The sequence below is a fragment of the Leptodactylus fuscus genome, chromosome 6 (assembly GCF_031893055.1).
Source record: "Leptodactylus fuscus isolate aLepFus1 chromosome 6, aLepFus1.hap2, whole genome shotgun sequence".
Taxonomy (NCBI): domain Eukaryota; kingdom Metazoa; phylum Chordata; class Amphibia; order Anura; family Leptodactylidae; genus Leptodactylus; species Leptodactylus fuscus.
This window is the reverse complement of record NC_134270.1, coordinates 16,463,924-16,536,012: the sequence shown is the minus strand read 5'-3', so window position 1 is coordinate 16,536,012 and position 72,089 is coordinate 16,463,924. Positions and strand designations below refer to the sequence as shown.

Below are 72,089 nucleotides of genomic sequence, written 5' to 3'. Positions count from 1 at the left end.
CAGAGTGTGGTGGCCTTTTAATGGGTTTCTAAGATACCCCTGTTGCCACATTAAAGTTTGGAGAAGGACACAAATTGATCGAGGTCAACCCCAATATGGAAAGTGTCCAAATCTGTGAAAAAGTGGTATAGTTGGAAAATTAAGAAAGACCTGCCTGAGAAACGGGAGAGGCGGGAGGAGGTGGGGTGGTTCTGATCACAAGACCCAGGAACAGAACCCCGGAGTAAGATTAAACTCCTTGGACAACCCGTTTTAGGTGGCCATACCACGTCCAATAGTTATTGTTCGAATGAATTATTTCTCCCCACTTTCCCATACATGTCCACACTGAACTACACCTCAAATCCACTGCTAATGGACCGAAGAAAACAAAAATGAAAAGATTCTTATTCTCTGGGAGTTCTCCTTTAAGATTTATTCTACATCAGGCAGCAGAGCCACAAATCTGCCGAAATAATGAAGATGACCCTAACGATACAAGAAGCAGAACCTCAGTCTAGCTTTGTGAATGGAAAAAAAAATAAAATCTAACTCAGTAGACCTCATAGCTAAAGAAGAATTTGCAAATTTATGCAAATAATTTTGGAAATTTAAGCAAATGGTGTAAAACAAGAAAACTATTTTCCAACCAGAGTCACGGAAGGATTTCCTGAGCACATCCAAAGATCAGGGAAAGATTTCCAGTAGCAAATCACAATAATCTGTAAGTTAAGGTTACCTTCAGAAGGAAAGTCTTGGGCTTCGGACCCCTCTTCTTCGGCCCGTACAATTCTCTTTCTCGCTCTCTGTCATAAGAGATAAATCACCAGTTTGTTTCACCAACCTTAAAGCAGATCCTTAACATGAAGAGCAGAAAAAAGGTTGTTTTTTTTTACCTGTCCTCAAAGGCGGCCACTAGTCTGGCATCCAAGATGTTTTCCTCGGGTTCCCATGTGCTGTACCTAGAAACAAAAATAATAATGAAATAAAGGTACCGGTATATTTTCAGTTAATTCCAATGACTGCCTACAGGGGTGGAGCCAATTTTGGCCTTAAAGGGAATGTCAAAAAATAAGAAAAATAATACCAAAAATAGATACCGTATATGCTCGAGTATAAGCCGACCCGAATATAAGCCGAGGCCCCTAATTTTACCAGGGGGGGGAGGGGATGCAGCAGCTACTGGAAAATTTCAAAAATTAAAATGGTCGGAGTTTTTGGGTGCAGTAGGTGCTAGGGGAAGGGGAGGGGGTGTTTTGGTTGTCTTCTGTCCCTTCCCTGAGCTTGAGGATTGAGTTTTTTTCCCCCACTTGGAATTCAGCCTGGCTGACTATAGGGTATCTGCAGTGCTCCTATTAACCCCTTCCTGACAGAACAGGAGCACTGCAGATCCTTTATATTCAGTAGACCGGGCACTATCAGACACAGGGATACCTAATGTGTTTGTGTCTCATAGTAATTTTCTACTTTTATATGTATTCTAGGGAAAGGAGGGATTCACAACTTTTATTTACTTTATTTTTTTTAATATATATATATATATATATATATATATATATATATATATATTTTTAAAGCTTCTTTTTTCCCCACTATTTTATGGGAGATTCTATACATTATTATTGCGGCTGGTCATAGACCCCTTCCCAAAAAAAAAAAAAAAAATTTTTTTTTGCTTGACTCGAGTATAAGCCGAGGGGGGCTTTTACAGCACAAAAACTGTGCTGAAAAAGTCGGCTTATACTCGAGTATATACGGTAGTTAAATTTTTTATGTTTTTATAGTTCGGACATTTTTGCACACAGGGATTCCTAATTTGTTAATATTTATTTGTGATCTAGGGAAAAAGGATTTTTATTTGGAACGTTGGGAAAAGGGCCTCAGATTAAATGCCCGCAATCAGAGAGAACTCTGATCTCCACTGGCACCCATATAGAAAAAAAATCTTAGATATCCTCTGTTATTATAATAGTAAAAGTACAAAAAAAAAAAAAAAAAAAAGTAAAAGTAACCCCAAAGGTTTAGTCATGGTTCACTTACTTCTGAGACCAGCCCTTCCACTTCACCAAGTACTCCATTCGACCCTGTAAAACAAAGAAGCAAAGTAATCCATTATAGATCATATAACAGGAGGACATATAATGTATAGTATGAAAGATGTAGAACAAAAAAAAATCCTCAAAAAATCATTTGCAAATATTCTACGGGGCCCTCCAAAACCACATAAGGCCCTGTTCACATCAGCGTTCGGGATTCTGTTTGGGGAACCCCTGAACGGAAGACACCTTAACTCGTATTTCGCCTCGTAAGTAGCTTCGTCGAGCAGGTGAGGGGGCGTGACTGAGCTCTGACAATGCCCACCTCTGATTGCAGCAGAGCCACACCCCCTTGCCTGATACCACTCATTAGAGAGTCTAGTTAGGATATCGGGCATCAAAACTAAGAGCAGTGATTGCTCAGGAATGGTGGGGGCTAGAGAAAAAATTCCAACTATGTCAAAAATCAGTAGAGGGGCGCCTAAAGTAAGGAGTGGATTTTTTAAGATAGAAGTAGTACGGTATAAACAGCTTCCTTTACATTTCCCATTCCTAGTGATGCCAAAAAAACACAGCCAAATCTGTAACAAAAAAAAACAACCCGAAATCGGAAATTCGTTAGCGTTATCTCAGCTACTACCTACGTATCATTAATGTGTTAATATAATAATATACTATCAGTTCTGCACATACCCTGAAGCGTTATCATATTCCTTGTATTAATGGACTATTATTGATTTAGTCATTGCTGAGATGGAGAATATGCAGTAATGGCATCGAAACATGTGAAGATTTTATTACAAGGCAATGTTGATCTGGACGCCTCTCCTGGATGAATGAGAGGGACTCAAGATCATGGAATCCTACTAAGGGTCTGCACTAAGATGGTTAGAGAAAATCTATAAAACTCTGCAAAATTTTTATTTATATTTGCAAAAATGGTGAACTTTTCATTGTCTACACATTTAAATGGTTCGGGGGCCCGGTTCACACCTGCGATCAGGGTTTCGGTACGGGGAGTCTGCTTGGAGAGCCCCCAAATGGAAACCTATACAAGAAGTTCTAGTACAACGTTATTATTTAGATCTTCACAGGTACTTACTAGGAGAAGAAGATTAGGAGTATATTCCGGTGTATAAGACGACTTTTTAACCCCTAAAAAGCTTTTTAAAAGTTGGGGGTCATCTTATACGGTGGGTATATGGGGGAGGGGGGCGGAGGAGTGGGATCATAACATCACCACACTCGTGCCGCTGCTTGTTTTCTGCAGCAGGAGTGGAGTAATGCTGTGGGCCCTGGCACTTGTCCTGGTGCCTAAAACCCTCCCGGGTATCCCGGGCTATTGCAGCGGATGACGGATCTGTAAGGATAATGGCGGCCCCCACCGGCCCCATACCTCTAGAGATGCATGCTGGCTCCTTGCGTGGCAAGGTCACAGGAGCCGACCTGTTCCTAGGACAGCCGGGAGCCTACTGAAGCCTACTATATTACTATAGCGGCTGGTCAGCTGTCCAGTTTCTGCAGGTATTAGGATGGAAACCCCCGGGGCAGACAGCAGCGGTAGTGTGAACCCTCCTTTACAGAAAAGATGGTTAGGGACTGGAAAGCAAATAGAAAAAGAATTAAAGAGTATGCCAAGGGTTGAGCTGAATTTTGGTGGTGTCTTTGCCTTTATTCGGATATACTTAAGATATAATGTGGACCTAATCTGTCAGATGCCATGTCATGAGGAGGTCAATGCAAGTAGAAGTGTATTTTTTTTTTTTTACTGAAAATTGACATATTGGCCTTCTAGTGATTTGTGCACATGGTAACGTCATCTTTAGAGATGAGCGAGTACTGTTCGGATCAGCCGATCCGAACAGCACGCTCCATAGAAATGAATGGATGCACCTGGTACTTCCGCTTTGACGGCGGCCGGCCGCTTAACCCCCGCATGCCGGCTACGTCCATTCATTTCTATGGAGCGTGCTGTTCGGATCGGCTGATCCGATCAGTACTCGCTCATCTCTAGTCATCTTCTACTGTGCCAAAAAAGAGCAGTGCGGCAATTTTTGCTGCATGTTCAATGCCAAACACTGTGTAAAACCCTGGGGGTGACCACACAATGAATGGGCGTACAGATCCATTTCTGCTCAAAACTACAAATTAAGGAAGAAACCCAAAGCTCAGGTGAAGGTCTCTGCAGGCACTACAAGACAGGATGTGTATCTACTATGTAAGGTGGGATTCACATACGTGATACAGTCTCTGTAGGAGACTCCACTGCAGATCGGCCCAAAATGGACGAAGAGGAAAGTCCTGCAAGGAGGATATTTCTCTCTACCTTTTTCAGTATAAAACTGGCGGAAACCTGGCACACCCCATTATAGTCTATGGGGTCTGCGGGTGCCTGAAGGGGAACTGTTTTTTTTTTTTTTAAGCGAACAGGCTCTCCGTCTTTCAAGCCCCTATACGGACCCAGATAGCGGAGACCCAAATGACCCTAGCACCAGCCTTCCTTTAGTAACAACTTAGTTAACAGCTCTAAGTAACACACACAGAAAAAACGAAACATAAACCAATCTATAAATTTCTCTTGTCTGATTTTTGTTCTTTATGCCCAGCCAAATTGGCACATGGATAAATAAGGTGCTTCTGACTGTCCTTCAGTTTTAATAGCCTCAATTAAGCAAAATCCCCCCATAGTAGTTTCAAGTGATATTAGACTTTCAATCTGTCCCAAGTGCTGTGATACCAGGTAACTCTAATGCTGAATTCAAACGCTGGTGTTTTTTTCCTGCTCATGGAAAAATGAAGTGAGCTGCCCGATCTTGCAGATTTTGTTGCAGTTTTTTGAGCCAAAGCCAGGAATGGATTAAGCAGAAGATAGAAGTATAAGAACTTCCTACATATTTCCTATTTCTTTTACAGCCATTCTTAGCTTTGGCTCAAAAAACCACAACCAAACCTGCAACAAAAAAAAAAAAAAAAAAAAAAAAAATCTGTTTCCACAATGTGAGGCCTCGGCCTTAGAATCATTATCATGGAGTCAGTAGGCCAAAAATACCAACTCAGTTTCCTATTTTTCTACAGCCCAACTCCAACTCCTTCACAAATGGCTGACAAGATGCATCAAAACTCCTCTACTACCTGAAAAAAAAAAAAATACAGCAAAAGTAGGGCAGATCACAAAAGAGTCTACAATATCTGTGACAGAAGAGGCCTCAGAGGACATCCAATAGCAGAGTCCGTTCTAAATCTGCCTTCCATTAAAAGAAATCAGAAAAAAAAAAAAAAAAAAAAAATCACCGTCCTGCTCAATCTTGTCACAGATTCGGCAGCTCGGGAGTCCCTGACGATCAGGTCCATTCATCTAAGTCTACTCAGCAAAGGAATACCGATGCCCTGTAGCAGAGTACGGGAGCAGAAAACGAGAAGAATTATTCTCGGACTAAGAGGTCACCTAAAATTGTGTCCCCAATGCTACCACCACAACCCTGACTATAACTGTGCAGCTCAGGCTATGTTCACATCTGAGCTGCAGCGAAGTCTTCCTGAAAATCAGTAGAAGAAATAGTCTGGTATGGTGGACTTTTTCCTCCGCCGGTTTCAGTTTTACAACAACAGACCCCATTATAGTGTTTGGGGTCCTGTGTGCCTTATCGCGGTTTTACCGGTCCACCTCTCCATTGTTTTGGTTTTGATACACCAGAACAATGGACAGGCAAGATTTGGGTAAAGCTTCTGTTGATGCGCCATGTTCTCAATGTCTACCACCAGGACTTAGACATAACAGTTACAGCTACTTCTTGGTGTCTGTAATGTCCTAATGTCTGTTCTATGACAGTATAATCCTTCATACATGGTGTTCTGTTGCTTTTTCTACCCCATTTTATCTTTACGCAGGGTGACGTGACTGTTACCGGCAGTGTATGAAAAGCCGGCATGCTATACAGGCGCCCAACCTGGGGCCAAGTTTACTGCCAGGGCATTCCCCCCAAAATACCTAGGCATTGTATATAATGCCCGGAGTTTTTAGACAATGTATGAAATGTGAGAATTGTTGCCTGAGGCGAGTGTCGTATCGCACGGGTTCAAAGTCTCCAAGCCTGAGGCAACCATATCGTGCAGGTTACGTCAAGTGCCTTGCCACGTGATCGTCGGAACAAAGCAAGCGAAGATGTATTTCATTCTTTGCCATTCTATGGAATGCCTAGGGTAATGTGTGAAATGATGAATCGTTTCGTACATTGCCGGCTAGTTCTCGGCATTATATACATTGCCTAGGCATTCTATAGACTGACGGATTTCACACATTGCCGGTAACAGAATACAGAGCAGTCTGCTCCCTTCCCCATACATTACTGATAATACTTGTGTATTTACATGTAATTCTGCCAGGAGTAACTATAAAATAGCCAACAAATGACAGGTGATAATCCAGGGACAAAGGACTGTAAAAACACAGGAAAAAAAAAAAAAAAAGAGAAATCTGGGCACTATTAGTAAAGTTGCATTAGTTTTTTGCAACTGCAAAAAAAGAACTTCCCTAGTAACAGGGAGTGAACAGCAAATTAGCTAGAAAGGAAACACCTAGCGGAAGGAACTTTTCAGAGGTTTTTCAGACAAAAAAAGCGACATTTTGAAATAAAGTGCATTATATTTTGGTCCCCATGATCTATTAAATGAAACTAAGGCTAGGTTCACACTAGTGCTCGGTCTCTGGGGATTCTGTCCCACGTTCTGCTTAAAAAATTCTGAGAGAAAATTCCTGCATTTTTCAGGCGAAAACAAGGTAGACCATATTATAGTCTATGGCAGGGGTCCTCAAACTGCGGCCCGTGGGCCACATGCGGCCCGCCAAGCACTTCTGTCTGGCCCCGCCGACAACACCGGAAGGCGTGCATTTATAATGAAGCTCCTGGGGAGCTCGGGCCAGGCCATGGAGCGCACTTCACTTTACCTATTGGAGGGCACCGCTCCCGATGTCTGTGTGACCTGCTCTGCCTCCGGCCCACTGTTTAAAAAGTTTGAGGACCCCTGGTCTATGGGGTCCACGGGTAATCACTTTTAAAGTGGATTGGATTTCCGTTTTTTTAGGTCCCCAAGTGGGCCTAAAGAGAGGAAACATGAACGCTAGTGTGAACCTTGCACAAGTTATCTGAGACTAAGAATGGAATTGTACCTGAATTTTCCCTGGGGTGCTTTTTTTAAGTGTGACAACCCTCACTTCAACACTCCACTACCCCGGCCACTTCTTTCTCATAGCTAACCTGACATTAAGGGCCCGTGCACACGGAGTAAACGTGCGCTCATTTTGACAAAACACACGTGTAAAGAATACACGTGTGAAAATTAGAATGCCATTGACTTCAATGACATTTTTTACACGTGTATTCTTTACACATGTAAGACTTAGCCTGTCAGTCAGTCTTCTTGGATTTGCACCCACTGACCTATGAAGGTTGTATAATTTATTGTGCTGCTGTGGACTTTGTGATAGTTTAACCTGGCGTATAATGATCTATATCCCTTTTCATGGAGTTCTGGTCCTACTCAATGATTGACAGCTTTTATTTTTTGTATGAGTGTGCATTTAGTGCTGTCAATCACTGAGGTGCCGCCCACTGGACTCCTAGGCCCAGAATAAGGAGATTTAAAAGGATTGTCCAGGCAAAAATTGACAACCTTTTTAACTTTTAAATTAGCTGAGGGCATTGATAAAAAAAAAAAAAAAAAAAAGCATACTCGCTTGTGCCCGATGCTCCGGTGTCCTCCCGCGCGTCCCAGTTCTTCTGCTCTGGTGGTTTCTGGAGTCTCTTCCAGAGTTCCACTGAAGCAGCCGATTGAACTCAGCGGTCACGTGACTGCTGAGGCCAATCAACGGCCTCAGCAAGAGGACCCGTGATGTCACAGGTAGTGACACTGGATACCCTTTGCTGATTGGCTTCAGCGGTCACATGACATAACTCTGGAACAGAACTTGGGGAAGAGCAGAAGAATAGGGGCGTGTGGGAGGACACCGGAGCATCGGGGACAGGTGAGTGTGCAATTTTTATTTATTTTTTTTAAAATTTAAGCGCCTCCAGCTGATTTAAAAGTTAAAAGAGTTGTCCATTTTTGCCTGGACAACCCCTTTAAATAAAAAAATAAAATTTACTCTTTCACTGAAGTGTAGGTAGATACCTTCTACTTCCGAGCTACCACTTGTACTGTCATCCCCAATGTCCACCAAGAAATCCAAAGCTAGGTCAACTACCCAAAGAGAAAGCTGGAGTTGCAGTGAGGTAAGGGACCTGATGGTCCCACACATGACTGTAGTCCATCCAGGAAACACAGTCCATGTGTCGAATGCATTTCCCACACTGACTATGGCCATGTGTCTAGAACTCAGTTATGATCCAGTGAGCTCCAGAACCTCCCGATCACTGAACTGGACTGACAGTTGCATGTCAAGAGGCTATGCCCTAAGGGCAACATACAGTGGGGCAAAAAAGTATTTAGTCAGTCACCAATAGTGCAAGTTCCACCACTTACAAAGATGAGAGGCGTCTGTAATTTACATCATAGGTAGACCTCAACTATGAGAGACAAAATGAGAAAACAAATCCAGAAAATCACATGGTCTGATTTTGTAAGAATTTTTTTGCAAATTATGGTGGAAAATAAGTATTTGGTCACCTACAAGCAATCAAGATTTCTGGCTCTCACAGACCTGTAACTTCTTCTTTACGAGTCTCCTCTTTCCTCCACTCATTACCTGTAGTAATGGCACCTGTTTAAACTTGTTATCACTATAAAAAGACACCTGTGCACACCCTCAAACAGTCAGACTCCAAACTCCACTATGGTGAAGACCAAAGAGCTGTCAAAGGACACCAGAAACAAAATTGTAGCCCTGCACCAGGCTGGGAAGACTGATTCTGCAATAGGCAACCAGCTTGGATTGAAGAAATCAACTGTGGGAGCAATAATTAGAAAATGGAAGACATACAGGACCACTGATAATCTCCCTCGATCTGGGGCTCCACACAAAATCTCACCCCGTGGGGTCTAAATGATCACAAGAACGGTGAGCAAAAATCCCAGAACCACGCGGGGGGACCTTGTGAATGAACTGCAGAGAGCTGGGACCAATGTAACAAAGCTTACCATCAGTAACACACTACGCCGCCAGGGACTCAGATCCTGCAGTGCCAGACGTGTCCCACTGCTTAAGCCAGTACATGTCCGGGCCAGTCTGAAGTTTGCTAGAGAGCATTTGGATGATCCAGAAGAGTATTGGGAGAATGTCCTATGGTCTGATGAAACCAAACTGGAACTGTTTGGTAGAAACACAACTTTACGTGTTTGGAGGAAAAAGAATACTGAGTTGCATCCATCAAACACCATACCTACTGTAAAGCATGGGGGTGGAAACATCATGCTTTGGGGCTGTTTCTCTGCAAAGGGGCCAGGACGACTGATCTGGGTACATGAAAGAATGAATGGGGCCATGTATCGTGAGATTTTGAGTGCAAACCTCCTTCCATCAGCAAGGGCATTGAAGATGAAACGTGGCTGGGTCTTTCAACATGACAATGATCCAAAGCACACCGCCAGGGCAACGAAGGAGTGGCTTTGTAAGAGGCATTTCAAGGTCCTGGAGTGGCCTAGCCAGTCTCCAGATCTCAGCCCTATAGAAAACCTTTGGAGGGAGTTGAAAGTCCGTGTTGCCAAGCGACAGCCCCAAAATATCACTGCTCTAGAGGAGATCTGCATGGAGGAATGGGCCAACATACCAACAACAGTGTGTGCCAACCTTGTGAAGACTTACAGAAAACGTTTGACCTCTGTCATTGCCAACAAAGGAGATAGAACAAAGTATTGAGATGAAATTTTGTTACTGACCAAATACTTATTTTCCACCATAATTTGCAAATAAATTCTTACAAAATCAGACAATGTGATTTTCTGGATTTGTTTTCTCATTTTGTCTCTCATAGTTGAGGTCTACCTATGATGTAAATTACAGACGCCTCTCATCTTTTTAAGTGGTGGAACTTGCACTATTGGTGACTGACAAAATACTTTTTTGCCCCACTGTATGTTGTCCTAATACTGCAATATTAATGTACCGCCACCTGCTGCCAAACCAGCTGAGATACATATCTGAAAAGAACAGGTTGGGCAAAAATTTGCATTTTTTTGTCCTTTTTTATTGATTTGCACCTTTCTTTCTGAGGTCTATTTGCTAATAAGTGCAAGCGGTGTAATAAATCTTACACAAATTTTCCGCACAAAAATTTGGGATTCCGCTGTTGTCAGATATTTCGTGATTTTGTAAAAGGGGCACATCATAATGCATTGTAAAATGTTACTCTAAATAAGCCACACCCCCTTTGCCCAGCGAAAAAGGAAAGCGATGGAGCCCTGTGTAGAAGCCTCCAAAATAGGTGCAAATAGAACTAAGCTGGGTGCAAACCTTTACAGCTACATCTTCACTGACTTTGGCCCCCCTGGTACTCCCATAATTGATTCTAATAGCAAACAATTAAACTGTCAAGTGGGTGATCTCCGATGGGACGTCATTGAGAGATCATGACAATTTCTCATATCAGATGCCAAAACCAACGTCATCGATTACAGAACGGGGACAGGCTAGAAGCCACTGGCCACAAAAACACCAAAACGGCACAATCAAAAATACATGGTTTTATATTGCACTGTAAACTTTCACATAATGTATAACTGCACGTTTTGGAGGGGTTTTTTGACACGCCTGGAAAATAGTGTTTTTTTTCCCCAAATGAATGTGGTATATGAAGCCATTTTTAGAGGGACCTCTCGGGGGACATTGGGATACTCAACCACCAGCATGTCCTTATGACCTGGCAGTATAGTATCATAGGCTTGGTTCACTTCTGCATTCGGGTTTCCGTTCGGGAAGTCCGCTTGGGGACCCCTCAAATGGAAATCTATATGCATAAAAATGGCTATTTTTTATGGAAAATTTGCCTCTATTTTTCACGGTTCCTCATACATTCGAGTTTATGAGGGATCCGTAATAAACGTGTTTAGATAGTTCACGTCCTATATTTCAAGGGGCCATTGACACGGTCCATTATACATGTTCGTTGCTGCTAAGGACGTGCGAATAGATCTACAAGATTGCACAGGCTTTAGTGCAGCATGTGAAGACTGTTAAACATGGCCATCGCAAGGCTGACTTTCCCATTTGTGTGAATAAGGCCTCAGTACTAGCAGGTTTCATTAAACAACCCTGGGGCGGACACTAAACCAGCGATTCATAAGAATGTCCCGGTGGCTTAGTGTCCTTTACAGAAGTATCTCTGTCTCGGTCTTAGGACTACAGCGCTCCTTCTCCCGTCCCCTGGGAAGGGAGTTACAGAAACAGATGAATGCAACTGTTTCTGCAACTCCCGTTCACCCCTATGGAAGATAACAAAACCGAGCGGAGCTGACACCTCGACTGTTCCCATAAGTCAGTGATGGCGAACATTTTAGAGACCAAGTGCCCAAACTGCAACCCAGAACCCACTAATTTATCACAAAGTGCCAAAACGGCAATCTAACTTTAATAATGTGCGGATCCACAATGGCACACAATTACAGACCTGAAAAATATGGTCATACGAATGGGGCTTTATAGAGCTTTGTGCTCCACTGTGACCCTCATAGAGTTCAATCTGCTGCACAGTGGTCCCCACACAGTATAATCTGCTGCACAGTGGTCCCCACACAGTATAATCTGCTGCACAGTGGTCCCCACACAGTATAATCTGCTGCACAGTGGTCCCCACACAGTATAATCTGCTGCACAGTGACCCCCACACAGTATAATCTGCTGCACAGTGACCCCCACACAGTATAATCTGCTGCACAGTGGTCCCCACACAGTACAATTTATTCCACGGTGGCCCCCACACAGTATAATCTGTTCCACAGATGTGTGCCCGAAGAGAGGGCTCTGAGTGCCACCTTTGGCACCCGTGCCATAGGTTCGCCATCACGGCTTTAAGTCCTGCCCTGGCAGTCAGGACTTAGAAGCAAATATTTCCAACTTGACAATGATTTGCTAAGATAGGAATAAGACTTTAAGGCTACAATTGGCATAATCATTGACCACCCCCCACCCCCCCTCCCCAGCTATTCCTCCCGACGCCTTCTTCTCCATGCATATGTACACCAGACTTTGGCCAGGTTTGCATGTCTTCTGACTAAAGAAGAAGGGAATAAGATAGCGCCAGACACTTCCATCTCCGCCACTGACGTGACAGTTTTAGCAAATACTCCTGTATTATTCCTCCTAAAAATTAGGACGAAGGTTGGCCGTAAACATTAGATTTTGGATTGCTGTCATGACCAACAGACAGGGTGGATCCTTCAGAAATTGTTGGACCGAAAAATGCAAGTCTGAGATTTTCAGCTAAAATGAAGGACTCCCCACACACCCCATTACAGTCAGTAGGGTCCCTTGGGATGTCTTTGTGTCCACCATTATTTCTGTGATCAGACGGACCGGTTTCCATTCTTCCGATCTGGACTCTTCAGCATGGCCAGTTGGCTGAAAATTTCCAGCACGCTCACGGCTTGTCCAGCGGCCAAAATGGATGAATCGGGCAACGTAAATTTTATGTGAATGGCTGGCATTACCAGATTGGACCGTGTCCTTACCCACCGAAACTGGCAGCATCAGACTGTAAGGAGCTCCCCTTTTACAATGAGAGGGGTAACATTTCTCAGAGGAATAACAGAGGGACGGCACAACAGTTACGAAAAAAGATGCTCCAGACTTGTTAGTTCATGTAGCCTAATGTATACCGTGCCAAAAAGCTCCTGGGGTATACATAAATGTCACATAGGCCCTAGTTCACCTATCTATGCTCTTTCGGCCATGTAACACTGCGTTTTTTGACTGTTTAGGTTACTGTATGGTACCATCGTGCGTCTCTATGACACGTATACGTCCCGAATGTATAGCGCCGACATACGGCTACGACATAATAACGTATACAGTGTAAGCAATAAAAATTTTTTTTAAAAATCTGTAATAATAATAATGACATATTTTGCGATTCTATACGGTGACAACCATGGTCATATATATTGGTTCATATATATACTGGTACATGCATGGTAACGTATATAGCCGGACAGTATATACAAGGCGGACGGGTGTAATTCTTCATATAATTTCCAATGGTCATATATACTGGTACATGCACGGTAACGTATATAGCCGGACAGTATACACAAGGCGGACGGATGTAATTCTTCACATAATTCGCATTTTCGGAGCATCTTTTCGCACAAAAGCTCCATGTCAGACCCGTTTATGAGTCCGGACACGTCAGGGGGGTATAGTATATAGATATTACCCCCGTGTAGGGCACGGCCAGGGATGGGGGACACATTTCTGAGTCCGGACATGTCAGGGGGGTATAGACTATAGATATTACCCCCGTGTAGGGCACGGCCAGGGATGGGGGACCCGTTTATGAGTCCGGACATGTCAGGGGGGTATAGTATATAGATATTACCCCCGTGTAGGGCACGGCCAGGGATGGGGGACACGTTTATGAGGCCGGACATGTCAGGGGGGTATAGTATATAGATATTACCCCCGTGTAGGGCACGGCCAGGGATGGGGGACACGTTTATGACACCGGACATGTCAGGGGGGTATAGACTATAGATATTACCCCCATGTAGGGCACGGCCAGGGATGGGGGACACGCTTATGAGGCCAGACATGTCAGGGGGGTATAGTATATAGATATTACCCCTGTGTAGGGCACGGCCAGGGATGGGGGACACGTTTATGACACGGACATGTCAGGGGGGTATAGTATATAGATATTACCCCCGTGTAGGGCACGGCCAGGGATGGGGGACACGTTTATGACACCGGACATGTCAGGGGGGTATAGACTATAGATATTACCCCCGTGTAGGGCACGGCCAGGGATGGGGGACACGTTTATGACACCGGACATGTCAGGGGGGTATAGACTATAGATATTACCCCCGTGTAGGGCACGGCCAGGGATGGGGGACACATTTCTGAGTCCGGACATGTCAGGGGGGTATAGACTATAGATATTACCCCCGTGTAGGGCACGGCCAGGGATGGGGGACACGTTTATGACACCGGACATGTCAGGGGGGTATAGACTATAGATATTACCCCCATGTAGGGCACGGCCAGGGATGGGGGACACGTTTATGAGGCCAGACATGTCAGGGGGGTATAGTATATAGATATTACCCCTGTGTAGGGCACGGCCAGGGATGGGGGACACGTTTATGACACCGGACATGTCAGGGGGGTATAGACTATAGATATTACCCCCGTGTAGGGCACGGCCAGGGATGGGGGACACGTTTATGACACCGGACATGTCAGGGGGGTATAGACTATAGATATTACCCCCGTGTAGGGCACGGCCAGGGCTGCCCCCATTACATCGCCCCCTGTCACCTTGCTCCCTAGATACCGCTTTACATGCTTATCCACCCACAGCCGACACAAGACATCTAGCAGGCCAGCATTCACATCAAGGTGCTCCCCAGCGCCCCCTATCTGCCTTCGGCCATTAAATCATGCGATTTCGAGGACTGAGGCCTAGCCTGGGGAAACGATTAGAAGGCGAAGGAGCAGGAGACGAAAACGCTGCAGAAAAAAAAACAACCAAACGCCTAAATCCTGCCCCCCTTCAGCCTACCTTACGGATGCGTCTTTTAAGAAGCGATTCAGCCGCAAACACTCGCTCCCCGACAGCGGACAGCTCCATATTCAGCTCCGCGGGGCCGCGCAGCGCGCTCCCCGTGACGTCACCACCTGTTGCTAGAGACGACGCTAATATGGCAGGCTGGAAGCTCCGGCACGATTTGATTGGGTGCCAAGGACGCCCGCCCCTCAGATTGTCCCGGCTCTTCCCTCCGATTCGTCTGTCAGTCCCATCGTCCGGGTCTACACGGGAGGAGAGGCGCTGAATGACAGAAGGCAGTGACGTCATCAGTGGAGCTGACGGCTCCATTGTGTTGCCTGAGGAGGCGCATTGTCTGTGCGCCGGGACTAGCGCCGTGTGCACGCCGGTTTTCAGTCAGAAACATGACAGAAAACGCTTCAGTATACGGCTCAGCCAACATGGCGGCCGCTGCAGTCAGTCAGGGAGGTTCTGTATGGCTCCATCCCTAGTGAGAAGCTTACTCTTCCCTCTATGCCGAAAAAACTGGCGTCAATGAGTATGGTTGTGCCACGACGCGTTTTTACGCCACTCCATTCTTTCGAATATGTCAATTTTACTATAACGTTCACATTTGCGTCGGAGTTTCCAGTCAGAGAAATTGTGACTGAAAAAATTATCAGCGATGTCGGAAATAAATGAGTATGGTTGTGCAACGACGCGTTTTTACGCCACTCCATTCTTTCGACTATGTCAATTTTACTATAATGTTCACATTTGCGTCGGAGTTTCCAGTCAGAGGCCCCCCCCCCAAAATTGTGACTGAAAAAATTATCAGATAGCGATGTCGGAAATAACGGGTACCCGACAGACGCCGATATAGTCGGCGGTGCTTCGTAGTCGTCTGTCACTAGAGATTAGCGAAGTGGAACTCAATCCGAATTTCAGGAAATATTCAATTCGATCCGAATTTCCTCACGCTTCGTGGTAACGAATCACATTTTTTCATAAAATGGCTGCTGCACGTTAGGACATGAGGCAAGGAACTCTGGGAACGCGGTGATCACCCATAAGGCCGTGCTGGCAGCCAGCCGTGTGATGTCACAGCCCTTTAACCCCTTCGGAAACGGGTATTAGGTGTAAGTGACGGCTAACGCCCTGCTCCATAACCCCTGCAGATTTTAACCCCATGGATACAGCAGTCAAACATGACCGTAGCATTCAAGGGGTTGCGCAATAATAATGACCCCCTGATCTCCCCCCCATGGCAAGATTGGGGGGGGGGGCTGCCAATATGCATGTTCTGCAGCCCAGGGTCTGGCCAGTGACTCCAGGTTGCTAGTAGTACCCATAAGGCGACCTGATGTGACCGCTTTAGGCGATGCTATGCAGGGGCCCCAGTGGAGGTCGGCATTTTTGCTGACCTAAGCTGTCCTGGACTGGCTTAGCGTCACCGTTCCGGCACAGGAAGCGAGCGGTGGATTGGGGCGGCCCTGTGGACGCAGCGCTGCTCCAGCGGCCGCCCCCCACGCTTAGCATAGAGCAGGTCCTCTCTGTGCCTGCTCTCTGCCTGCAAACTCTGCTCGCCTCCGCTCCTCAGGGGGGCGGCTTTCTGACGGCTGCCTCAGGCGGCACAAAGCCTAGCTTCACCCCTGCCAGTACCTGATTGATTCTGAGGAAGTCAGCCTATCCATCTACACAGAACATATTCTACAACAGACCAGAAGCTGCAAGTGTGAAACACAAGATGGAGTCTCATAAAAATTCAGGCGCCTCTTACGCCAGTAGAGGAATCCATTAAGACCGATGCGTTGTACACGCAAAGCAAGTCACAAACCGGTGGGCAATATAATCACAAGTGTCGTTTTTCCCACCGTCCACACATGGCTCCATCGCTCGGGCCACATTCAGAGTGATTTATGCCACACCGTAAATACCAAACAGCTGCACCAGCTCTAAGTTAGTGTAATTTTTTTTACAATGGTGCACAATCTGTACCAGAATCATGAGTAGGTCCGCTCCATGACGAATCCTTCATCTTTGCTGGGGCCATTAAGACCGACCTATCATTCTCTAATCTTGGTGAATCTGTCGAATTGTGTTCGGATAAAATGCACCAACAGTAAAAAAAATTGTATATGCCATAATTATGAATTAGGTCGTATTTTGGCAAAGATGGGCAAGTTTTTTTGGTCTTTTTCTGTCACCCTCACCTTTTTTCCAGAGTCAACAGGGTGTAGCCAAGGAAGATAGCGCCACCCACAGCCGGGCGAGTGTACTAGAATTTACTACAGAAACTGGTGTGACCAGTTCATACCTGATGTGCATTCCTGTTTGTGGGGCACAGGCGGCCCAGTGAGGTGGCAAATATTTTTCGAGAGCATCACTTTAACTCCTTCCCGACATCTTTCATAATACATTGGATGCTGGGACATTAACCCCTTCAGTACTGGGCTATTTTTTTCTGGTTTGGGAATGGACATATATTTTTTTTGGTAATGCGGATTTGATGTGTTGCTGAGGGAAGGAATAAAACCTGCATGGTACTGGCAGGGGGAGGGTTTCCCTTAATTTTTTTATTATGTTTTGTATTTTATTTTATTTTTTTTACACATTGTGCCCCCACATACCCATACTAGACCTTTAGGGGGCGTTTTAATTTTTTTTTGCTTGATGATTTCTACTGGGGTTGTTATATACAGCCTCCTATAGGTTCCTATCCTCTAGGAACCAGCAGCTCTCCGAGTACCCATCTCCCTAGTGTTCGGGGGATATTGTCACTCCTTAGGGAGAGACCACCATATAGGTGTGTGGAGACTTGTTAAGCCTTTAGCACTCCACTTTGCAAGGAACTATGGGAAGAATATGCAAATCTGCCTTCCATGATGTAATTAGGAAGACAGTTGCTGCCTCATTGTTGCAAACCAATAGAGGGCGCTCACTGGAATGTGCAAGCCTGTCTTAAGACAGGATTCCAGTGAAATAACCCAATAATGGCTGCTCCCTTTAGCTCATCTCCCTAGTGGTCATATAACTTTTGGGTCAGAGGGAAGCTGCATAACAGTGGCTCCCATAGTTTTGCACACAGTGACCGAGAAGGCAGAGACGGTAACAAACTGTCCCTACCTTCCGTATGGGATGTCCTGATCCCAAAGCTCTACAGTTTCGTCCAGCAGGCTAGGTTAGAACTAGACCATTTGGATGTACCATATAAGCCGACCCGAATATAAGCCAAAACCCCTAATTTTACCACAAAAAACTGGGAAAACTTATTGACCCGAGTATAAGCCGAGGGGGGAAATGCAGCAGCTACTGGAAAATGTCAAAAATTAAAATGGTGGTAGTTTTTGGGTGCAGTAGTTGCTGGGGAAGGGGTTTTTTGGTTGTCTGTCTGCCCCTTCCCTGAGCTTGAGGACTGAGGGTTTTTCCCCACTTGGAATTCAGTCTGGCTGAGTATAGGGGATCTGCAGTGCTCCTATTAACCCCTTCCCGACGGAACAGGAGCACTGCAGATCCCCTATATTCAGTAGACCGGGCACTGTCAGACACAGGGATACCTAATGTGTATTTGTTTCACAGTCATTTTCTACTTTTATATGTATTCTAGGGAAAGGAGGGATTTACAACTTTTTCATTATTTTGAGAGATTCTATACATTACTATTGTGGCTGGTCTTGCCCCCCCCCCCCCCAAAAAAAAAAAAATATATATATTTTTTTTTATTTTTTTTTTGCTTGACTCGAGTATAAGCCGAGGGGGCTTTTTCAGCACAAAAACTGTGCTGAAAAATTCGGCTTATACTCGAGTATATACTCGTGTGTGTCCTGAACAATGACAGCTAAAAATAGTGACAACACGTATCATGTGACCTGCCATGTCTTACATTACTTGGTTACACATCACTCCTGAGATTTCTTACAAATCTTTTATTAAAAAAACATGGAAATGGTCACAGTAAAAGGAGCAGATACATAGAAATATAGGAATGAAAGTGCTGATATCAAGGAAACAATACGTAAATCTTAGAGACTCAGACACATTTCTGGATACATTGGGTGTATAGGAGAGTCCACCAACAGTAGTGAACTAAAACAGTCGCCGGATTAACAATGATCATCACGGTTGTGATGAGTAACTAGATATAGCTGAGTTAAGGGGATATTGTCACTCCTTAGGGAGAGACCACCATATAGATATAGCTGGTCATACATGAAAGCTTAAAGCATGCCAAACCTTCAAACAAACATTACCGGAATAATTAGTGCCGCACATGTACTTATAGAGTAACACTGACCATTACATGACTTGTATTCTGCATGATATAGCTTGTATTTCTCCCTGAGCTCCTTGGTGTAGACTAAGTATCATACACTGCAAACAGTAAGTAGAGGAGAATCTGCTCTATATATTTCTCTTTCACTCAGAATGAGCCCTACGACCATGCAGGACATATATAGAGAAGTACTGATATGTACCTATGGGAATAAAGAACTCTTGTCCTGATAGAAAGCTCCTATTTTGCTCCAGCATAATACTAAACCTGTTTCTGCAGCTCTCTCTCTCTCTCTTTCCTTGAGCCATTGGTTTGTGCAAATTGTGTTGCAAATTTCATTTTAAGGCATTAAACATAAAATAAATTGATAGCAGCCGTGCCGTAACGGATATGTGCTTCATGTTAACAATGTCTAAGAGGACAGATATCAGGAACCGTTTCTATGTACAAGTTATCTAAACTATGCACCAGCAGGCTCTGAATGTATCTGAAATTTGTTGGTTCCCTGTAAAAGTTGATCACTTGGTTAGAAAGTAGATGCCACCACTCCTGACTAGAGATGAGCGAACACTATTCGAAACAGCCGTTTGGAATAGCACGCTCCAATGCAAATGAATGGACACTTCCATTCATTTCTATGGGAGCGTGCTAGTTGAAACGGCTGTTTCGAATAGTGTTCGCTCATCTCTACTCCTATCGTGTCTGCAGGGTAAACCAATAGAGCTTGGGTGTGTACCAGCACTCAGCTCAATCGGTGGACGTGCACATTGCTATACCCTTTGAACAGCAGGTGGGGCTATACCAGGTAAGTAACCGTCATGGCTATTCATTGCTTAAAGGGATTCTACCACTAAAACACTTTTTTTTCTAGTTACCACGTCGGAATAGCCTTTAAAAAGGCTATTCGTCTCTTACCTGTGGAAGTGCTCTCCGCCGCGCCGTTCGTTCAAAATACCGGTTTGTACCGGTATGCTAATTAGTTCTCTCGCAGCGATGGGGGCGTCCCCATCGCAGGAGCAGCGATGGGGGCGTCCCCATTGCAGCTCGAAAACCGACCGCAGCGCCGCCTCTCTGGTCTTCTGTATCCTCCCCTTGCCTCTTCAGCGTCTGTCGGACGCCTGCGCAGTATGCTCTCTGTTCGGCGAAGATTGCCGAACGTACTGCGCATGCGCGAAAGTGCGGTGCCCGCACTATGGCTGGGACCGCAATTTCGCGCATGCGCAGTACGTTTGGCAATCTTCGCCGAACAGAGAGCATACTGCGCAGGCGTCCGACAGACGCTGAAGAGGCAAGGGGAGGATACAGAAGACCAGAGAGGCGGCGCTGCGGTCGGTTTTCGAGCTGCAATGGGGACGCCCCCATCGCTGCTCCTGCGATGGGGACGCCCCCATCGCTGCGAGAGAACTAATTAGCATACCGGTACAAACCGGTATTTTGAACGAACGGCGCGGCGGAGAGCACTTCCACAGGTAAGAGACGAATAGCCTTTTTAAAGGCTATTCCGATGTGATAACTAGAAAAAAATGTGTTTTAGTGGTAGAATCCCTTTAATTTTTTTAAATTAATTTAAATATATAATATATTAAAATTTGATGCTTTCTTTAAATAAATATAATATGCTTCATGGGATAACCCCTTAAGTTGAACTTCCGGGTCTTTAAGGCTGAGATCACATGTGCCATATTCGTAGTTTACTAAGCGGAATATCGCACTGGAAATCAGCACCGGTACAATACTAATAAAGGTACTGCTACAGTCCCCCATTGACATGCAGGATGGTTGATAAAATCTGCATAGATTGTGGGGTCTGCTTGATATTTTCTCCGACCATATTTGTAGTGCAAATTGTATAGGGAATTAGTAAATACTAGAACACTTGGCTTTCCTAAGCTTAGCAGGGCTGGTTTTCCAGCCAAATAATTCGCTTTTGTTCATCCAAAATAGCTTCTTTTACTGCGCATAGAAGAGAGTCTGTGTCACTCCAGCTATCAGGATATACGGTGCTGTACAGACAGGGCAGGGAATCCAGTTCAGCCTCCTCCCTCTGAGCGCACTCCAGTAACAGATCTTCACATTTTCCCCACCATTGCCGTGTTTTTCTATAAAATGCAGAAAAAAACGGTCAAAAATTGCACAATGGCAAAAAAAAAATGTCATTATCTATCATATCTACCTATTTTATATTGATCTATCTAATATCTATCTCCTATCTATCTATTGTAAGTATTGTAAGCGGACATTTTCTTGTGGCCGGCAGGCCTGCGCAGTTGGCTTTGCCCTAGGCCCGAGGCCTAAAAGTTTGAAGCCTCCGCTGGAAGAAGACGTGTGAAGACCCCGTTCCTGAGGAAGATAGAGGCGGAGAGTTCTCTCGCAGCATTGGGGACGCCCCCAGTGCTGTTTGAGCACTGGGGCCTGCCCCCAGTGCTGCGAGATAACTCATTTGCATACCAGCGAAAAACGGGATTTTAACCGAACGGCGGGGCGGAGAAGACATAGCCTTTCTTAAGGCTATTCCTATGTGTCAACGAGAAAAAAAAAAGTTTTTTAATGGTAGAATCCCTTTAAACCCACAGTAAAATAGAAATATACAGTATAAGTAACTAGTAGAAGAAATTTCATACGGGTCTATTTTGTTTAAATGTGTGTATGGTGAAAAAAAACTTTGCGTACTACTGATATGAAGCTAATAAGATAAAATACAAAAAAATTGTATTATTAAAAAAAAATATTGATTTATTTAATTATATAAAAACCCCATTAGCTATTAAACAGTTCAACAATTTTGATAATTTTGTAATAGCATAGCAAGTAAAAAAATGGATGATCTGTTCGAAACCTAGTCTAAAATAAAAATGGCCGAATTGTTATGGAAAGCTGTGTGTATGTCAGTGAGGCTAAGAAAGAGGGACCTGCAAGCTTCTATTGGCTACTATGGGACATCTGATGTGATATGGAGTAAGGCCCGCGATGTGGAAGACAAGGCTACTATATTTGCTTTGTGAATTTGTCACTGGGTTGTTATGGAATCCTGGCTTAAAACTGTGTGTATGTCAGTGAGGCTACGAATGAAGGCCCTGCAAGCTCTAAATCATCTGAATTTGGTGCAGATTGGTCCAGTCATTTGACTGTGTATAAAGAACAGCCAACAGAAATTCATTTTTTGTATATAGAAAGGATACAAAATTTAGACCCCCCCACTTTGGATGGATCGGAAGCCTAGTATGCGACTGCTGTATAAATCCAGCCCCATACATATGAATAATATGATTATTAATAGTATTAAAGGGGACCAGCATTTGGCTCCCTACTGATAGGGAGCCAACAGATATAGTAAAATTTTGGGAACACCTCTTTAAGGGCCCCTTCACACGGCGTAAGCGTGCCGCTCCTTTAGACCCATACATGCGAGTGCTTCAAAACACATCCCATTCACTTCAATGGGAGCGCGCGTAAGCGCTCGCGTATACGGGTCTAAAGGAGTGGCGCGCTTACGCCGTGTGAAGGGGCCCTAAAATGACACTCCAACATTTTTTTTAGCTATGCAGGGTAGTCATCAAAGTTGATTCAAATGTGGTCTTGCTGATACTTTCACCCATGTCTAGTACCTGTTTCTGCAAAAAATTGCAGAACGAATACTAAATGGACCTTCTAGGAACTTTGAATTTGAGAATGATGTCTCCAAAGGTCCTGGATGCTGCACCAACTGCTTTTGATAACACTGGCGAATGTGATAGGGGCATTGTGACTGAACTGTAAGAGGGGGGAACTATGGGCAGTATGTGAGTGAGGGGCTGTAGGGAGCAGAGGAGGCATGTACACATAAGAGATAGGGCAGAAGAATGGGGGGCAGCGGAATCTAATGAATCTGAAGTCACATGGTAGCTCTCATTATTATCTGCAGCAGCAGAGAGTCCTCCTGTTTACACAGCAACCCATGGTAGAAAAAAAGATCACAATATGATCATGTGACCTAATAAAGAAGCTGAATGCAGGGTATAGAAAAACACTGTGTGTAGATAATTATTCCCATTGGCTGTTTTTTTTCAGACAATAATATGTGTAAAAAAAAAAAAAATCAGTGGAGTGTCCCTTTAACCTTACGCATCGATATACAACAAAAACTACTCACTTTAATTTTTTCGTGCTCTTTTCGTTCAGCGGGATATGGACTATAATAGGATATATTGCCACACGGATCAGAGCGGAGAGACAGGAGACTCCGAGTTCGAGGAGGCAGTGTGCATTCTGCACGACGAATAGAGGTATAAAGATACATCAGGTCATGTATTCAGGGCAACATGATGATATACTGGTAGACATAATGGCTACCGACTCACCTGCTGGGCTACCGCTTCTACGTTCTGCCTGGTGAAGCAGCAGCGGATGCCTTCTCCCTCCTTCTCACCGATAATGTCTCCGCGCTGGTATCTCGTTGCATATTCAGCATCTGTCAAGGACTCTGAAAGTGATAGATTTAGATGAGAAAATGTGAACGTGTGAATGTAGCACTTGTGTGAATTCAAAGGCGATGTATCAGCTAGATTTTGTAAGGAAGTTTTTAGAAAACTTTTTTTTTGCTAATGTTTTAATTTTCAGATTTTTTTTTTCTACTTTCGGCCAGGATGCTGTTAACAACCTTCAAGGATATGCTTTACAACAGTCACATGGATATGGAAAAGTTCCTTGCCTTCTATGAGAGACCGTTGTGGGCATGCTCTGTGACCTGAGCAGAGGTCATCTGTTAGGGAGGAGGAGGAGAGCTGTGACCACTGGTGGATCTTGTCTTGTCTTGTCTTATCTATAGGTAGATGTTCTCTGTCTTCATAATACTTCCATTGATGATAATGAAATGCCTGTTAAGAAGTGATCTCTACAGAACAGGAAGTGTCAGCCTGATATGATTTTTTTTCCTGTCTCATCTTGTTAGATGTTTTATGGATTCTCACATACTAAGGGCAGGTTCACATCTGCGTCCTGGTCTCCGCTTTCAGGTTACCGTCTTCTGCAGACGGGAGACGGAAATCTGCAGACAGTGTCCGCCCGTGAGCGTTTTGTGGTCTCCGCGGCGAAACCGTTTTTTTTTAACTGGACACAAAGTCCTGCATGTCTGACTTTGTGTCCAGTTAAAAAAAAAACAAAAACCAAAAAAAACAGTTTTGTCGCGGAGACTACAAAACGCTCACGGGTTTGAAAAGTGACTGCCGGTTTCTGTCTCTTGTCCAGTTTCTCGGGCAGAAGACGGAAACCTGAAAGCGGACACCGGGGCGCAGATATGAACCCGCCCTAAGAGTGTTGGGCAGGGGACTTTAAAACGTTCAAATATACCGTATATACTTGAGTATAAGCCGACCCGAATATAAGCCGACCCCCCTAATTTTTACACAAAAAACTGGGAAAACTTATTGACTCGAGTATAAGCCTAGGGGGGAAATGCAGCAGCTACTGGAAAATTTCAAAAATTAAAATGGTCGGAGTTTTTGGGTGCAGTAGTTGCTGAGGAAGGGGAGGGGGTGTTTTGGTTGTCTGTCTGCCCCTTCCCTGAGCTTGAGGACTGAGGGTTTTTCTTCCTCCACTTGGAACTCAGTCTGGCTGAATATAGGGGATCTGCAGTGCTCCTATTAACCCCTTCTCCACGGAACTGGAGCACTGCAGATCCCCTATATTCAGTAGACCGGGCACTGTCAGACTCAGGGACACCTAATGTGTTTGTGTGTCACAGTCATTTTCTACTCTTATATGTATTCTAGAGAAAGGAGGGATTTACAACTTTTATTTTTTCTATTTTTTATTTTTTTAAATTTTCTGCACTATTTTATGGGAGATTCTATACATTAATATTGCGGCTGCTCCTAAAAAAAAAATAAAAAATATTTTTTTTTGCTGACTCAGCACAAAAACTGGGCTGAAAAATTCGGCGTATACTCGAGTATATATGGTACTATGCTTTTGTGGGTGTAGATATTTGTAGTAGTGCAAGGGTGGTGCTCACAATTTACACAATTGTGAAAATCGGCCTGATGACGACCTGCATTAAATTCACTGTATGTGAATGGCGGCTAATCATGACTGATGTCAAACTACAAAAACTAGGTTATGTTCTATTTTTGTCTATTTTCCTGGATCCCTCAGTACACTACTTATGAGGGAACGGGGACGCCCCTAACGTGCAAAACAGCTGTGAAAAATTTACACAATGTTCGTGTGAATCTAAGCAAAGACTCGGTTCTCAGAAGTGTCCAGGAAAATTGCCCTTAGCTGAATGTTTTTTTTTTTTTTTTTTTTTTTTACAGAATTGGAATCTAAAATGGCAACAGCTCGAAGAAATGCTTAAAAAATTGTTAGAAATTAAGTAGAAAATACCAGTGTCACACTTCATGAAGTCTTTATTGGCACATAGTTTGTCGCTCAAGATTCTTCCAAGAAGAGACGGGACCAGAATGACCGGACGAGGAGCTCCGATCTTATGGTGGGTGACCACCGTGTAGGGCATTAGTGTCAAGCAACTTCTACCCAGGGAGGAACTAGCAGCTGGTTCTGAATATAAAAGTAAAATGTTTCATAAATATTCATACAGGTAAAAATACATGCAGAAAACTTAAAAAAAAAAAAATAAATTCTATAAGCTTTTTTTATCATTGAAATTTTTACATCTAAATGTATAACAAAAAAAATTGCCTGAGGACCTGCTGGGATACTATGTTAAAGGGAGCCTATCATTGTATACTCTTTTTTTTCTGACTAACACGTAAGAATAGCCTTAAGAAAGGCTATTCTTCTCCTACCTTCAGATGTCTTCTCCGCGCCGCCGTTTGGTAGAAATCCGGGTTTTCTTCTGTATGCAAATGAGTTCTCTCACAGCACCGGGGGTGGTCCCCAGCGCTCAAACAGCACTAGGGGCATCCCCAATGCTGCGAGAGAGCTCTCCAGCACCACCTCCATCTTCTTCTGGAACACCCTCTCCTTGTGTCTTCTTCAATCTTCTAGGCCTTGGGCAGAACAGACTGCGCATGCCCGGGCCACAAGCAAATGGCCGCTTACTCAGTAAGCTGTGTAAGCGGCCATTTTCTTATAGCCGCTTACACAACTTACTAAGTAAGCGGCCATTTTCTTGTGGCAGCAAGCATGTGCAGTCGGCTCTGCCCGAGGCCTAGAAGATTGAGACCCAGGATGGACGAAGAAACAAGGAGAGGGCGTTCCAGAAAAAGATGGAGGCGGCACTGGAGCATTCTCTCACAGCATTGGGGACGCCCCCAGTGCTGTTTGAGTGCTGGGGACGCCCCCAGTGCTGCGAGAGAACTCATTTGCATACCAAAGAAAAATGGATTTCTACCAAACGGCGGTGCGGAGAAGACATCTAAAGGTAGGAGAAGAATAGCCTTTCTTAAGGCTATACCTACGTGTTAGGGAGGGTTCACACGGTGTAACGTGCCGCATGATGTGGCACGTCTACGCCGCGGGACCCTTTGCGGGCCGTACACGCTCCCATTGATTTAAATGGGAGCGGGGATCGTATGCGCCGCGCCGCAACATCACGGCCGCAAACTAGCGTGGCGCATACGATCCCCGCTCCCATTTAAATCAATGGGAGCGTGTACGGCCCGCAAAGGGTCCCGCGGCGTAGACATGCCACATCACGCGGCACGTTACACCGTTTGAACCCTCCCTTAGTCAGAAAAAAAAGGGTATCCAATGTTAGGATCCCTTTAAGTTATACTGTCGAATATGAATACCGTATACCAGAACACAAAAACAGAGACTGATGCTAGAAAAAACCCTCTTCTAATAAATAATCTATTTTAATATATGACAAACTCTCTTTAAAGCATAGCTGTTGTTTCAAAATAATTTTTAAGCTTTTCTCCTGCCTAAAAAAATTGTTCAATTCACTGCCAGATCCATCTACATTGCCGCCGTTCATAGAAGTCTATAGAGAGGAGACGGGGAGGAGGAAGAGCGAGGTGTATTCACATGTGCAAATTTGTTGCAGAATGTTTGTTCACTCTTCTGTCCTGTCCTCTATATAGCACTGTCAATAATTGTGAGGGATTAAAACTGCTCACAGACTCTCTTTAAAGCATAGCTGTTGTTTCAAAAGAATTTTTCAGCTTTTTCCTGTTCAATTCACTGCCAGATCCGTCTGCGTTGAAGACAAGCTGCAGTTCATAGATCTATGGAGAGGGGAAGGGGAGGAGGGAGAAGAACAAGAAGAAAAGAGACACAGTCTCTTTATTCACCTCCATATTGATCAGTACTGCTAAAACCTGCTATAAAGTTGCTAGAAATCTGCTAAACACTACTATTAGCTGAGGCAGGGCATCCCTGTGTCTTTCTCATTCACTATGCTCCTCCTCCCATTCCCCTCTCCATAGACTTCTATGTAACCTGATCAGTCTGTGAGCTCTAATCTGTATTCAGTGACAACTGATCTGGCAGTGAATTGAGCAGTTTAGCAGGCAGGAGGGGGAGCTGATACAAGGAGATGCAAGCATTTCTCTCTGATAAGATATATTACAAAGTTTCTTATATTCACCTGAGCTGTTCATTTATATAAATAAATGAACGCAGTAAAGATATGCTTCTGATTTTGGTTTGCACTTCATGTCTATAGTAATATTCCATGTTGAAAACCGCACTATAGAAGTAAACCTGTATACTGCTGCTAGTATAATAAGTAAGTTAACCCATAGAGGTACAGTTTAATACTATAACAATAACATTACAGCAGAGCTATGGGATGACTGCGGGTCATAACAATACATGAAATCATTGACTGTACCTTCACATCTGCAGGTGCCACAATTTAGAGATGTCCAGAGTAAGTGAGAACTGCAGCGGTCAGTGCTGATGATGCGGACATGTTTTTTGGGCTGGAGAGAAAATAACAAACACAGATAGATAGATAAATAGATAGGAGATAGATAGATAGATAGATAGATAGATAGATAGATAGATAGGAGATAGATAGATAGATAGATAGATAGATAGACAGATAGATAGGAGATAGATAGATAGATAGATAGATAGATAGATAGGAGATAGATAGATAGATAGATAGATAGATAGATAGATAGATAGGAGATAGATAGATAGATAGATAGATAGATAGGAGATAGATGATAGATAGATAGATAGGAGATAGATAGATAGATAGATAGATAGATAGATAGATAGATAGATAGATAGATAGATAGATAGGAGATAGATAGATAGATAGATAGATAGATAGATAGATAGATAGGAGATAGATAGATAGATAGATAGATAGATAGATAGATAGATAGGAGATAATGGGGTTTGTTTCCCTTTAAGAAGTTGATCTGTCTCATCTGTCCAGGAACATACAAGTACCAAAGATTTCCACAGGCTGCTTTAGTCTATTCATTTAGCATTTGTGTAGGGGCTTGTTTTTTATGGGATGAGCTGTATTTTTTAAGGGATTAATTTTAGGTATATTTTGCTTATCTTTTTTATTTCCTGTGGGAAGGGGGGTGTGTGTGAAAAACAGCAACAGGACTGCCTCAGTTTTTTGTCTTTTGTTTGTATGGCATTTACTGTGCAGCATAAGGCTAAGTTCACACACAAATACGCGTGTGCATATTCCGCCTCGGTGCAGTGCATGCCATTCCGTCGCGGCTTTCCGCTCCGGATTTGGCCCAAATTGAATGGGCCTAGTCTGGAGGGTGCGGTCGCGAGGCGGCTGATTCAGCCGCGGAATCCGCTTGAAGAAAGCGCAGCTCGTTTCTTTTTTCCGCTAACAGTAACACGCTACTAGCGGAAAAAAGAACGCTAGCAGTCTACACAGACCTCTATTGTGAGGGGGCGGATTATGACGTGGATTCTGCGCCAAAATCCGCCCCCTCTTGCACTGTGTGAACGGGGCCTTATTAATAACCTTATTAAATAAGTCATTTTACATTCTACATTTTTATAGAAATTAGATATTTTGAAATGTTTGGTTTTGTGGTTCTGCATTCAGAGACCCAACGGGGCAGATTTATCAATCTCTCTATGCCAGTTTTTGGGGTGTAGAGGGATTATATTGTGGGACATGTTGGGTGAATCTTATTCATTACGTTGGGACTGTAAAACGCAGCATTTTCACAACATGTGGCCTAAATTTGTTTCCACTGCAGCTTTTGGGAGATTCTTAAGATTCTGAAATTCGGTGGGTTTGATGTGACATCAGAGAGCCCTAATATTTCCATACATTTTTGTTGCACTAGTATGGTACCCTGTAGTGCAGTGTGTGAATATACGCTAATCCATGGTATTATCTTTCATTTTGTTTCCTACTCACTATACGGGACATCCCATTTTGCCAGGTCATGCGTTGTATAGATGTTATTAGCTGCTGCTGAGCCCTGCAAGATAAAAACATAAGAAGTTTAAAAAGGCCGCACATTCAGGAATTTTGCTTGGGTAAAGAAGAATTTACAAGGGTTGTCACTTGACATTTATCACATTTTCATACGACAGGTAAGGCTCGGTTCACTTTTTTCTTCACCGTTTTCAGTTTAGAAATGGTGGACCCCATTATCGTTGATGGGGTCCTCCGATGTCTGTGTGTAACCGCTGTTATAGCGCTCCAGCTCTCCGTCGTTTGGGTCTCCTGATGGACCTGAGCAATGGAGAGTCCGAGAGCTAGTATGAATCTAGCGTAATAAGTGTGCCATCATCTGAGACCTACCTCGGGGACCCCCACTGATACTGTATCTTCACATATGCCATTGGGGGGCGTCGTGGGGGTATGGCCCACTACACATCAATAGTGTATATGTTAAAAAAATTAGGAGTGACAGTCTATGTGCGTTTTTGCTGATCCCACGGCAGGAGCCACTCATTTCAGCCCCTGCCAGGATCAATTGTTCAGGGCTGTGTCCGGTCCCTGTTCTATCCAGTGTGCTGAGCCAGAAACAGATTGTTCCATACACTATATAGTGGCTGGGAGCCATTACTGTAGCTCAACTCTTGTTGATGTCAATGGGAGCTCAGCTACAGTACTGGTGTCCGACCACTATACAGAGGGTGGTGCTATCTGCTTCCAGCTCCATACAATGTATAGTACAGGTAATCTCTCCAGCCATCAGCCCCCACCAATCCTAATGGTAGAACAGAAAAAAAGAAACCCTAGATTCCCCTTTAACCTTTCCTGCACTAAAGACCCAATCACTATAATTTTGAGTACAATAGGTCTTATCTGCCACGTCCTGTCCCTACCACTATAAAATTGAAAACAAAAATATCCAAAAACATAACAAACTACAGTGCATGCTTACTGGCGATAGTTGGGAATGATGCCGGACTCTCCGTCCTTCATAGTGTAAGCATTAACCCTGTGGGCGAACCACTGGCAGCGATTCTTGTACATGGTGTCTGTGACATGGAGGATGTCCCCACATTTCACTTGCAGACCACCCTGAACACGTGCGGGCATGGAGAGGTTCACACGGACATAAAATGAGTCTCCAGAACTTATCAGCCCGCTCTCAATGTTATTCTGCAGCTTCTGGTAATCTGAAATCAGAAAAAAGAGATTTGTACATACAGTATACTGGAATTATTGTAATAGATCCCCCTGTTCTATAACCTGCTGTCTGTAGACAGGGCACTATATACAACCTGCTCAGCTCCTCCTGTACACCCTGCTGTCTGTAGATAGGGCACTATATACAACCTGCTCAGCTCCTCCTGTGTAACCTGCTGTCTGTAGACAGGGCACTATATACAACCTGCTCAGCTCCTCCTGTATAACCTGCTGTCTGTAGACAGGGCCGGATTTCCAACATGACGGATTCCCGTTAAAGAGAATATACAATAATAAACCATTTCTTACCATCCATGTTGCATCGAACAGAAAGGCAGCAGAAACCCGTCACCCTATTGAGCGTGCAGTGGGCATCTTCAAAGGTCATTCCTTCCAAGTCTACCTTATAAGCAGGATTCATCACATCAAAGTCTACCTGTGTAATCAAAAGAATATACCATATGCATTATACTATATGGAGAGAGATTGGAGAGAGACAGAGATTGGAGAGAGAGAGAGATTGGAGAGAGAGAGATTGGAGAGAGAGAGAGATTAGAGAGAGAGAGATTGGAGAGAGAGAGATTGGAGAGAGAGACTGGAGAGAGAGATTGGAGAGAGAGAGATTGGAGAGAGAGAGAGATCAGAGAGAGAGAGATAGATGAGAGAGAGAGAGATTGGAGAGAGAGAGATTGGAGAGAGAGAGATTGGAGAGAGAGAGAGAGATTAGAGAGAGAGATAGATGAGAGAGAGAGATTGGAGAGAGAGAGATTGGAGAGAGAGATTAGAGAGAGAGATTGGAGAGAGAGATTGGAGAGAGAGAGAGATTGGATAGAGAAAGAGAGATTGGAGAGAGAGAGAGAGATTGGAGAGAGAGAGGGCTCTCTCTCTCTCTCTCTCTCTCTCTCCAATCTCTCTCTGGAGAGAGAGAGAGATTGGAGAGAGAAAGAGAGATTGGAGAGAGAGATTGGAGAGAGAGAGAGAGATTGGAGAGAGAGATTAGAGAGAGAGAGAGATTGGAGAGAGAGAGATTGGAGAGAGAGAGATTGGAGAGAGAGAGAGATTGGAGAGTGGAGAGAGAGATTGGAGAGAGAGATTGGAGAGAGAGATTGGAGAGAGAGAGATTGGAGAGAGAGAGATTGGAGAAAGAGAGAGATTGGAGAGAGAGAGATTGGAGAGAGAGAGAGATTGGAGAGAGAGAGATTGGAGAGAGAGATTGGAGAGAGAGAGATTGGAGAGAGAGAGAGAGAGATTGGAGAGAGAGAGATTGGAGAGAGAGAGATTGGAGAGAGAGAGAGATTGGAGAGAGCGAGATTGGAGAGAGAGAGAGATTGGAGAGAGAGATTAGAGAGAGAGAGATTGGAGAGAGAGAGATTGGAGAGAGAGAGATTGGAGAGAGAGAGAGATTGGAGAGTGGAGAGAGAGATTGGAGAGAGAGATTGGAGAGAGAGATTGGAGAGAGAGATTGGAGAGAGAGAGATTGGAGAAAGAGAGAGATTGGAGATAGAGAGATTGGAGAGAGAGATTGGAGAGTGGAGAGAGAGAGATTGGAGAGAGAGATTGGAGAGTGGAGATAGAGAGATTGGAGAGAGAGATTGGAGAGTGGAGAGAGAGAGATTGGAGAGAGAGAGAGATTGGAGAGAGCGAGATTGGAGAGAGAGAGAGATTGGAGAGAGAGATTAGAGAGAGAGAGATTGGAGAGAGAGAGATTGGAGAGAGAGAGATTGGAGAGAGAGAGAGATTGGAGAGTGGAGAGAGAGATTGGAGAGAGAGATTGGAGAGAGAGATTGGAGAGAGAGAGATTGGAGAGAGAGAGATTGGAGAAAGAGAGAGATTGGAGATAGAGAGATTGGAGAGAGAGATTGGAGAGTGGAGAGAGAGAGATTGGAGAGAGAGAGAGAGATTGGAGAGAGATTGGAGAGAGAGATTGGAGAGAGAGAGAGATTGGAGAGAGAGAGATTGGAGAGAGAGAGATTGGAGAGAGAGAGAGATTGGAGAGAGCGAGATTGGAGAGAGAGAGAGATTGGAGAGAGAGAGGAGAGAGATAGGAGAGAGATAGGAGAGAGAGATAGGAGAGAGATAGATTCGATGGGTTCTAGCAATTTGAGAAAATGTACCTAAGAACCTCTCATGTATATACGCAGGTAATGACTATATTTTATTACTTGCATATGTCTTTGCATTGTGCACAGGGCTCTGTGTGTGTGTGAGTGTCTCCTCCACATTGGACTTGCACAAGGCATTTTAACTACACTATCTACCAATAAGTATTTGGACACCTGTGGTAGAATAGAAACACAACATTTCTTCCTATCCGATAGTTGGTAGACCCCAGCAGACGCTTCCTTACGGATGGGATTGAGCGACACAATACTCCCGGTTGCCTGGTGACACTCCTGGTGACACTCGTCGCTCTCTATCTCCCAGTTTCGGGGATCTGCCTACTCGGGGCACATTCCGACAATCACCGTTCACCTTCCACTTCGTAATCACATAGGCCACTGTCGCTTTTGGGTAATTCAGCTCACTTGCTATGTCCCTTAGGGATTAACCATTTCTGTGGTACCCCACAATTACTCCTTTCTCGAAATCGGACAACTCTGCACTTCGTGGCATCTTACATGTGACTAACGCCAATGCTGTTTCTTATTTAACGGCGGAAGACGTAACGTACATCACGACCGCAGAGATCTTCATTTGCATGGGTGTACGAATACTTATAGGTAGACAGTGTATATCAATCTGCTCGACTCCTCCTGCTCTATAACATATTACCCACAGATTGAACGACTCTTCATGTGACAGATTCCCTTTAAGAGATTTTTTGTCTACCGTCAGGACTGAAATGTCCTAGTTAGATTATTTTTTTTACACTCTCACAGTGAATACAATAACCTACCGCCATGATCTGGTATCCTGGTAGCAGTGACATTTCGTCAGCAGCTGACCGCGGGGTGACTTGATGGATAAAGATTCCCGTCCTGTTTCCTCCAACTATTCCTATTTGTTTCAGTAGGTCATCTCCCTGGAAAGCGATTGTCGTCACTCGACTAGACATTCTCTGAGCGTAACGTCTTCGTACGGGACTGGAACATAGAGAGAAAGGTGCTGAACATATTGCTAGAACGGTTAGAATGGTTCATTATTTATGTAATTGCTAACAAAAACTGATGACAGACTGCAAGCTTTCAGGTCCCTTCATCAGGAGTGATACCATGATACCATGCCTGATGAAGGGACCTTAGCAGTCTCGAAAGCTGGCAATCTGTCATCAGTTTTTGTTAGCCATTAAAAAAGGTATCAACTACTGAGGACTCTCAATTAGGGTTGAGCGATCGTGTTTGGAAAAGATCGGATTCCAATCGGTGATCGAGAAAATTTCACGATCGTGATCGGAATTCCGAACATGATCTATTTAGGTGGGATCAAGATCGAGGATTATTTCCCCACTATTTCCCCTTAGCCTTCACACTGAGTATATAGTGTATACTCAGTGTGAAGGCTCCGCTGCGGTTCCATAGGAATGAATGGAAGCAGCCGGCACACAGCCTTAACCCCCTGCGCGCTGGCTGCCTCCATTCGTTCTAAAGGGAGACTAAACTAACATGTCTTGTAGCTACTTACCTCCAGAGATGGCTGCTCCACTGCTTCGGTGTTCTTCTTGCTGCCACTCCACACTGCAGTCTTCTTCGCCTCGCTGCCCCGCCTCCCAGGTTAGTGTTTAAAGAGCTAGGAAGGCGGGGCTTGTGGCTTAGGAGAGTGTGGGCGGGTACAGGGCAGCGAGACGTGACGTCTCCCCTCCCAGTGCCCGCCCACACTCTCCTAGCCTGGGAGGCAGGGAGCAGCGAGCCAAAGAAGACTGAAGCGTGGAGTGGCAGCGAGAAGAACCCCGGAGCAGCGGAGCAGCCATCTCTGCAGGTAAGTGGACACCAGGGGGGACTAAGTAGCCAGAGGATTAAAAAAAAAAATCCTCTGGCTACTTAGTGATTCACTACACAGCGTGGATTCTAACAATTAAAGCGTTCAATTGTTAGATTCCATGCTGTATAATGAATAAGATTGTTTTTAAAATCCAATCTCTGATTAATAAAAAAAATCCAATTGACTTGCATTGGTATCGAGATCGGGTTCGAATGAAAAATGATCGGAAAACGGATTTTAAAATCGATCCTGAAAAGTCAAGATCGGCTCAACCCTACTCTCAATCTTTACATTTCATATCCACTGGCTAATACGGTACAAAGATACATTTTTATGTAATATAATTAAAAAATAAACTGTGAAATTTATAAATTTGCAGAATTTGCAGAATCCGTCTGCAAAAACTTATACAATTCACATAACGCCCCCAAGGAATCTTTCCGCTCTGATATCCTGCCCTGGTCAATGACGGCTCCTCACAAGGGTCTATGAAAAATATTATTGCTTTACTAACCTTACAGGACAGGCAAGATGTAAACCTCTCTCACTTATATCCATGTGTGAATACAGGTCGAGACCTACAAGGACAGATAATGGTTACTGCACTATTTCCGGATGGAGCAACAGCGGATTTACCGCTAATTCCTGCTGGACAGGTTTGGAGTAAGAGTATCATGCCCAAATATTTAAGGAAATGTTTTTGTATGGTTCTTTTGTTGCATTGTGCAAATCTATTGTAATAAACCTTCTTTATTGTGCCGCAGCTATGCTCTGCGATGTTGGGCTGCGTCTATGGGCCTGGCCAATCTCCACTTAAAGCCGGATGTTTTACACCCCCCCGTATCTTGGTATTACTTTTCTGTAATGAATGAGTGTATTATACTGTATATTGTGGGTGTACAGTATGGCGGTGTTATTTATGTATGCAAGATAACAGTAGTGCTATTTACAATACTTATGATATATACCGGCAGGATTTATGTGTATGATATAGAGCTATTATTTGTGCATATCGTATAGTGTCTTTATTATATGTATATTATTTATGTGCATATTTAGCAGCACTATTTATATATACACATCATAGTGGTATAGTGTATGCGTACAAGATAACAGTAGCATCATTTACAGTATGTATACAATATAGAGGCAGTATTCTTAAGGTAGATGTATAAGAAGTTTACCTTTTTTGTACTCTGCTGTCTCATATTCATAGTCCGCCTCCGTTCTTGCTGTCTCAAGAAGCTCCGGAAGTTCACTGGAACAACTGATGTATATAAAAAAGACATTTATAATAAAATAATTTAATATTTCTTTGGCATTAAAATGTCTATACATTAAAATATCTGTTCGATGGGAGAAGGCGACAGCCTATCCCCCCCAACTCCTGCATGGATCAGCTGTTTGGAGGTGTATCTGGTTTGCGAATACAGTACACGGATCCAGAAGTAGTTGGCTCTGCGCCCAGTATAGTGGCATGGCGCCGTTACGGCAGCTCAATGTGAGGGATCCACTCACTACTGTGTTGACAGACACTGATACTGAGAAGTGAGTAATTCCCTCTCTCACCCACTTCATGATCTGTCTCTTGCCTTTGACGGGGGTAGCCCTAGTTTTTGAGATAAGTGCAGTTCACAGAGGTGGAACCCACGTCTATCATGAGCGTAAGCGGCCACAAAAAAATGCCACGGGCATGTGCAGTCAGCTCTGCTTGAGGCCTGATGGCAGAGCTGACTGCGCATGCGTAGATGTTTGAACCCAGCGCCGGAAGAAGATGCGAGGAGAGTCCGTTTCAGTTGAAGATGGAGATTTCTCTCACAGCATTGGGCCCGCCCCCAGTGCTGCAAGAGAACTCATTTGCATACCAAAGAAAGCCTGGATTTCTACCGAATGGCGGCATGAAGAAGACATCTAAAGGTAGGAGAAGACTAGCCTTTCTTAAGGCTATTCCTACGTGTTAGGCAGAAAAAAAAGAGTATCCAATGATAGGATCCCTTTAAGTTGTTCTACCATTGGAAAACTATGTCTTTGAGATCCTTACCTTTTAGAAAGATCAACGAGATAATCGTCATGAAGGGAACTGCAGGAATCATGGCCGCTGTTGTTGTGGGAGCTGAGGTCCTGCCAAGACTAGAAAAGAGGGACAAAAAGATGGGAGATGTTCAGAGCGATAGCTTGTAGGGTGACACTGGATTTTGTAGATTTATGACGTGAAGGGCAATGAAAATTGTATAATGTATAAGATAAAGTGTAATATATAGTGCAGTGAACGTCAATCTCCTTATACATTCTAGTAATCATAATATACAGTAAGTTATACATTAACTACATTCTGAAACAATGTAACAAACCCCAGCTGTGCTGACGGAGGAGGCCTTGTCACCATCATCCGAGGGACAAATCGCATCCATACGCACAAGTCTCTGTTTCGTAAACTGCGGACATCTGTATTCCTGCTCTGCGGCTTCCTGATGTTCTTCATCTCTTCTTATCTGACCAAGAAAATCCGAGATTAAAGCGAAGTATTATAATTTAACCCTTAACTTGTATAATACACAAATTTGTTTCAAATTTGGAGTGAGTTGTGATCAGGCCATGTGACCGATTAGCATCTCAGGAAGCTTGTGAAGCAGAAGCAGCTTCATAACTGGTCCATGGGGGTCTCTGGTGTTGGACTCTCTTTGATCTTCCTTAGGATAAGTCATTAATTAAAATGTACTGTAAAAAGGCCTTTAAGTTTTTAAGATAGACATAGATGGACCAGTAAAGACTTAGGTAATGGAATGGCCATATCATGACATCACCACTTCTTGAAGGTCTGTGTCTAAAGATCTGCTTGGATCAAACTTCAATCATAAGCATTCACGCAAATTTCACTCTTCAATGCAAAATTGTATGAAAGTTACTGTTGTAGACCTTCAGACCTGTAGACCAGCAAACCTGTAGATCTGCAGACATGTAGACTGGAAAACCTATAGATCTGCAAATCTTCAGACCTGGAGCCCCATTGAACTGCAGACTTTCAGACCTGTAGACCTTTAGACCTATAGCCAGTATATGCAAATTCCCATAGCAGGAACATACAAACTATAGCCAAAACTGTAGACTGGCAAACCTGTAGTCCTGCAGACATTTAGACCAGAAGACCTTCAGATCTGGAGACCTGTAGCCAATATATGCAATTTCCCATAAACAGGAACATACAAACTATAGCCATTACTATAAATCTGCATACCTGTAGACATGCAGACCTGGAGATCTGCAGACCTAGAGACTTGAACATCTTCAGACCTGTAGACCTCTAGACCTGTAGCCAATATATGCATATTCCCATAAACAGGAACATACAAACTATAGCCATAACTGTAGACCTGCAGACCAACCTGTAGACCTGCAGACATGTAGACCTGCAAACCTGTAGATCTGCAGACATGTAGACCTGCAAACCTGTAGCTCTGCAAACCTGTAGACCTCTAGACCTGTAGCCAATATATGCATATTCCCATAAAAAGGAATATACAAACTATAGTCATAATTGTAGACCTGAAAATCTGTAGACCTGCAGACCAGGAGAACTGAAGATCTTCAGACCTGTAGACCTGCAGACCTGTAAACCTATAGACCTGCAAATCTGTAGACCTGAAGATCTTCAGACCTGTTGACCTACAAACCTGTAGATCTGTAGACCTGCAGACCTGAAGATCTGTAGACCTGCAAACCTGGAGACCTGAAGATCTTCAGACCTGATCTGTAGACCTGTAGCCAATATATGCAAATTCTCATAAACAGGAACATACAAACTACAGCCAAAACAGTAGACCTGTAGACCAGGGTATCCTCCTGATGTGCCAGGAATCAAATACAGGTGCTAAGCTAAATGTAATTTGTTCTTGTCAGTACCTGTTACATTGGCTCCAGCCACTGAAGGTGCAAAATATACACAGTAAATTTGTTTCCCTAGGTCTCATCTTACCATCCTGAACCGTAGCTCTGACTCCAAGCTCCGAATCTGCTGTTTGAGTTCTGTGTTACATTCTGTGAGATCCATGACTTGTTTTCTAAGTGTATCCTTCTCGTTGAGAAATTGTGAAATGTCCGCTTGCACCATGTCTCTTGCTCTGTAGGCCTGTGCAGAAGGAATAGGGGGCATTTTAAACAACAGGGATGTTACAATTAACCAGATGTGGTGTTGAAACCCATGAGCATCTCCCATTCTCATGATCAATGAGGGTCCCAGTGGTGGATAGGCAGTAGATGAAACTTCACGGGGGAACTACCCTGAATTTTTGGAAAACCCTGAAATCTTTTTGTCTATTAATAGACCACACATGAGCCATAGAAAGATATTTCACCGCCCATATAGCTGTCACTTTTTTACATTCCACTACCTGGTCACGCTCCTTCTGGAGTTCATCGACTTGATCATGAAAGGCTTCGGTTTTCTTCTTCAGGATATCGTAATTAGCTTGTAAATGTCGAAAGTCTTGAAGCATTGTGTCTTTTTCCTCTTTCCACTAAAAAACACAATTTCCATCACATTATCGTCACTCGGACAACGCAGATGGGTAAAGAATTTCTCTGACAGTAAATTTGGAGAATTGTCACGATCTAGAAACCAAGTGGTAACTTTTCTTTAAGCCTACTGTATATTGAGCACGTCTCATCTTTATTCGACACTCGATATAGATTGTGTTGATATATTGTAATTTGCCAAAAAACATAAGCAATAAATTTACGGGGCAAGAATTAAAAAATATCACAAATATGCCATTTCGTTCTTTGGAAAAATACATATTTACACCGATCAGTTGTAACATTAAACCTGCCTAATATTGTGTATCCCTGTTCATACTGCCAAGACATCTCTAATCCATCACGACGTGGTCCGCACAACACCTTGAAGGCGCCCTGTGGTATTTGGCACCAAAACGATAGCCAAATCGCTTGGAACGTGAGACTCCCATCATTTTATAGACAGTCATCTTGGCTATCTCATAGATTAATGTGACTTGTAACTATTAAGCATATGATTCGTTCCGAAGATTCTTGTCGTGTAACTACATTGTTATTGTTTTGCTCGTAAAAATCAAAATTTTTATTTTTATTATTTTGTGAATCCACCTTTGGCTTTCACTGCCGGAATCCTTCTGGGCTCTCAATCAGATTCAAGCAGGTCTCCACCGAATTCTGACTCTAGGTCTCTTCTACTTGTTCCCAATGTTGGTGCAGACTGGTCGACTCACTTGGAAACAAATACAGCTTTTTCTTCAACTCTACCCACAAGGGTTGGATTGGGTTTGAGGTCTGGGGACTGTGGGGGCCAATCCAGCTCCTCTACTTCATTGCCATTGAACCATTTCTTCCCTAATCTCGATGTATGGTTTGGGTCATTGTCTTGCTGGACCACTATGTCGTCCTTTTCATACCCATAGTACTCAAGTGAACGAAGTAACTCATTGTGTAGGATACTCACGTATAGCTCCGCATTGAGACCACCATCGATCCTGGTCAAGTATCCAACGCCTTTGGCTGTAAAACCACCCCATACCATCAGGCCTCCTCCACCAAACTTGACATTCCTTCAATTTCCCAATCCATTAGCCTTTTCCCTTAATTCTTCAAGATCCATTTGTACCTGTCAGAGCCCAGTCTATTGACTTTCCTCTCATCTCTCCAAATCACCCGTTTCCAATCTTCTACTGTCCACTTTTCGCCCTTTTTTTGCAAACTCGAGTCGTCACTTCTTATGATGATATTGAACTTATATTTTTTGGGCCACCATTGCAGACGCTGCTTGCATGGACATCTGTGATCTCACTATTATGAAGCATACAAGCCACCTCCATTGCCGTGTTTGTCGCACCAGAACTGATAGACCTTGCGGTGAGCCGACTTATTGACTCTGATATTTTGCTTGGACCTCCATCTCTTGGCTTTTGCATGGTCGGACTCTTTTGCTTGTCAGTGTATACTGTTATATGAAGATCAAATCTTAAAATGTTCACGTGTCTATATAAAAAGAATCTAAACTTTACATGTTTTGAAGTTTAACCAGGGAGGTCGGCGAGGATCGGGTTAACCTGCAAATACCTAAGCCACTGAAAGAATACATAGACCTACCAGTTTTTCAGATGCCTCACCAGCAGCAATCTTCTGTCTGGCTGCTCTGAGCTGAGACATCAACGCTTCAGAACCCGATAATGTCTCCTCTGAACACTGGTTTGGTTCACTCAGTCCCACCTTAATTAAGTGAAAGCAAAAAGATCAGTAAAAAATAGGAAATTTAGAAAAAGCATTTGCATTGTTTTTTGTGGGACAAGTTGTACTTTGTAATGGCATAGGACATTTAGAAAAAGCAATGTATTATGTAGGACAAGTGTTTCCTATTAGGAAGTAGAAAAGAGAATTATTGGGGTAAAATTAAAAAAAAAATATGGTGTTCAATGTGCAATAAAAATGTTGTTACTGACTGGTCATGTGGAGTAGATCACTAAGGCCAATGACTGGTCATGTGGAGTAGATCACTAACGCCGATGACTGAATGATCATGTGGAGTAGATCACTAAGGCCAATGACTGCTCATGTGGACTAGATCACTAGGGCCAATGATTGACTGGTCATGTGGAGTAGATCACTAAGGCCAATGACTGGTCATGTGGAGTAGATCACTAAGGCCAATGACTGGTCATGTGGAGTAGATCACTATGGCCGATGACTGAATGGTCATGTGGAGTAGATCACTAAGGCCAATGACTGCTCATGTGCAGTAGATCACTTAGGCCAACGACTAACAGGCCATGAGTAGATCACTAAGGCCAATGACTGCTCATGTGGAGTAGATCACTAAGGCCAATGACTGCTCATGTGGAGTAGATCACTTAGGCCAACGACTAACAGGCCATGAGTAGATCACTAAGGCCAATGATTGGTCATGTGGAGTAGATCACTGAGGCCGATGACTGACTAGTCATGAGTAAATCACTAAGTTCGATGACTGACTTGTCCTATGGCATAGATCACTAAGACCAATGACTGGTCATGTGGACTAGATCACTAGGGCCAATGATTGACTGGTCATGTAGAGTAACTCACTAAGGCCAATGACTGGTCATGTGGAGTAGATCACTAAGGCCAATGACTGGTCATGTGGACTAGATCACTAAGACCAATGACTGACTGGTCATGTGGAGTAGATCACTAAGTCTGATGACTGACTGGTCATATGTAGTAGCTCACTAAGGTCAATGACTGGTCATGTGGAGTAGATCACTAAGGCCCATGACTGGTCATGTGGACTAGATCACTAAGGCCAATGACTGGTCATGTGGACTAGATCACTAAGGTCAATGACTGGTCATGTGGAGTAGATCACTAAGGCCAACGACTGACAGGCCATGAGTAGATCACTAAGGCCAATGACTGCTCATATGGAGTAGATCACTGAGGCCGATGACTGACTAGTCATGAGTAGATCACTAAGGCCAATGACTGGTCATGTGGACTAGATCACTAAGGCCAATGACTGACTGGTCATGTGGAGTAGATCACTAAGTTTGATGACTGACTGATCATATGTAGTAGATCACTAAGGCCAATGACTGGTCATGTGGACTAGATCACTAGGGCCAATGACTGACTGGTCATGTGGAGTAGATCACTAAGGCCAATGACTGGTCATATGTAGTAGATCACTAAGGCCAATGACTGGTCATGTGGAGTAGATCATGAAGGTCAATGACTGACAGGTCATGTGGACTAGATCACTAAGGCCACTGACCACAGTGATCATGTAGAGTAGACCAGTGGTCATGTGGGGTACTAGGTGATCTCATCACTGTAGCAGCAGAAACAAAAACTGATGGGAGACAACTAAAGATATGGCCAAGAAATTTTGGGGCAGTACAGAATTCACAGAATTACACAAATCTTGTAGTTTCTCACCGGCGTATTCTGTCCTTCCAGCTTCTCCTTTAACAAGCCGTTTTCTTTCTGCAGAACTTGCAGCTCTTCTTCACATTTGTTCAGGGAAGGACAACTCTGAGCGACCTGCAGCTCCATCCTGACTCTGTGCAGATCCTCTTTCACTGCATACAACTGCAGGAATACAGAAAACAACTGTACATAAAAGCAAGTATACCTATAGAGTATATATGGTTACAGCATAAAACTATAGCATGGCTAGCTTGTATATATTTTCACTTGTGTAATGGAGCAAAGTATACAGAGGGTGTCAGGGGCCACCAGACCATCAGCACTGGAGTGGTGGAGGATTTAACAGGTGAGCAATGGTTATTTCTTATGCAAAATTTCTCATCTTTTAGGCATCTCCTTTAAGACTAGTCGAAGATGTCTTCTTGGATGCTCAGTCTCATTCTACATGTAACGTTTTAGAGTTAACAGGCTGGAACTGAATTTATTACTGAGGATGATGAGAGATTTCTGCTTCCCTATCTGTCATAACAGGACTCCTAATAGAGACAGTAAGAGTCCTGATGACTCCGCCCACACACGTATATATCAGAGCTCAGCTACCAACCTGTTCCTGCAGTTCACTATTCCTGCTCTGTATGGCGTCCTTCTCCTGTAAGGCATGTGAGTATCGCATGGACTGCTCATACTGCTCATCTTTCAGTTTGCTTAGCATTTGGCTCTGGGCATCCATCTCTCTGCGGAGTCTTTGGTTTTCGTGCTCCACGCTTCTCATACATTCTCCTTCTTCTTTTAGCTGTTGTTGCTTTTCGCTCATTTTGTGCAGATGGTGGACCAATGTCCTTTTGAGTTGCTTCTCCTGCATCAGCTCCTCCTGGAGACTGCTTAGGGTGTTCATAAGGAAAACGCTCAGCTGGCTGTTGTCAATTAGTTCTACAAATAAAGGGCAAGGGTCATGTCATCATCCCAAATATGTAACATGCTTCAATGTAACTGGGAATGGTATTGTCAAGAAGTGAATGTGCCATTGCCTCCGTGTTATTATGGATTTCAGGAATGGGTTAAATGTGGATTTTGGGAGCCTTCGCACGGAGTTTACACTCGTTCAGAGTGAGCGGCGTAAAAAACAGATCCCATTGACTTGAATGGGTGACGGCATACGCGCGTATCACATTGAAAGCAATAGATAAAAAAGCCTCCCATCGATTTCAATGGGTAGCGCGTGTATGCCGGCACCCATTCAAGTCAATGGGATCTGTTTCTTACGCCGCTCACTCTGAACGAGTTTACGTTCAGAATGAGCGAGTGTAAACTCCGTGTGAAGGCTCCCTTAGATGTGCAGCTAGGCTGAAAGAGGACCTTTCACCACCTCCATCTCTTTACGACCTTTAAAAGATCCTCTTCAACCTTTTCCTGGCCACTTCCATAATATTACGGCGGACCTCCGGTCTTTATATGGGCCTGCCAGTCCAGAGCTGAGCAGGTGTCATAACTGCCAGGTGTCTGTTGTATTATATAGCAGAGACTCGGCAGCAATGCCCATGATCAGTCCCTGCACTGATCGCAAACATTAATCCCTGTGATGCCTCAGTCAAACTTGGCGAGGCACCATTTTCCTAGCAGAACATGGGTAGCACTATTTTGGGGAGGTCGTCCCCTAGAATGAGATCCATTACTGTGACAGCTAGGCAGCCTGTAATAGAAGTATAGAAATTTTACAATACATTGCAATGCAATATCACTGCAGTGTATTGTATTAGTGACCAGACCCTAGAAGTTCAAGATGAAAGTAAAGTAAATAAAATAAGTACATTAAAAGTTCAAATGATCCCCCTTTTCCCTAGACCACATACACGTTACATATCCCTGTATCCGAGAACGTCCACCATAGTGGGAAAATATCAAAAGTCAAACCACTGTTTCTTCGCAGCTTCACCTCCTATAAAATTTGAGTAAAAAACGATAAAAAAAAAACTATATAAATTTGGTATCACCATAATCGTATCGACCTTCAGAATACTCGTAACATGTCATTTTTGGCTGCACAGTGCACACCTAAGAAAGTGACACCAACACAGGAAAGGGGTTAAAGCCAGGCATAAGTTTTTTAGGAAGTGTATGTGGGAAGCCTTTGGGATACGTATAGAATGTCACCTATATATTCAGGTTTACAGGCTAAATACTTTAATACGTGTTCCACTTTTATTCCTCCTAGACATTCATGACAATCGCGTCCTTGACTTTACTCTCTCCCACTCTCCTACAAGCCTTAGAACACAACAATACAGTACCCCTCAAATTTCGATGTCTTTTGCTGGATCATTACTGTGTTGGAGCCTGTGCCCACTGGAGGATCCTCAGGCTCTCTTGAGGGCCCATCCAATATTACGTTCATCCTATGATCTAGGGTTTGGTTTCCATGACCTGGTGATATCTGAATGAGGTCTTAGCTGTAAACTGGACTTGACACTAATGCTATAAGTTGACTTCTTACTTGTGAAGCTGTTGGGATCCTTATTGGCTTCTTTTCCTGTGATAAGGGTATAAATTCTGGGATTCACCAGCATCAAGCTCTCCAAGAAAGCAATGGCTCCGTTCTTTGCTCGTGTATGAAGCATATCCATTAGGTGACCTAAAGTAAAAATAATAAATTAGTAAAAAGTACATGTTGGACTTCTCGGTTACCAAGACACACATGTGATAAGACAGGATCTCCACAAGGCTGCGAGAAGGTCATATAATAGAGCTTGATACTGTTCATAAATTCCAAGTGACGCATTCGCTCTGAATTACTCTACATCTTGTCAAAATACACTGGAAATTCTGCACACAGCACCCACAGACACTGCCATGAGAGATTTGATGAGTGACGATGTAGTCCTTTACAGAAAGTCCTACACAGGGGTATAAGCTTTAGATTATTGGTCACACTAGGAATTACATGACCCCAGGTGCCCATAATAAACTGGAATGGACCAAATGACTCCTACTGGGTGGTCTATTACTGGTTACACTGGGGGAATCCATATAAAACAAGGAATATCAGTGATCATTCTAGTTGATAAGATGTTGACACATCTGTGAGTTTTTCCTATATGTTGGGAGTTTCTCAATGTTCTTCACCTGAAACCTCTAAAAATACTTTTTTTTTTCTAAAAATATAAGTAGAAATTCCTCTTTTGTGCTTCCACTTTACTGAACCCAGCTATGTAAATTGTGTATTTGTTCTCTTCTTGCTTGTATATATAGTTGCCTGTTTTGCACCCACCGCCATGGTCTTATGACACCAGGTTTCCCCGCTGTTTATCTAGGTGTCAGGTTTTTCTAGTTTTATGTACAAAAGTAAATAACAAGTTCTTCATCTTTCCGATGTTTGGTGTTTCAGCTTGAGTATGTAATGCTCTCTGCGAAGTGGTTTTTAGGCTGTGGAGATTCTGGCTAATCCCAATCACACGTTGCATGTGGCTGGAAACTCTGGCATTTTCCCTATAGGTTTAATAAGGGAAGAAAATCCGCAGAGAAAAACCCAGCAAAACACAATGAAAAATGCTGCGGATGAAAAACACGATGCATTTCCGCTGCGTTTTTTAGTTGTGTTCCGCAACGTGGGGCCTTAAAGAGGACCTTTCATGTTCTGGGGCACAGGCAGTTCTATATACTGCTGGAAAGTCGACAGTGCGCTGAATTCAGCACACTGTCGGCTTTCCCGATCTGTGCCCCGGGTAAAGAGCTTTCGGTCCTGGTACTGTAGCTCTTTACAGTCAGAAGGGCGTTCCTGACAGTCAGTCAGGAACGTCCTTCTCTACAGCAGCGCCTATCGCGCTGTACAGTGTGAGCGGGGAGGAACGCCCCCTCCTTTCCTGATAATACTTGTCTATGGACGAGCACTGTGAGCAGAAGGAGGGGGCGTTCCTCCCTGTGCATACTGTACAGTACGATAGGTGCTGCTTTGAAGAAGGACGTTCCTGAGTAACTGTCAGGAACGCCCTTCTGTCTGTAAAGAGCTACGGTACGGGGACCGAAAGCTCTTTACCCGGGGCACAGATCGGGAAAGCCGACAGTGCGCTGAATTCAGCACACTGTCGGCTTTCCAGTAGTATATAGAACTGCCTGTGCCCCAAACCATGAAAGGTCCTCTTTAAGCTTAAAGTGTAACTAAACTTTAGGGCAATTTGTGATTTTCTTGCAGGATTTGTGGTATTAATAAATGTTGTAATATACTTTATTAACAGATTTTGGCTCCTTTATGTGAAATCCTGCATTGAAATCTACTTTCTAACTCTTCCAAATTCTTTATCTTGTTCCTCTCACTGGAGTACAGTGGTATAGTGAAGGGAAGCTGAGGTTATATCTCTGGTATTATAAAGCTTAGAACAATTTGGAAATGAGGGAGTCCTCAAATTGTGGTTGCTTTCCGATATATGTATGTACATTCTCCATTTGTTTTTTACATTGACTCTTTATGTGTTTACTAAGAGTATTATTATATGTACATAAGTCCTTATTTATTTCTCCTTATAAGATCCTAGGTTATATGCTCTAGTACTTCTTTATTCCATTGTTGCATTATGGTGTTTATATGCTTGTGGTGCACACATGAGCTATAAAGCTTTCTTAGCATCTATGTTGGGTTTTCTGTGTCCTATTGACTTGATTTATCTCACCTCTGCAGCTTTAACACTAATTTATTGTATGTGTTATATTTTCTTAATACTATATAATTGAGCGGGGTGGAGGGGGAGAGGGACGTTTTCTTATTTTTTTGTTAACTTGGATTATGAAGGGTGTCCTTCTTAATGTGTTGTAGGTATTGGATCTTCCTAGTAAGTCAAGACGCTGATGCAATGAAAGCATTTCAGTGGAATGGTAGGTAGTCCAAAAAGCACATTGGACAAGTGGTGGGAGGACAGCTCATAAAACTGTAGAATTGATGATAGTATTATGGCAGTTTGAACCAAAGGCAAGAGGAACTTTCACCACCTCCAACAAGTCCAGCTCATTACATCAATTAATAAGCGCTGCTCTACGGATTACAGCACAGTTGGATTTTTTTTCTCTAGCCCCACCATTCCTGAGAAATCAATGCTGTTAGTTTTGGTGTCCGATACTATTTGATCTCTTTATTGTAAGGAGGGCGGTGTCAGGCAGGAACAGACAAGGGGGAGGTGACTCTGAGCTCTGACACTGGCTGCCTCTGATTGGGGCTCTGAATCACGCCCTACCTAACACCGCCCACCTAACAGTACAGAGCTGAAATAGCTCATCAGGCACCAAAACGATCACCACTGTATGGCCTCTTGGGGAGGTACTATGTGTGTTTTAGGGGAACCATATCCTACTAGGGGTATTCTTATGGAAGTCCACCCATAAGGTACGAGATCCTTGCACTCATTCCTGGGGTCTATCTAAGACGACTATTTTGATACAATCCAGATTGTGTGTCTGACCACTGGGATCACAAGAACGATGGCCAACAAGTGCCCCATGTGGAGGGATCGGTGCTGGACATTGTAGTCACTGCTCCATTCACTTCTACAGGACTGCTAGAGTGCGCCATCCAAGGTGTCCCATAGAAGTGTGGGTTGGGGATAAGCGCTCACAGTAGGATGACCCCTTTAAGGCTATCATTTACATTCTTACTTTCCCTTTTTCTTTATGACATAGGTTACTATTACTCACCCATTACACTTAAAACCCTGCATTGTATGTAAAGGCTACAACTCCAATGACATTTTTCTCATTTGTCACATATTTTTTGGTCATGTGTCATAGGTAAGTGACCACATAGTCCAGGGCTTGTACGTATTTGTGCATGTTCTGAAAAATTTGAGTAAGCACAAAAATATGTATCTATGTCAGCCACCCAACGCCGTTGAACACCACCCCTTATTCATATCAGCCCTCTCCGCCTGGGACCAGCGTCACACATTCAAGGGGTCATGTTTCATGTCTGGTCAAATTACCCCAAGTGCACCACAGGATAGGCCATAAATATCTAACAAATGTGGCTCCAATCTTTGAACAATGGTGGTAGGGACTGCAACGGGGCCCGCAGCCTTTAGGGGGCCTGGTTGGCCCCCATCTGCCCATGGGCCCCACATCATGTCGCTATTAAGCGCAGTCATGGAACCTCAAGGCTGAAGGTTGAAGTGGAGTTGATCATGGTTAGGATTGGGGATCGGTAAGCAGGGTCGCAACGCTGACAGCATTTATTTATGGGCCCCAGTCTTTACTAGTTACACCCCTGCTCTGGAACCTGCATCTGATGCAAAAATGACCCTCCCCCCAACCTAGGATCCGATGCTAAGATCCACCACAAGCTCAATGACAGTGAAATCCGGTACTCAATGGTCAGGCTTTACAGCAGTCAACAGGAGTTATGGAAACAGCATAGGTCAGAGAGCTCAACCATGGAGGGCATGCTATGAACACCTTTAGTTGTCATTAAAGGGGTATTCTGCTTATAGCAAGTTATTACCTAGTGATAGGATCGCTAATGACTGTGAGATCAGAATGGGGATCCTTGTCCCTATTTCCCCCAGCTGCAAGACCACAGCCAAGAGTAGTTGGATGCTGTGACGGTCGGCCATGCGTGCTGCCGCAACGCTGAACTATCTTTGCCAGTTCCATTCCATTGTTCCTGGAGGACACAAGACCCCCTTTTCTGATGATCATTGGATTCCCCAAGGATCAGACATCCCCCCGCCTGACATCACAGTTTTCAGCGATCCAGTGGGTAGGCAATATCTTATTATACTTGTACCCCTTAAAGGTTCCCCTCCCCCACAAACATAACTGTATTATTATATTATTATTATAATATTAATTACGGTATAAAAATATTTGATCATTTACACATTTATTTAAAAAAATATTTTTATATCGGAATTTATATACATGTATACATTCTTATTTTGACATTTTATAATTTTTTAAATACAATCAAAAATTTTGCAAAATTTAGATTTTTTTCTAACCATCTTAGTGGAGACCTCTGTGGTCGTGATCAGTTACCAATGGATGCAACCATGAATGGAGGAACTTTCTATAGTCTGGATTTGCCAGAAACCCCGGCACAATTTCCTTTAATTTTCTACATTTGCAAAAATTCTTAACGTTCGTCTCAAAATTTACCTATAGTTCTATTCGCGGATCTACAGAACACACAGCATCCTATATGACTCGCAACGTTTTTGCGACTTGTTTAGCAAGACTCACCCATTCGCATGGCCCTTGTAGAAAACTTTGCACAGTGTAGGATATCCTCCTCATCCATGGCGTCGATCACTCTAGCCTGGCGTAAATATGGCGTCAGGCGTTCCGGGGACAGTCTTTGCACAATTTTACATCTGTGCCTTTCGATCATTTCCCATAGTTCTTCCTCCTCCAGGTCCATCAGCTCGGGGTCGGCTTGCGAGTGCGTCGTCATTGTTCTATTTGGTAGAAATTCTAAAAAAAATGAAGTAAATAAGAAATTTAGGACTTCGAGGCTTAGCGTGCACGCTGTCCTAGGCTTTATCTTAAGCCTTATTTGGTTTCGACTCATATACTATAGGTATATGCATCGCTGACTAACAATAGGACTTACCCTCCATACAAAGCTCATATACAGACCCGAGCATTCACCAAACCTGAGCAGGTCGGCAGCGAGGAATAGAAAACAAACAGACAAGGAAGTTGTGCAGCCTTAATACTACGCCTAACCCCGGCGAGCTGCAGAACCTGACGCCATTGCTGGAATTTCACCCTAAGGGCTTAGAGAATTTCCAGGCAGTAAAAAAAAAAAAGAAAGACCAAAGTTCATCTAGAACGGAGCGGATTATCTATTTCTCAGCACCTCGAGCGCAGTCGCCAGGTCAGCTGTATAGTAACATCTTAGAAAGACACAAAGCGTTTACATAACACAACTATACCAAGCGCAACAAGAGACGCCCCCGGCCAGTCTACATTATACCCCTGTATACGGCATGGTGCAAATGTTTTAGGCAGGTAGAAATGCTGCACGGTTAGAGTGCTTTCAGGCATTGAAGGGTTAATCATTTATTTTTGTCAATGAAAAATAGAGAAATGCAGTGAGGTAACTGGGAATGGCGCCCGGTGGTGAACTTTTGACACACTATTATTGCTCCATAGTGGCCCCTGTATACAGTATTATTCCCCATAGTGGCCCCTGCACACAGTATTATGCCCCATAGTGGCCCCTGCACACAGTATTATGCCCCATAGTGGCCCCTACGCACAGTATTATTCCCCATAGTGGCCCCTGCACACAGTATTATGCCCCATAGTGGCCCCTGCACACAGTATTATGCCCCATAGTGGCCCCTACACACAGTATTATACCCCATAGTGGCCCCTGCACACAGTATTATCCCCCATAGTGGCCCCTACACACAGTATTATACCCCATAGTGGCCCCTACACACAGTATTATACCCCATAGTGGCCCCTGCACACAGTATTATGCCCCATAGTGGCCCCTACGCACAGTATTATTCCCCATAGTGGCCCCTGCACACAGTATTATGCCCCATAGTGGCCCCTGCACACAGTATTATGCCCCATAGTGGCCCCTGCACACAGTATTATACCCCATAGTGGCCCCTGCACACAGTATTATCCCCCATAGTGGCCCCTACACACAGTATTATACCCCATAGTGGCCCCTACACACAATATTATGCCCCATAGTAGGCCCTACACACAGTATTATACCCCATAGTGGCCCCTGCACACAGTATTATTCCCCATAGTGGCCCCTGCACACAGTATTATGCCCCATAGTGGCCCCTGCACACAGTATTATACCCCATAGTGGCCCCTACACACAGTATTATCCCCCATAGTGGCCCCTACACACATTATTATACCCCATAGTGGCCCCTACACACAATATTATGCCCCATAGTAGGCCCTACACACAGTATTATACCCCATAGTGGCCCCTGCACACAGTATTATTCCCCATAGTGGCCCCTGCACACAGTATTATGCCCCATAGTGGCCCCTGCACATAGTATTATGCCCCATAGTGGCCCCTGCACACAGTATTATTCCCCATAGTAGCCCCTACACACACTATTATTGCCCCATAGTGGCCCCTGTACACAGTATTATGCCCCATAGTGTCCCCCGCACATAGTATTATGCCCCATAGTGGCCCCTGCACACAGTATTATGCTCCTTAGTGGCCTCTGCACACAGTATTATGCTCCATATGGACCCCTGCACACAGTATTATCCCCAATAGTGGCCCCTGCACATAGTATTATGCCCCATAGTGGCCCCTGCACACAGTATTATGCTCCTTAGTGGGCCCTGCACACAGTATTATGCTCCATATTGGCCCCTGCACACAGTATTATCCCCCATAGTGGCGCCTGCACACAGTATTATGCCCCATTGTGAACAACCATGTACAATTATTATACTCTGAGGTCTTTTGATTCCCCAGAGTATAATAATCGGAGACCCAGGGGAGGATACAAACATAAAAAACTTTGTTACTTACCTCTCCCTGGCTCCAGTGCAGTCTCTGCTGATGTCGGCCATCTTCAATGATGTACAGGATGTCACATGACACGGGCCTGCATTGCAATGCATAAATATGCAGGCCCCAGCCATGTGACGTCAGGGACGTCACTCAAGTAGGCCTGAAGCCTGCCTGAAGCCTACAGGAGAGGTAAGTAACAGTATATTTTATGTTCCTTCACCTCGCCAGAGGATCATTATACTCAATCCCCGAGAATAATAGTGTTTGTGGGCCCCGTGGCCTTACTTACTGATCCCCCCCCTCCTGCTCACAGTCGCCTCCACAAAAGAAGCACAGGCAGCCGTGGGCAGGAACCAAGATTGGTAAGTAAATAGGGCCCGTTACCGGCTGGAGTAACTTCAGCTGGTAACGGCTTATTTAATTTAAAAAACCACAGCGGTAGCAGCTATCGCTGGGCCCCTAATGTTGTGGGTCCCATGCCAGCCACTAACACCAGTAGATACACCCCTGGTGAAATGTAAATCCCATCAATATTTGGTGTGACCTTTGCCGTTTGCGTTTTTGGCAGGACGTTTTGTATCTGTGTTTCCATATTCATCTTCAATTCAGACTATATTGTGTAAGGCCCGGTTCACATTTGTGTTTGGGTTTCCATTCAGAAAGCATTAAAAAGCTTTTCTCTCCACATGTTTCGTGCAGAAACCACACAGACCCCATTATAGTCTATGGGGTCCGGTTTTCAATGCATATAGGTTTCCAATGGGGGGAGTCCCCAAGGAGACTCCCGAATGCAGATGTGAATAGGGCCTAACATGCTTAGAGTTAAAGGGATTGTCCTGTGACTTCGAAAACATGGCGGCTTTCTTCTTCTGATGTCTGTTGGTCACATGGCAATGACACATCTCTGTCCCATCAAAATGAATGGGACTGAGCCTGGCCATGTGACCAACAGCAATGATGTCACTTCCTGAGAAGAAGTAAGCAGCCATGTTTTTGGCCCCCATTTAAAGGGGTGTTTCAGGACTAAATTTTTTCTGATGAGGTGAGGTCCTATGGGTTGGAGCCTGACATCGCAAACATTGATGGCTTATCTTAAAGATTAATGTTCTAGCTCAGGGGTCAGCGGTTCGGCACTGAAACTCCCAGCATGCTTCATTCACTTCTAAGAAGAGCATCAAGTCTGCATGCTGGGAGTTGTAGTGTCACAACAGCTGGACTCTTGAAGGTAGTCGACCCCTTTTCTAGTCCCACAATACAGTGCAGTGGTTTCACTATGTCCCAGGCTGGCCCCATTTTGGTGGTGTTGCTCCCTTTAATCTTCTGGATTGCACCTATTGTATTCCAATGAGTGAAACCGCCTGCAAAACGTTTCATCAGCTAAAACATGGTGCAGAAAACTCACATTGTATCTAAGGGTTGGTTCACATCTGCTTTTGTATTCCGCCCGGGGAGAGTCCGCTTGGAGACCCCCCGAACGGAATACAAACGCAATTGCAAGTGGTCCGCAGTAAAAGCGCATGGACCCCATAGACTATAATGGGGTCCGTGTGCTTGCCGCACGCTGCCCGCACGAATCATGTGGACAGGAAAGTAGATTGGGAACTGCTTTCCTGTCCACACGATCCCTGCGGAGATCTGACGGTAAGTACACGGACCCCATTATAGTCTATGGGGTCCATGCAATTTTACAGCACAGTGCTTGCAATTGCGTTTGGTATTCCCCCTGGACGGAATCCAATCGCTGATGTGAACAGGGCATAATACTGTGTGATCTAAGTCATGGAAAAGGGTATATTTGGCTTATGCAAGACTGAAAACCTAAATTCAGACCATAGACTTACCCGCACATGGAGCTAAGTGATGTTTATCATCATCCTCGGGGCGTGAATCCTGCGCGGCCTGTTCTGGAGCCCTGAGGAAGGTGCGGTGCATTGCACACTGACCCCGGGGGCTTCAGCTATTTAAGTCACATCCGAACCCATGATGTAAATATAGCTGACATGTCTCAAATGCCTTAGGTTTACTTTAGGTCCTCGGGGTTGTTACTAATTTTAGCCCAAAGTAAAAATATTTGTCGAATAACTCCGGAGCCAGTAATGAAATAGCAAATTAGTAAAATTGTCCCCTTTTGTGTTCCAACAATCATAACCCTATCCCATATATGTGAATGGGACCTTGTATTTTGCGGGAGGAGTTTTTATGGAAACCATTAGGGGGTAAATATAATGTACTGAATAACTTTCAGAGAGACTGAATAGGAGCCACGGAAGCACGGGCCACAAAATGGGACAGGAATAGGACCTGTACTATCTGATGCGGGCCAGACTATCGAAAATCACGGATGTGTTTATGAGCCCATAGAAATGAATGGGTCAGTGTGCTATCTGTGAAATACACACACACCACGGTCGTCTGCCTGGGGCCTAAGGCCGAGAACCCACATGACGTAAACACTATGGAAAAAAAACTTGGCATTTTTCAGTCCCTGCAAATCCCATCCATTGCAGGAAAATACACGCAGCAATTTCAGAAACCGTTGTTAACCCTACCAAAGGAAACGCTGGACTTGCTGTGAAAGTGCTGCAAGCAAAAAGCACAATGCGTGGCCGCCGCAGTTTTTCCTGCAGCACTTTTTTGCTGCGGCCCGCTACGGTGGGCCTTAAACCCAGTGCCGCACCTCCCATGAGGCGACCTGAAGCGACTGGCATTTTTGTTTACTTAAGCGGTGGATTGGGGAGGCCGCTGGAGCAGCGCTGCTCCAGCGGCCTCCCCTCACACTCAGGCAGAGAGCAGGTCCTCTCCGTGCCTGTTCTCTGCCTGCGAGCGCCGCTAAACCATGCCCCCTTTGCTTAGCCACGCCCCTTCGCTCCACCACGCCCCCTTCCGCTCCGCCCCCTCCTCCGGTGGGTGGGGGCGGCTTTCTGTCGTTCGCCTCGGGCGGCGAAAGGGGCAGGTTCACCCCTGCTTAAACTCATAACTTTTTTCTTGCCACTTTATTTTTGTGGGATGGCTTCTAGTTTTTAGTGGGGATATAATTTTTCAATGACTTTATATATAAATATATATGAGGTATAAACTTTTCGATTACTCTATAATATGGACAGCAGAGAGCTGGTTTGGCATTAGTTTTTTAAATTTTTAATTTTTTTTTACAGTTTACTGCTTTTAATTTTACAGTATGGGGCGCTATGGATCCTAATTTTTAATAATTTTCTTATGTTTAAACATTATGTAAGCTTTTGAAAAAAAATTTATAAATACTTTTTTTATATGTTTTACTTTCAGCTGTAAGAAAAAAACTATATTTTTTAAAATTTTATTGTTTTAATGTCTATAAATACTTCAATGTTTCATTTAATGATAATGAGTGGGGATGTAATAGGTCTAAAATCAATGAAAACGGTGAAAGTCAGTCGAGATATTTACAGGATAGAAAGGGAGGTTTACATATTAACCTGGATACTGCGTCATAAGTGAAAAGAATTAACCCTTTCCCACCCCAGCCATTTGTACGAAGTACTGAGAAGCTGCAAACAATTCAGAGGGTGGTGAAATTGTTGTAAAAAAAAAATGCACTTGCACCATTTTGGTATGGGTTTTGGTTTTTTGGCTTTCATTGTGCAGCCAAAATGTCACCTAAATTCTGAGGGTTGTTACGATTATGGTAATACCAAATTTAGGCTGAATCCCCACATTGCGAAAAAGTTGCTGCAAAAAAAAACAAAACGTAGTGTTTTTTTTTTTTAAAAAAAACACTGTTACTTACTTCACCCTGGCCCCGAAGCACTGCCCGCTACTTTCAGCCATCTATGGGACATAATACTGTGTGCAGGGGCCACTATGGGGCATAATACTGTGTGCAGGGGCCACTATGGGGCATAATACTGTGTGCAGGGGCCACTATGGGGGATAATACTATGTGCAGGGGCCACTATGGGGTATAATACTGTGTGCAGGGGCCACTATCGGGGATTATACTGTGTGCAGGGGCCACTGTGGGGGATAATACTGTGTACAGGGGCCACTATGGGACATAATACTGTGTGCAGGGACCACTATGTGGGATAATACTGTGTGCAGGGGCCACTATGGGAATAATACTGTGCGCAGGGGCCACTATGGGGTATAATACTGTGTGCAGGGGCCACTATGGGAATAATACTGTGCGCAGGGGCCACTATGGGGCATAATACTGTGTGCAGGGGCCACTATGGGGGATAATACTGTGTGCAGGGGCCACTATGGGACATAATACTGTGTGCAGGGGCCACTATGGAGTATAATATTGTTTTACAGGAGTAAAGATGTTTTCTGCTTTGGTAAAGATTTGTGTACGGGGGTGTGCGAATCTCTTCCCTACTACACAACTTTTTGTTTGTTGGTATATTTTATTTTTGAATTAAAAATGTTGCTTATAAGAATAAACCCAAAACCATCCAAAGGAAAGTTCTTATGTAAGATATATGACGGTCGAGGAAAAGATAATGGTCACCGATTTGAGCCCTTTTCTTACTATCATATGACATTGACCTGCCCACATGACCACTGAGACCCAATCACAGTCTTCAGTGGTGACCCCAAGCTGCAGACGTCACCTAAGGTCTGTACACAGTACAATGTGTCCCGCAGTGGCCCCCCACACACTACAATCTTCCCCACAGTGACCCCCACAGACAGTACAATCTGCCCTGCAGTGGCCCCTACAGACAGTACAATCTGCCCCGCAGTGGCCCCCACAGACAGTACAATTTGCCCTGAATTAGCCCCTACACACACAATACAATCTGCCCCGCAGTGGCCCCCCAAAGGATTATACCTGTATACTCCACAGTAGCCCCCTCCCACACATCATGAAATGGTCCACAGTAGCCCCCTCCCCACACAGCATGAAATGGTCCACAGTAGCCCCCTCCCCACACAGCATGAAATGGTCCACAGTAGCCCCCTCCCACACAGTATGAAATGGTGCACAGTAGCCCCCTCCCCACACAGCATGGAATGGTCCACAGTAGCCCCCTCCCCACACAGCATGGAATGGTCCACAGTAGCCCCCTCCCCACACAGCATGGAATGGTCCACAGTAGCCCTCTCCCCACACAGCATGAAATGGTCCACAGTAGCCCCCTCCCCACACAGCATGAAGTGGTCCACAGTAGCCCCCTCCCCACACAGCGTGAAATGGTCCACAGTAGCCTCCTCCCCACACAGCATGAAGTGGTCCACAGTAGCCCCCTCCCCACACAGCATGAAGTGGTCCACAGTAGCCTCCTCCCCACACAGCATGAAGTGGTCCACAGTAGCCCCCTCCCCACACAGTGTGAAATGATCCACAGTAGCCCCCTCCCCACACAGCGTGAAATGGTCCACAGTAGCCTCTTATGTCATCACGCCCGTGCTGGTGCAAAGGTCACACTCTGTATAGTCATTTGCACATCCAGCTGAAAGCAACAATCGCTCACTAACGGGGAATCCCTGTTACTGAGCGATCCAGGCGACCGCACGCATGCCAACATAGAGGGCTCCCTGTGCCCTCTCTGGCACGTGTGCCATAGATTCGCCATCACTGCCTTAGACTATAATGGAGTCCACTGAGTTTCTGCCCGGAGAGATACGGAGAGAAAAGTCCAGCTGGCATTTTCAAGCGGAATGGGGGGCGGAATCCCTGAACGGTTGGTGAAAGCAGGTGTGCACAAAGCCGTAGTCATTGAATAACTATATAGTAAAAACTATATTGGTAAATTTTGCTAATTTTTGCACAAATTGTGTATATTTTTGCAAAAATGTGTGCTTTTTTTTCACTTTTCCGTCACCGTCATGATTTTCCTACAAGGGGGCATGAAGAGGGGTGTTGCAAGGACTTATAAGTTTAGTAGTGCCTATTTTTTTTGCACTGTGTTATTTCGGCCTTGATTTAACCCGTGTTTTTGTAAAGGGTAAAATCCGCTTCCTACGTATTACTAGATGGAATAAGTTACGTGTATTTCTGGAATCTTTCCACAACTACAGACCTAACTTCAGACTATAGACAAGAATCGCGTGTGTAGACTGTGCAGCCGGTTCAGGTACAAAGGAATCCATAGGGTGGAAGGGGACGGGGTGGCCGCTAGCCCAAGGGGGTTCAATAAGCTCGCTGTCACGTTAAATGGGGAAAACCCTTCTAAAAACATCCCTTTTATAATTGTACGATTTGAGTTTTTGTCTCAAGTAAAGAACATTGACTCATAACTCAAATGCCTTAAGGTTATAGTAAAGCCTCAGTGATGTAAGAAATGGCAGCCCTAAGTAATGTCAAGAAAATATTCAGTGCTGTGCCAAAGTTCTAGGCAGGTGTGAGAAAAATACCGCACTGTAAGAATGCTTCCAGGCATCGAAGTTGTTTATTTTTGGAAATGAAATGTGAATCCCATCAATATTTGGTGAGCTTTGATCTCCACATCATACAGTCTGTCTAGGATGACATGAACAGACAAGACGGATTGGAGAAAACCTACATCCACAGAAGATCTTTGCTTAGTTCTCTAAGAAGGCGGCGGGAACAACCTCCCTGCCCAGTTCTGCCAAAAATTGTCTGTACCTAGAAGAAGGTAAAGGGCAAAGGTCACACCAAATATTGAAGGGATTTACATTTCTCTGGAGGGGTCAATGTCACTAATTGGGGTGATGTGGGGGATAAATATATATATATTATACTGTGTGGGGGCACTAACATGGCATTATACTGTGTGGGGGCACTAACATGGCATTATACTGTGTGGGGGCACTAACATGGCATTATACTGTGTGGGGGCACTAACATGGCATTATACTGTGCGGGGGGCACTAACATGGCATTATACTGTGTGAGGGGACTAACATGGCATTATACTGTGTGGGGGGCACTAACATGGCATTATACTGTGTGGGGGCACTAACATGGCATTATACTGTGTGGGGGGCACTAACATGGCATTATACTGTGTGAGGGGACTAACATGGCATTATACTGTGTGGGGGGCACTAACATGGCATTATACTGTGTGGGGGCACTAACATGGCATTATACTGTGTGGGGGTACTAACATGGTATTATACTGTGTGGGGGGCACTAACATGGCATTATACTGTGTGGGGGGCACTAACATGGTATTATACTGTGTGAGGGGACTAACATGGCATTATACTGTGTGAGGGGACTAACATGGCATTATACTGTGTGGGGGCACTAACATGGCATTATACTGTGTGGGGGCACTAACATGGCATTATACTGTGTGGGGGCACTAACATGGCATTATACTGTGCGGGGGGCACTAACATGGGATTATACTGTGTGGGGGCACTAACATGGCATTATACTGTGTGGGGGCACTAACATGGCATTATACTGTGTGGGGGGCACTAACATGACATTATACTGTGTGGGGGGCACTAACATGGCATTATACTGTGTGGGGGCACTAACATGGCATTATACTGTGTGGGGGCACTAACATGGCATTATACTGTGTGGGGGCACTAACATGGCATTATACTGTGTGGGGCACGAACATGGTATTATACTGTGTGGGGCACTAACATGGTATTATACTGTGTGGGGGGACTAACATGGCATTATACTGTGTGGGGGCACTAACATGGCATTATACTGTGTGGGGGGCACTAACATGACATTATGCTGTGTGGGGGGCACTAACATGGCATTATACTGTGTGTGGGGGACTAACATGGCATTATACTGTGGGGGGGCACTAACATGGCATTATACTGTGTGGGGGCACTAACATGGCATTATACTGTGGGGGGCACTAACATGGCATTATACTGTGTGTGGGGGACTAACATGGCATTATACTGTGTGGGGGCACTAACATGGCATTATACTGTGTGGGGCACGAACATGGTATTATACTGTGTGGGGCACGAACATGGTATTATACTGTGTGGGGGGACTAACATGGCATTATACTGTGGGGGGGGCACTAACATGGCATTATACTGTGTGGGGGCTGATACCTTACCACAGTTACAGCAATTTGCAATAATGGGGTGGGGGCACTAATGTGTGGGGGGCCCTAATCTCCCGACTACTGTCCCCCCAGCCCCGATACCTTATCAAAGTGACAGTAATTTGCGCCATCCTCCCTGCAGCCTGGCAAGAAGCTGTGCGGACAGTAAGAACAATGGCCCACCCCAGGCTGAACCCAATGGATCTATGGCCTTTTCAGTTTTACAAGCCATGTGACTATGTTACTACTGTTTGTCACTTTGTGTTACTTTATTGAATATTTATGAAACTGACCTTTAGGGTGGAATCATCAGTATGTTCCTATATAGGGAAAAAATGCCTAGTGCAACAGCAGGTAGGTACTAGATATACTATTTATACCACAGAATCACCCCCGCCCCAGTACGTATTCTTAGAAACATGATGATGACAGAGAAGCACAAACACACGGAAATAACTCCAATTCCATCAGCTTACATACCGTGATCAATAGAGATGACTGGATGTAAATAATTGGGGGATTTCGCCCCTAGTCCCACCCTGTTAGTGATCACATTGCTTTAAGGGGTTGCTTTAAGACTCCAGACTAATATGTATGGATGCCTATTAGGTCCTGCCAGAGACAAGACCTAATAGTCATCTAAATTACAATATACTGCAATACAGAAATATTTCAGTATGTTGTACAGCTATCCTGTGTTCAAGAACATGACTACATGTATAAAAGTCTGAACTTATAAAATCTAGTGTCTCCAGATTGTTTTGTATGGCCCATGTCTCGGAGAAGCGACCCGAGGCAATAACCCCAGACGACGCTTCATTGCATGAACTGGGGTCAGCATTCTTTTTTTTAATTACCCCCGTAACGTATTGTATTGTTGCAATAGGTAGCATCCAATAATTTACACACCTATCCATGCTCCTGTCCGGTCTCTGTTGCTGCCTCTAGGCTGCGCTGCACGTTGCGTCACAATGCTGAAGAACACCAGGACGTAACATAACGTCTTGAAGTTCTTCAGTGTCTCGAACTTCGCTCCCTGGTGGTGGCAGCAGAGGCCGGCCTGGATAGGAGCGTGAATAGGTGACTACATTTTTGGCCACTGGTCATATACTGTGTGGGGGCAATAAATGGGGTTTATATGCTATGTGGGGTCCAATAAAGGGGATCATATACTGTGCGAGTGCCATATACCTTGTGAGGGCAAAAAATGGGGTCATGGAAGGTGTGGGGCAAAAAAGGGAGCCAAATAATGTGTGGGGGCCAAAAAAATGTTACTGTATTATGTGTTGGGGGCTAATAACCCCTCCCCCCCCCCCCAAGCTAACTGGCAGAGCTATATATATATATATATATATATATATATATATATATATATATATATATATATATATATATATACAATTGCCGAATTACTAATGGGCCTTGGAAGACAACCATAAGGCCGATGTGGCCCTCAGCAAAGAGTTTGACACCCATGTTATACAGTTGTTTTCCTGGTCACCATACCTTATCCAAAAAAGGTATAAAAATGATCAAAAAGATTTATGTACCAAAAAACACTACCAATAAAAGCTACTGCCTGCACTGCAAAAAAAGAGCCCTCATATATCTCTATCACAAAAAAAGAAGTCTTTGCTCCTTTGCCTCACCCTAGGTCATGTTAGCGACCCAATGAGGCCACTTTGTCCCCACCAACCCAGTTACCAGACCAGTGGGGGAAGGGGGCAACTCCGAACGATCCCACCGATCAACTGATTGAAAAGGCTTCAGTGCTGTATACATAGACACGGCTTTGTACATTATATGGTTAATCTTGGTGCAGTTAAGATCCATTGACTACAGCCTCTTTACGCATCTCGTCATCTAGGAGTCGGACCCTTCAATCTAATATAAATATGACCTAGAGCAGTGATGGCGAACCTTTTAGAGACGGAGTGCCCAAACTGCAACCAAAAACCCACTAAATTATCACAAAGTGCCAAATTTAACTTTAATAATGTGCAGATCCACAATTGCACACAATTACAGACCTGCAAAATATGGTCATACAAATGGGGCTTTATAGAGATTTCTGCTCCACTGTGGCCCCACACAGTACAATCTGGTCCACAGTGGCCTCCACACAGTACAATCAGCTCCACAGTGGCCTCCACACAGTACAAACTGCTCCACAGTGGCCTCCACACAGTAAAATCTGCTGCACAGTGGCCCCCACACAGTATAATCTGCTCCACAGTGACCCCCACACAGTACAATCAGCTCCACAGTGGCCTCCACACAGTACGAACTGCTCCACAGTGGCCTCCACACAGTAAAATCTGCTCCACAGTGGCCTCCACACAGTACAATCAGCTCCACAGTGGCCCCCACACAGTATAATCTGCTCCACAGTAACCCCCACACAGTACAATCAGCTCCACAGTGGCCTCCACACAGTACAAACTGCTCCACAGTGGCCCCCACACAGTACAATCTGCTCCACAGTGGCCCCCACACAGTACAATCTGCTCCACAGTGGCCTCCACACAGTACAATTTGCTCCACAGTAGCCCTTACACAGTACAATCTGCTCCACAGTGGCCCCCACACAGTATAATCTGCTCCACAGTGACCCCCACACAGTACAATCAGCTCCACAGTGGCCTCCACACAGTACAAACTGCTCCACAGTGGCCTCCACACAGTATAAACTGCTCCACAGTGACCCCCACACAGTACAATCAGCTCCACAGTGGCCTCCACACAGTACAAACTGCTCCACAGTGGCCCTCACACAGTACAATCAGCTCCACAGTGGCCTCCACACAGTACAATCTTCTCCACAGTGGCCCTCACACAGTACAATCAGCTCCCCAGTGGCCCCCACACAGCATAATCTGCTCCACAGTAACCCCCACACAGTACAAACTGCTCCCCAGTGGCCCCCACACAGCATAATCTGCTCCACAGTAACCCCCACACAGTACAAACTGCTCCACAGTGGCCCCCACACAGTACAATCTGCTCCACAGTGGCCTCCACACAGTACAATCAGCTCCACAGTGGCCCCCACACAGTATAATCTGCTCCATAGTAACCCCCACACAGTACAATCTGCTCCACAGTGACCCCCACACAGTATAATCAGCTCCACAGTGACCCCCACACAGTACAATCTGCTCCACAGTGACCCCCACACAGTACAAACTGCTCCACAGTGACCCCCACACAGTACAATCAGCTCCACAGTGGCCCCCACACAGTACAATCTGCTCCACAGTGGTCCCCACACAGAACAATCAGCTCCACAGTGGTCCCCACACAGTACAATCAGCTCCACAGTGGTCCCCACACAGTACAATCTGTTCCACGGATGGGTGCCCAAAGAGAGGGCTCTGAGTGCCACCACTGGCACCAATGCCATAGGTTCGCCATCACGGACCTAGAGTATCCCAAGGACCGGTCAACGATTAAAGTCCCTATTGGATCAGTCTCTATTAGCTTAGTAGTAGACTATTCACTGGAAGATTTTCCAGGCTGAAAAAGTTTTTGAAAAAACAACAATGGGATATTTACATTGTCACCTATATAACACCTATATTACCCTACACAATATAATCCCAATGTCCTCTGACTCTGTGGTTTTGCATTCCACATGTATAAGCAATTCCCCTATAGTGATACAATTTCCCTATTACATGCAGATACAGCACATGTTGTATTCACTAGTATGCTACACATGAACATACCCCACCACTGCTGCTGCTGGCGCCACAGGGGTCCGTCGTACGATGAAAACTCCGATACACCTTGTTGTTTTTTTTTCGGATCCTTAACAACAGTTGTTATTGAGTCGGGAGTGTAGGACGAGCAGCTGAGCCAGTCCTGCGGGTTACAAGCACTTCCTTGAACTTATTGACTCATGACTAATGATTGAAGAGGCAACGAAAACATTCTATAGGATTATCTTTATTGGATTGTATAAATATGCGCAGCTAAAAATAAACGGTCATTAATAAGATAATGATATAGATACAAATAAGAGGATATAGGAGCGGGACGGGAGCGGGTGATCAGCCTATCAATGCACACACTGGATCCTTGTCATGGGTAGAATAAATAAGATCAATGATGTTATCGAAGGCCACGGACACCCTATAAAGAGATTAATAAGAACGCATCCAAATTTTTGTAATAAAAAAGTTGGATTTATCTTCTTGCGTTGTGATTTTCTTCCCGTTTTTTAGCTGCCCTCATAGTCAGTGCAACCTCTTCTCTCTTCGAACGTCCGGCTCTGCTGTGCTCTGAGCTGCTGTAGAAGATCTGCCACCTACATTACACTGTGAGCTGCTGTGGATGATCGTACTCAGTGGATAAATGACTATCATTATACGCGGGTGTTTTTTTTCAGACCCCCGAGTATAACGGTCAGAGGCCCAGGGGAGATAAGGGGACATAAAAAACACTGTTACTTACCTCTCCTGGGCTCCGGAAAGGCTTCAGGCCTATTTGTTGATGTGCCAGACGTCACGTGATCCGAGCCTGCATAATAATGCGTTGTGATGTAGGCCTGGCTCAAGTGACGTATATTCCATCATTGAAGCTGACCAACATCAGCGGGGAGTGCGCTGGAGCCCAGGAGAGGTAAGTGACAGTGTTTTTTATATTTATATCCTCCCTGGGTCTCCGATCATTATACTCGAGGGTCTGAAAAGACCCCCCCGAGTATAATAATTGTTCATGGGTGGTTGTCAATGGGGCATAATACTGTGTGCAGGGGCCACTATGGGGCATAATACTGTGTGCAGGGGCCACTATGGGGCATAATACTTTGTGCAGGGGCCACTATGGGGGATAATACTGTGTGCAGGAGACACTAAGGAGCATAATACTGTGTGCAGGGGCCACTGAGGGACATAATACTGTGTGCAGGGGCCACTATGGGGGATAATACTGTGTGCAGGGGCCACTATGGGGGATAATACTGTGTGCAGGAGACACTAAGGAGCATAATACTGTGTGCAGGGGCCACTGAGGGACATAATACTGTGTGCAGGGGCCACTATGGGGGATAATACTGTGTGCAGGGGCCACTATGGGGCATAATACTGTTGCAGGGGCCACTATGGGGCATAACACTGTGTGCAGGGGGCACTTGTCATGACCTGGTTGTTTGTGTATGGGGATTTGATCCGGGCTCCTATGTTCTGCTGGTGGTTGCTTTGCCGCTGAATCATTTGGTTTGGTATTGGTGCCAGTCCTCTTAGCAGACTTGAGGTTCCAGGAATCGAACCTCAAGTGGTTAATTTGCCATCACCCTATGGGAGGATTCTGGGGCCTTTTTAAGGAAGAGAGCTGGCTCCACATGTTGCCGGTTTTCGTGGTTTACACCTTAGGATTCTTGGCTTTAGGAGGAGGATTGTATTGGTGAAGGTTCCAGCAGATAAGGAAGTGGTGTGAGAGTTGCTTGTTGTGTGAATCTAGTTTGTTCCCTCACACTTCATCTCCACCCTGTCCTTCTGCTCTGTGTGTCTGGCACTTTCTTGTGGTTTGAGAGGTTTTGGGTTCCAGTGTTTTCCCCAGTCCTGTGTTTACCCTTTCCTCACCTCTCCACTGTCCCTCTCCTCATTTTCTTGTTTTGTTTTGTGTTGTGCTGCGTGTCCGTTGTCCAGCACCTCCCAGCCCGTTTGTCTGTCTGCAGCTGCACCTGGATTTCTATAGGGGTCACCACTTTAGAAACCCCAGTCCCTAGCTCTTCTATAGCTCTTGCCCTATCTGTCTGCTAGGTCATCGTGCTAGAGAGCCAGGAGTTGTCGGGGCCAAGGCTAGCTTGGGGACAGCTGACCACCACCCGTAGGCAGGGCCTAGCTAGCCACCGTAGTGCCAGGGATAGTCTCCCTTCCCTGTTTCCTTAGCGGTGCAACCTGCAGTCAGGAATCTGGGTCTGGACTCAGACACGAACGTAACAGTACTAAGCAACATAACACTGTGTGCAGGGGCCACTATGGGGCATAACAGTGCAGCAGGAGTCATCTATGGGCTTTCTTTCTGGTTGTGCCCCCTGTCAGCATGTAACTGTAGGGTGCCTATGCATTGTCATAGTGGCAGAGGACCTATTGGCGCTTCCCGCGGCACTATCGTAGGTTTAGTTTTAGTTCCAATCCAATGTACTATTATAACAATCGCACCCCCTAGTGTTCATTTGCCAAACTGAGACTAAGTAAAAATGTCTGGAAAAGAAAATAAATTATTGTAAAGTAGATCAATAATGAAATAAAAACAACATAATATTTTTCCCCAATTTTTTTTCACCAGAAATAATAAATTAGCCATATTGGGTCTTGATATGCCCATACAATAAAAATAGAACATAATTTACCCTGCACGGGAAATGATATAAAAATAAAAATACAAAACAAGCCCAACTGATAATGTAAGCGAAAAAAATTGGCGCCTAGAAAATGGCGACATTAAAGCAAATTATTTATGTCAAAAACATATTTTAATTATGCAAAAAGTAGTAGAAAATAAAATCCTATATAAATTTAGTAGAGACGTAACCCTACTGCCCTGCAGACGAAAGCTAGTGGCTTATTGTTTCTTCAGTCAGTTTCATCCTGTCTGTCTGGGATGATATGAAGAGACAGATGGACTGGAGCAAGAGTATATGCATAGAAGTTCTGTAATTAGTTCTCCAAGATGATGGCGACAACAGTGGCGTAACTACCGTGGTAGCGGCTACCACGGGGCCCGGGCCATTAGGAGGCCCGGTGACAGCCACTACTGTTGCGTTTTTTTCTGTTTTCTTAATAGGCCGTTACCGGCTGGGTTACTCCAGCTGGTAACGGGCCCTATGTACTTACTGATCCTGGCAGGGGCCCGGGATCGGTAAGTGACACCGCGGGCCCCACAAAGACTATCATTATACTCGGGGGTCTTTGCAGACCCCCGAGTATAATGTTCGTAGGCCAGAAAGAGGTAAGAAACATAAAAAACACTGTTACTTACCTCTCCATGATCCGGGCAGGCTTCAGGCCTAGTTGTCTGACGTCCGATGTCAATGAAGAAGGATGACTGCTGAGGACTGCAGCAGAGACAGGGGACAGGTAAGTAACAGTGGGTTTTTTAATGTTTTTATTGCCCCTGGGTCTCCGATTATTATACTCTGGGGAGTGAAAAGATCCCAGAGTATAAGGATTGTTTATGGGTGTCCACAGTGGAGCATAATACTGAGTGCAGGGGCCACTATGGGGGATAATAAATACTGTGTGCAGGGGCCACTATGGGGGATAATACTGTGTGCAGGGGTCACTATGGGGGATAATATTGTGTGCAGGGGCCACTATGGGGGATAATACTGTGTGCAGTGGCCACTATGGGGGATAATACTGTTTGCAGGGGCCACTTAGTGACATTATACTGTGTGCAGGGGCCACTAAGGGACATAATACTGTGTGCAGGGGCCATTAAGTGACATAATAATGTGTGCAGGGGCCACTATGAGACATAATACTATGTGCAGGGGCCACTATGGGGGATAATACTGTGTGCAGGGGCCACTGAGGGACATAATACTGTGTGCAGGGGCCACTATGGGGGATAATACTGTGTGCAGGGGCCACTGAGGGACATAATACTGTGTGCAGGGGCCATTAAGTGACATAATACTGTGTGCAGGGGCCACTATGAGAAATAATACTATGTGCAGGGGCCACTATGGGGCATAATACTGTGTGCAGGGGCCACTAGGGGTATAAAAGAGCGCGCAGAAATGCGGAGGAGGGGGTCGGTCGAGGTCTTCGGCGTTGGTGTGGGTCGGGGGGAGGGCCATATCAAAAGTTCGCCACGGGGCCCTGCCATTCCTAGTTACGCCACTGGGCGGCAACAACTTCCCTGCTCAATTCTGCCAAAAACTGTCTGTTCCTAGAAAGAGGCAAAGTGCAAAGGTCACACCAGATATTGAGGATATTTACTTTTCTCTTTTCTTCATTCACAAAATCAATTAACCCTTTTTCTCAAAGATTTCTTACTATGCAGCATTTTTTTTCAGACCAGCCTAAAACTTTTGGCACTGTACTGTATGACCCAAACTGGTGCAATTGCAAAATACAATACAAGCCTTCGTATTGCTATGGCAAAAAATAAAAATAAATTGGCAAACCATAAAAAAGGGCCACATCCCTAAATATCAAACTAAGCCGTGCCCTTAAAGGGATCCTATCATTCAGACAACATTTTTTCTAAGTACCACGTCGGAATAGCCTTAAGAAAGGCTATTCGTCTCCTACCTTTCGTTGCCTTCTCTGTGCCACCGTTTGTCTACAATCCCGGTTCTTGTCAGTATGTAAATTAGCTCTCTCAGAGCTGTCTCGCTCAGACAGCACTGGGGGCGGCCCCAATGCTGCGAGAGAACTCTCTCCAGCGCCGCTTCCATCTTCGTCAGGAACAGCCTCTTCATTCTCTTCTTCCGGCAATGTCTTCTTACTTCTAGGCCTCGGGCAGAGCTGACTGTTCCATAACAAACCAGGGGGTGGACTATTCAGGACAGTCCATTACTAAAACACTCAATCTGGTGGAACCTGCTGGCTGGTGTAAAGCGATGCTCCCTGGGAAACATGTATGTAAAGCCAACTATAGCTTCTTATAGGTAGGCATATATAAATAGTCACGTATAGGTGTTGTCAGGGTCTGGGGTTGCTAGGTGGGGTGGCATAGACACACAAGTCCAGTTTCTTTTAGTCCAAAACAAAGGTAGAGTTTTATTTTCACTCAAAAAGGTAGTGCAGCAAACAAAAGGAAACAATACAAAAATAAATACCTGCCCGGCTAGGCGATAACTAACAAAATATGACCTCTCTGTTCGCTCTCCAGCTAAACTCTGCCAAAGTATTGCTGCTGGACCTGGCTTCTTAAGCCTCCCTTGATGAGCAGACTCTCTGCAGCTCAGTTGCTTCCAGAACATCCCCAAAGTGTGGACTGGAGGGGGGTGGAATGACAGGTCCTGCTACCAATCCTACCTGCCATTCCTAAAAATCCAGCCCAGTACTGAGCATTTACCAAAATGCCCAGCAGACGAAAGTTGTCTGCTGAGAACAAACGTTCCTGGAGTTTTCTCATCTCTCCCACCTTAGTAGTCTGGGTGACATGTACACCCCCTCCATTACCTGACCAGCCATCGGCTTACAGTATCCATATAAGTACCCACATATAGGTAGCCAGCAGTGGCGTAACTACCACCATAGCAGCGGTAGCAGCTGCCACAGGGCCTGGGACATTAGGGGCCCGGTGACAGCTGCTGCCGCTGCTATCATTATTCTCGGAGGTCTTTTCGGATCCCCGAGTATAATGATCGGGGCCCCCTGTTGGTGGAATACTTTCCACCAACAGGGGGCCCCGAAGCTGCAGCAACGGCTGAGACACAGGAGCTGCAGCTCTGGCTCCTGTCAGCGCTTCAGGATGCTCCCCCCTCTCTCCCTCCCCTCCCTTTCTCTGCTGTCCTCTGCCCACCAATGAGAGGAGGAGGCGGGGCTTATCCCTGCCGAGCTCCTGCCGTCCTGCACTGGAGGAAGAAAGGAAGAAGGAAAGTGAAACTAAAGCTACACAGGTACGTACTGGGGTTACTTATTAATGTCAGGCATATGGGGTGATTACTTGTGTTTTAGTAACTCCATGTGCCTCATATTAATAGCAGTTAACCCCATCATCTCCCTCACATTAACCCCTGTGTGCCTCACCATAAGAGTTACTGATATGTGAGACATATGGGGGTAATAGTAATGAAGATACTTTATTATTACCTCCATGTCTCTCACATATCAGTAACTCTTATGGTGAGGCACACAGTTGGTTAATGTGAGGGAGATGATGGGGTTAACTGCTATTAATATGAGGCACATGGAGTTACTAAATTGTAATGCACATGACCAGATTTTTTATCCACAATTTGTCCTGGTATAGCGGTCAGCGGGTGACATGACAGTATTTAGTCCTGTAGGGGCCACTAAGGGACATAATACTGTGTGCAGGGGCCACTATGGGGCATAATACTGTGTGCAGGGGCCACTATGGGGCATAATACTGTGTACAGGGGCCACTATGGGGCATAATACTGTGTGCAGGGGCCACTATGGGGCATAATACTGTGTACAGGGGCCACTATGGGGCATAATACTGTGTACAGGGGCCACTATGGGGCATAATACTGTGTGCAGGGGCCACTATGGGGCATAATACTGTGTACAGGGGCCACTATGGGGCATAATACTGTGTACAGGGGCCACTATGGGGCATAATACTGTGTGCAGGGGCCACTATGGGACATAATACTGTGTGCAGGGGCCACTATGGGGGATAATACCGTGTGCAGGGGCCACTATGGGGCATAATACTGTGTGCAGGGGCCACTATGGGGGATAATACTGTGTGCAGGGCCACTATGGGGGATAATACTGTGTGCAGGGGCCACTAAGGGACATAATACTGTGTGCAGGGGCCACTACGGGGCATAATACTGTGTACAGGGGCCACTATTGGGTATAATACTGTGTGCAGGGGCCACTATGGAACATAATAGAGCGCGCAGGAATGTGTAGGAGGGACTCGGTCGAGATCTTCGGTGTCGGGGGGGGCCCCATGTCAAAAGTTCGCCATGGGGCCCCGCCATTCCTAGTTACGCCACTGGTAGCCAGTTATAGATAGGCATATAAAATTTTCCACGTACTGGTAGCCACATATAGGTAGGCATGTATGGGTAGCCATGTATAAGTCGGCAGGTATAAGTAGCCGTATATAAGTAGCCACATACAGGAAGCCATGTGTAGGTAGCCACATATAAGTAGGCATGTATAGTTAATTACCTATAGGTAGCTGTAAGGGAATTGCTAGTTGAGCAATTCCTCAGTGGTTGCTGCTGAAACCAGGACGGAAGAGAATAACAGAGACAGTGGGTTCTAGACTTGACCCAGCCCCTGTCTCTGCCTGCTTGCCTCAGCTTCCCTAGGTGGTAGCCGGACAACTGGGCGACAGTCCCTTCTCTGAGTTAGTGTTATACAGAACAGGACAAGACAAAACAACACAGAAGCAGAGAAAGCAATCCAAAGTCAAGCCAGAGAGACAAAGAGTACCAAACTGAAATCCAGAAGAGTAGTAACAAAGGTCAGAAATCAGCGACTATAATACAATAGCAAGAGAAGTGCTAAGCAAGGACAAAGTGTCAACAGCCAGCAAACCTGAGTGAGCTGATGGGCTGTAAACAGGAGGTGAGAACCCGCCCCAAGAGTGATAGGGAGATAGGCTGTCAATCACAAGGCAAGGCTGAGATTAACTATTAGAGGAGCAGAGGGAAACCAAGGTGAAGGAGATGGATGTGGTGCAAAGTCAAATACAGAGGTGAAGGAATAGGACAGTGTTCACACCGTACAAGAAGAACCTAAAGTAAAGAATAATAACTGAACATACCTCCAGCTCCGCAGTGCACAAGTAGAGGGCGGCACAGAGGTCAGAACAGACAGAGACTTTACAGGTAGCCATGTATAAGTAGGCACATATACGTAGCCATGTATAAGTAGGGGCATATAGGTAGCCATATATAAGTAGGTACATATAGGTAGCCATGTATAAGTAGGTACATATAGGTAGCCATGTATAAGTAGGCACATATAGGTAGCCATATATAAGTAGGCACATATAGGTAGCTATGTATAAGTAGGCACGTATAGGTAGGCAAATATAAGTAGGCACATATACAGTGTTGGCCAAAAGTATTGGCACCCCTGCAATTCTGTCAGATAATACTCGTGCTCTTCCAGAAAATGATTGTAATCACAAATTCTTTGATATTATTATCTTCATTTAATTTGTCTTCAATGGAAAACCACAAAAAGAATTGTCAAAAAGTCAATTTGGATATAATTCCACAGCAAACATAAAAAGGGGGTGGACAAAAGTATTGGCACTGTTTGAAAAATCATGTGATGCTTCTCTAATTTGTGTAATTAACAGCACCTGTTACTTACCTGAGACAGCTAACAGGTGGTGGCAATAACTAAATCAAACTTGCAGCCAGTTGAAATGGATTAAAGTTGACTCCACCTCTGTCCTGTATCCTTGTGTGACCACATTGAGCACGGAGAAAAGAAAGAAGACCAAAGAACTGTCTGAGGACTCGAGAAGCAAAATTGTGAAGAAGCATGAGCAATCTCAAGGCTACAAGTCCATCTCCAAAGACCTGAATGTTCCTGTGTCTACCGTGCGCAGTGTCATCAAGAAGTGTAAAGCCCATGGCACTGTGGCTAACCTCC

At 44.7% G+C, this 72,089-nt stretch overlaps 2 protein-coding genes across 2 annotated transcripts in view; both read right to left on the bottom strand.

The window, feature by feature from the left end:
* CBX8 (chromobox 8) overlaps positions 1–14,823 on the bottom strand; it is an 18,497-nt gene extending 3,674 nt beyond the window's left edge. The window contains exons 1-4 of the mRNA XM_075279415.1: positions 14,726–14,823; positions 2,020–2,063; positions 876–941; positions 719–785 (exon numbers count right to left, since the gene is read on the bottom strand). Of these exons, the coding sequence (XP_075135516.1) occupies positions 719–785; positions 876–941; positions 2,020–2,063; positions 14,726–14,794 (246 nt within the window). The 5' untranslated portion in view covers positions 14,795–14,823. The remainder of the gene's footprint in view (positions 1–718; positions 786–875; positions 942–2,019; positions 2,064–14,725) is intronic.
* A 6,030-nt stretch (positions 14,824–20,853) lies between these two features.
* CARD14 (caspase recruitment domain family member 14) lies at positions 20,854–49,762 on the bottom strand. Its single transcript, XM_075279419.1, has 20 exons — positions 49,552–49,762; positions 44,828–44,965; positions 42,941–43,266; positions 42,346–42,498; positions 40,525–40,644; positions 38,793–38,918; positions 38,378–38,530; positions 36,756–36,896; positions 36,446–36,534; positions 35,589–35,671; positions 34,919–34,982; positions 33,383–33,569; positions 30,796–30,922; positions 30,239–30,476; positions 29,260–29,323; positions 27,739–27,829; positions 25,323–25,496; positions 23,300–23,421; positions 23,092–23,207; positions 20,854–21,061 (listed from the first exon to the last, which is right to left on the bottom strand). The coding sequence occupies exons 1-20, from the start codon at positions 49,760–49,762 to the stop codon at positions 20,854–20,856; spliced, it is 2,931 nt and encodes a 976-aa protein (XP_075135520.1).
* Between the last annotated feature and the right edge of the window lie 22,327 nt (positions 49,763–72,089).

Bases quoted from the DNA above. Each gene is read 5' to 3' on its own strand.
- CARD14 (XM_075279419.1), bottom strand. From the start codon at position 49,762: ATGACGACGCACTCGCAAGCCGACCCCGAGCTGATGGACCTGGAGGAG. The intron at 44,966-49,551 runs GTGAGTCTTGCT...TTTTTACTTTAG, and splicing joins TACAAGGGCCATGCGAATGG to GTCACCTAATGGATATGCTT. The intron at 23,422-25,322 runs GTATTTTCTACT...TATCACTTTCAG, and splicing joins CTTCATGAAGTGTGACACTG to AGTCCTTGACAGATGCTGAA.